Source organism: Pleurodeles waltl, unplaced genomic scaffold, assembly GCF_031143425.1.
Source record: "Pleurodeles waltl isolate 20211129_DDA unplaced genomic scaffold, aPleWal1.hap1.20221129 scaffold_69, whole genome shotgun sequence".
NCBI lineage: Eukaryota > Metazoa > Chordata > Amphibia > Caudata > Salamandridae > Pleurodeles > Pleurodeles waltl.
In genome coordinates this window covers 1182470-1240084 of record NW_027150390.1, presented here as the reverse complement: position 1 = coordinate 1240084, position 57615 = coordinate 1182470, and the positions used below count along the sequence as shown (strand labels likewise).

At 46.9% G+C, this 57615-nt stretch overlaps 16 non-coding genes across 16 annotated transcripts; all 16 read left to right on the top strand.

Annotated features, from left to right (window-relative positions):
- The first annotated feature begins 234 nt into the window (after positions 1 to 234).
- TRNAG-UCC (transfer RNA glycine (anticodon UCC)) lies at positions 235 to 306 on the top strand. The gene has a single exon. It is a non-coding gene; the product is annotated as a tRNA-Gly (tRNA).
- Positions 307 to 1827: 1521 nt separating this feature from the next.
- Positions 1828 to 1899, top strand: TRNAG-UCC (transfer RNA glycine (anticodon UCC)). Its single transcript has one exon. It is a non-coding gene; the product is annotated as a tRNA-Gly (tRNA).
- An 11136-nt stretch (positions 1900 to 13035) lies between these two features.
- Positions 13036 to 13107, top strand: TRNAG-UCC (transfer RNA glycine (anticodon UCC)). Its single transcript has one exon. It is a non-coding gene; the product is annotated as a tRNA-Gly (tRNA).
- Positions 13108 to 16232: 3125 nt separating this feature from the next.
- TRNAG-UCC (transfer RNA glycine (anticodon UCC)) lies at positions 16233 to 16304 on the top strand. The gene has a single exon. It is a non-coding gene; the product is annotated as a tRNA-Gly (tRNA).
- A 6323-nt stretch (positions 16305 to 22627) lies between these two features.
- TRNAG-UCC (transfer RNA glycine (anticodon UCC)) lies at positions 22628 to 22699 on the top strand. The gene has a single exon. It is a non-coding gene; the product is annotated as a tRNA-Gly (tRNA).
- A 1532-nt stretch (positions 22700 to 24231) lies between these two features.
- TRNAG-UCC (transfer RNA glycine (anticodon UCC)) lies at positions 24232 to 24303 on the top strand. The gene has a single exon. It is a non-coding gene; the product is annotated as a tRNA-Gly (tRNA).
- A 1520-nt stretch (positions 24304 to 25823) lies between these two features.
- Positions 25824 to 25895, top strand: TRNAG-UCC (transfer RNA glycine (anticodon UCC)). Its single transcript has one exon. It is a non-coding gene; the product is annotated as a tRNA-Gly (tRNA).
- A 1522-nt stretch (positions 25896 to 27417) lies between these two features.
- On the top strand, positions 27418 to 27489 carry TRNAG-UCC (transfer RNA glycine (anticodon UCC)). The gene has a single exon. It is a non-coding gene; the product is annotated as a tRNA-Gly (tRNA).
- Positions 27490 to 29021: 1532 nt separating this feature from the next.
- TRNAG-UCC (transfer RNA glycine (anticodon UCC)) lies at positions 29022 to 29093 on the top strand. Its single transcript has one exon. It is a non-coding gene; the product is annotated as a tRNA-Gly (tRNA).
- A 1520-nt stretch (positions 29094 to 30613) lies between these two features.
- On the top strand, positions 30614 to 30685 carry TRNAG-UCC (transfer RNA glycine (anticodon UCC)). The gene has a single exon. It is a non-coding gene; the product is annotated as a tRNA-Gly (tRNA).
- Positions 30686 to 40208: 9523 nt separating this feature from the next.
- On the top strand, positions 40209 to 40280 carry TRNAE-UUC (transfer RNA glutamic acid (anticodon UUC)). The gene has a single exon. It is a non-coding gene; the product is annotated as a tRNA-Glu (tRNA).
- Positions 40281 to 45010: 4730 nt separating this feature from the next.
- TRNAG-UCC (transfer RNA glycine (anticodon UCC)) lies at positions 45011 to 45082 on the top strand. The gene has a single exon. It is a non-coding gene; the product is annotated as a tRNA-Gly (tRNA).
- Positions 45083 to 46614: 1532 nt separating this feature from the next.
- TRNAG-UCC (transfer RNA glycine (anticodon UCC)) lies at positions 46615 to 46686 on the top strand. The gene has a single exon. It is a non-coding gene; the product is annotated as a tRNA-Gly (tRNA).
- A 1522-nt stretch (positions 46687 to 48208) lies between these two features.
- TRNAG-UCC (transfer RNA glycine (anticodon UCC)) lies at positions 48209 to 48280 on the top strand. Its single transcript has one exon. It is a non-coding gene; the product is annotated as a tRNA-Gly (tRNA).
- A 1522-nt stretch (positions 48281 to 49802) lies between these two features.
- Positions 49803 to 49874, top strand: TRNAG-UCC (transfer RNA glycine (anticodon UCC)). The gene has a single exon. It is a non-coding gene; the product is annotated as a tRNA-Gly (tRNA).
- A 6349-nt stretch (positions 49875 to 56223) lies between these two features.
- TRNAG-UCC (transfer RNA glycine (anticodon UCC)) lies at positions 56224 to 56295 on the top strand. Its single transcript has one exon. It is a non-coding gene; the product is annotated as a tRNA-Gly (tRNA).
- The last annotated feature ends 1320 nt before the right edge of the window (positions 56296 to 57615 follow it).

Sequence of the window (57615 nt, the reverse complement as noted above, 5' to 3'; positions counted from 1 at the left end):
TCCCTTGCTGCCAATATATGCTTATTTCAATGATTTGAACTGCTGCTTTCCCTTTCTCCTTTTCTGCGCAGCTTTTGCATTGGTTTCAATCTCCAGTTCCTTAGCAGTTGCAAGAACTTTTTTCCTGATTTTCATGTTGGTCTGTAAACCAAAAATACCTCTGATACTGGTGCAATATAGTCATTGAACTCAGGGTTGTGATGTCTAGAGTTTAAAAAAAACATATGCCACGGAGCGTTGGTGGTATAGTGGTGAGCATAGCTGCCTTCCAAGCAGTTGACCTGGGTTCGATTCCCGGCCAACGCAGTGCTAATATTTATACATTAAGCAAGCTGTAGCTATTCTAACGCAATATATTAAAAAAAAGAGAAATATCTTGACCAGATTATTCAGCTATTAGATAAATAATAAACAAAGACATAGGCAGGCATCCCAAAAGCCCCGTCTGCGACTTTCTATGTCCTGAAATTTTTATATTTTACAAACAGCAGTCACCACTCACAACTGCTGGTAATAAATGGGCTGCAGGGGGGCAGGCAATGAAACGGCTAAGCCCTTCTGCCCGACCAGCCTTTAGAACTGCAGCATCTCTGCAGTAAAAAGTGTTTCAGGTCAATATCTCTCCCCTGGAAAAAATGTGCGAGACCCACCACCGATAAATGTGGCAAAAGTCCCCAACATTTTCTGCATATTTGTGCTCTTACCTGAAAGCAGCGCCACCTTGTAGTCATCGCAGGCAACTGCAGCATACAACCAAATTTATCCGAGAGCAAGGTGAAAGAAACCCAAGGGAACAGCCCCTGTCTGCAGCAGGAAGGTTGGCTGCTTCGAATGGACAGAACTTCCAGTCCTAAGTCCACTCACGTCCCGAACGCTCATACCGGGCAAGCCCTCACCGGGTGCACCTCTGGCTCCCAGGTAAGGCCAAAACCTGAGCATGGTAGCGCAGGATCACAGAGAAGGAGCGGGTGGGGGTGCTTCTGTCTTGACAAAGGCGTGACATGGCTAGTGACTGAGAGGGCCTTGACTTTCCCCTATGACTGACTGTGAGAGGGGAAGGTGAAGATTTTCTGCACCCAGCATGCCTTGTGACATTCTTAGGCAAATGAGGTGAGAGCCCTGCCAGAATAGCTCCAGCGATCCCATGCCACTCCTCTGAAGGCTCCTGATCTGCATAACCACAGCATTTTGAGCAGGAAGCAGAGTGGCGCAGCGGAAGCGTGCTGGGCCCATACCCCAGAGGTCCATGGATCGAAACCATCCTCTGCTAGCATGGATTGATTTTTTTTCTTGTGAGGACCACTCTCTCTTTTCCACGCTGCCAGAGCGGAAAACAGCAGGCTTGTGCCAGCTTTTTGTGGGAAGAGACTGCTCAACTATCGGTCTCTGCTCAAAGTCAGGGAGACAGATGGTCAGAGAATCAACCCTACACTTCAAAGGAAATGATGCACAGTTATGACCATTAACGAAAGATGGGACCCTCGCACTTCTTTCTGAGGCTGCTTGGAACGTTATTATTCCCTTTTTTTGTACTGCTATTATCAATCTCCTGTGAATTTCGTGGAGCTGTTTTCTTTCTCTACCCTGCTGTTTTTCCCTTGCTGCCAATATATCTTATTTCAATGATTTGAACTGCTGCTTTCCCTTTCTCCTTTTCTGCGCAGCTTTTGCATTGGTTTCAATCTCCAGTTCCTTAGCAGTTGCAAGAACTTTTTTCCTGATTTTCATGTTGGTCTGTAAACCAAAAATACCTCTGATACTGGTGCAATATAGTAATTGAACTCAGGGTTGTGATGTCTAGAGTTTAAAAAAAACATATGCCACGGAGCGTTGGTGGTATAGTGGTGAGCATAGCTGCCTTCCAAGCAGTTGACCCGGGTTCGATTCCCGGCCAACGCAGTGCTAATATTTATACATTAAGCAAGCTGTAGCTATTTTAACGCAATATGTTAAAAAAAAGAGAAATATCTTGACCAGATCACTCAGCTATTAGATAAATAATAAACAAAGACATAGGCAGGCATCCCAAAAGCCCCGTCTGCGACTTTCTATGTCCTGAAATTTTTATATTTTACAAACAGCAGTCACCACTCACAACTGCTGGTAATAAATGGGCTGCAGGGGGGCAGGCAATGAAACGGCTAAGCCCTTCTGTCCGACCAGCCTTTAGAACTGCAGCATCTCTGCAGTAAAAAGTGTTTCAGGTCAATATCTCTCCCCTGGAAAAAATGTGCGAGACCCACCACCGATAAATGTGGCAAAAGTCCCCAACATTTTCTGCATATTTGTGCTCTTACCTGAAAGCAGCGCCACCTTGTAGTCATCGCAGGCAACTGCAGCATACAACCAAATTTATCCGAGAGCAAGGTGAAAGAAACCCAAGAGAACAGCCCCTGTCTGCAGCAGGAAGGTTGGCTGCTTCGAATGGACAGAACTTCCAGTCCTAAGTCCACACACGTCCCGAACGCTCCCAAACGCTCATACCGGGCAAGCCCTCACCGGGTGCACCTCTGGCTCCCAGGTAAGGCCAAAACCTGAGCATGGTAGCGCAGGATCACAGAGAAGGAGCGGGTGGGGGTGCTTCTGTCTTGACAAAGGCGTGATATGGCTAGTGACTGAGAGGGCCTTGACTTTCCCCTATGACTGACTGTGAGAGGGGAAGGCGAAGATTTTCTGCACCCAGCATGCCTTGTGACATTCTTAGGCAAATGAGGTGAGAGCCCTGCCAGAATAGCTCCAGCGATCCCATGCCACTCCTCTGAAGGCTCCTGATCTGCATAACCACAGGATTTTGAGCAGGAAGCAGAGTGGCGCAGCGGAAGCGTGCTGGGCCCATAACCTAGAGGTCGATGGATCGAAACCATCCTCTGCTAGCATGGATTGAATTTTTTTCTTGTGAGGACCACTCTCTCGTTTCCACGCTGGCAGAGCGGAAAACAGCAGGCTTGTGCCAGCTTTTTGTGGGAAGAGACTGCTCAACTATCGGTCTCTGCTCAAAGTCAGGGAGACAGATGGTCAGAGAATCAACTCTACACTTCAAAGGAAATGATGCACAGTTATGACCATTAAAGAAAGATGGGACCCTCGCACTTCTTTCTGAGCCTGCTTGGAACGTTATTATTCCCTTTTTTTGTCCTGCTATTATCAATCTCCTGTGAATTTCGTGGAGCTGTTTTCTTTCTCTACCCTGCTGTTTTTCCCTTGCTGCCAAAATATGCTTATTTCAATGATTTGAACTGCTGCTTTCCCTTTCTCCTTTTCTGCGCAGCTTTTGCATTGGTTTCAATCTCCAGTTCCTTAGCAGTTGCAAGAACTTTTTTCCTGATTTTCATGTTGGTCTGTAAACCAAAAATACCTCTGATATTGGTGCAATATAGTCATTGAACTCAGGGTTGTGATGTCTAGAGTTTAAAAAAAACATATGCCATGGAGAGTTGGTGGTATAGTGGTGAGCATAGCTGCCTTCCAAGCAGTTGACCCGGGTTCGATTCCTGGCCAACGCAGTGCTAATATTTATACATTAAGCAAGCTGTAGCTATTCTATCGCAATATGTTAAAAAAAAGAGAAATATCTTGACCAGATTACTCAGCTATTAGATAAATAATAAACAAAGACATAGGCAGGCATCCCAAAAGCCCCGTCTGCGACTTTCTATGTCCTGAAATTTTTATATTTTACAAACAGCAGTCACCACTCACAACTGCTGGTAATAAATGGGCTGCAGGGGGGCAGGCAATGAAACGGCTAAGCCCTTCTGCCCGACCAGCCTTTAGAACTGCAGAATCTCTGCAGTAAAAAGTGTTTCAGGTCAATATCTCTCCCCTGGAAAAAATGTGCGAGACCCACCACCGATAAATGTGGCAAAAGTCCCCAACATTTTCTGCATATTTGTGCTTTTACCTGAAAGCAGCGCCACCTTGTAGTCATCGCAGGCAACTGCAGCATACAACCAAATTTATCCGAGAGCAAGGTGAAAGAAACCCAAGGGAACAGCCCCTGTCTGCAGCAGGAAGGTTGGCTGCTTCGAATGGACAGAACTTCCAGTCCTAAGTCCACTCACGTCCCGAACGCTAACAAACGCTCATACCGGGCAAGCCCTCACCGGGTGCACCTCTGGCTCCCAGGTAAGGCCAAAACCTGAGCATAGTAGCGCAGGATCACAGAGAAGGAGCGGGTGGGGGTGCTTCTGTCTTGACAAAGGCGTGACATGGCTAGTGACTGAGAGGGCCTTGACTTTCCCCTATGACTGACTGTGAGAGGGGAAGGCGAAGATTTTCTGCACCCAGCATGCCTTGTGACATTCTTAGGCAAATGAGGTGAGAGCCCTGCCAGAATAGCTCCAGCGATCCCATGCCACTCCTCTGAAGGCTCCTGATCTGCATAACCACAGCATTTTGAACAGGAACCAGAGTGGCGCAGCGTAAGCGTGCTGGGCCCATAACCCAGAGGTCGATGGATCGAAACCATCCTCTGCTAGCATGGATTGATTTTTTTTCTTGTGAGGACCACTCTCTCGTTTCCACGCTGCCAGAGCGGAAAACAGCAGGCTTGTGCCAGCTTTTTGTGGGAAGAGACTGCTCAACTATCGGTCTCTGCTCAAAGTCAGGGAGACAGATGGTCAGAGAATCAACCCTACACTTCAAAGGAAATGATGCACAGTTATGACCATAAAAGAAAGATGGGACCCTCGCACTTCTTTCTGAGCCTGCTTGGAACGTTATTATTCCCTTTTTTTGTCCTGCTATTATCAATCTCCTGTGAATTTCGTGGAGCTGTTTTCTTTCTCTACCCTGCTGTTTTTCCCTTGCTGCCAATATATGCTTATTTCAATGATTTGAACTGCTGCTTTCCCTTTCTCCTTTTCTGCGCAGCTTTTGCATTGGTTTCAATCTCCAGTTCCTTAGCAGTTGCAAGAACTTTTTTCCTGATTTTCATGTTGGTCTGTAAACCAAAAATACCTCTGATACTGGTGCAATATAGTCATTGAACTCAGGGTTGTGATGTCTAGAGTTTAAAAAAAACATATGCTATGGAGCGTTGGTGTTATAGTGGTGAGCATAGCTGCCTTCCAAGCAGTTGACCCGGGTTTGATTCCCGGCCAACGCAGTGCTAATATTTATACATTAAGCAAGCTGTAGCTATTCTAACGCAATATGTTAAAAAAAAGAGAAATATCTTGACCAGATTACTCAGCTATTAGATAAATAATAAACAAAGACATAGGCAGGCATCCCAAAAGCCCCGTCTGCGACTTTCTATGTCCTGAAATTTTTATATTTTACAAACAGCAGTCACCACTCACAACTGCTGGTAATAAATGGGCTGCAGGGGGGCAGGCAATGAAACGGCTAAGCCCTTCTGCCCGACCAGCCTTTAGAACTGCAGAATCTCTGCAGTAAAAAGTGTTTCAGGTCAATATCTCTCCCCTGGAAAAAATGTGCGAGACCCACCACCGATAAATGTGGCAAAAGTCCCCAACATTTTCTGCATATTTGTGCTCTTACCTGAAAGCAGCGCCACCTTGTAGTCATCGCAGGCAACTGCAGCATACAACCAAATTTATCCGAGAGCAAGGTGAAAGAAACCCAAGGGAACAGCCCCTGTCTGCAGCAGGAAGGTTGGCTGCTTCGAATGGACAGAACTTCCAGTCCTAAGTCCACTCACGTCCCAAACGCTCATACCGGGCAAGCCCTCACCGGGTGCACCTCTGGCTCCCAGGTAAGGCCAAAACCTGAGCATGGTAGCGCAGGATCACAGAGAAGGAGCGGGTGGGGGTGCTTCTGTCTTGACAAAGGCGTGACATGGCTAGTGACTGAGAGGGCCTTGACTTTCCCCTATGACTGACTGTGAGAGGGGAAGGTGAAGATTTTCTGCACCCAGCATGCCTTGTGACATTCTTAGGCAAATGAGGTGAGAGCCCTGCCAGAATAGCTCCAGCGATCCCATGCCACTCCTCTGAAGGCTCCTGATCTGTATAACCACAGCATTTTGAGCAGGAAGCAGAGTGGCGCAGCGGAAGCGTGCTGGGCCCATACCCCAGAGGTCCATGGATCGAAACCATCCTCTGCTAGCATGGATTGATTTTTTTTCTTGTGAGGACCACTCTCTCGTTTCCACGCTGCCAGAGCGGAAAACAGCAGGCTTGTGCCAGCTTTTTGTGGGAAGAGACTGCTCAACTATCGGTCTCTGCTCAAAGTCAGGGAGACAGATGGTCAGAGAATCAACCCTACACTTCAAAGGAAATGATGCACAGTTATGACCATTAACGAAAGATGGGACCCTCGCACTTCTTTCTGAGGCTGCTTGGAACGTTATTATTCCCTTTTTTTGTACTGCTATTATCAATCTCCTGTGAATTTCGTGGAGCTGTTTTCTTTCTCTACCCTGCTGTTTTTCCCTTGCTGCCAATATATCTTATTTCAATGATTTGAACTGCTGCTTTCCCTTTCTCCTTTTCTGCGCAGCTTTTGCATTGGTTTCAATCTCCAGTTCCTTAGCAGTTGCAAGAACTTTTTTCCTGATTTTCATGTTGGTCTGTAAACCAAAAATACCTCTGATACTGGTGCAATATAGTCATTGAACTCAGGGTTGTGATGTCTAGAGTTTAAAAAAAACATATGCCACGGAGCGTTGGTGGTATAGTGGTGAGCATAGCTGCCTTCCAAGAAGTTGACCCGGGTTCGATTCCCGGCCAACGCAGTGCTAATATTTATACATTAAGCAAGCTGTAGCTATTTTAACGCAATATGTTAAAAAAAAGAGAAATATCTTGACCAGATCACTCAGCTATTAGATAAATAATAAACAAAGACATAGGCAGGCATCCCAAAAGCCCCGTCTGCGACTTTCTATGTCCTGAAATTTTTATATTTTACAAACAGCAGTCACCACTCACAACTGCTGGTAATAAATGGGCTGCAGGGGGGCAGGCAATGAAACGGCTAAGCCCTTCTGCTCGACCAGCCTTTAGAACTGCAGCATCTCTGCAGTAAAAAGTGTTTCAGGTCAATATCTCTCCCCTGGAAAAAATGTGCGAGACCCACCACCGATAAATGTGGCAAAAGTCCCCAACATTTTCTGCATATTTGTGCTCTTACCTGAAAGCAGCGCCACCTTGTAGTCATCACAGGCAACTGCAGCATACAACCAAATTTATCCGAGAGCAAGGTGAAAGAAACCCAAGGGAACAGCCCCTGTCTGCAGCAGGAAGGTTGGCTGCTTCGAATGGACAGAACTTCCAGTCCTAAGTCCACTAACGTCCCAAACGCTCATACCGGGCAATCCCTCACCGGGTGCACCTCTGGCTCCCAGGTAAGGCCAAAACCTGAGCATGGTAGCGCAGGATCACAGAGAAGGAGCGGGTGGGGGTGCTTCTGTCTTGACAAAGGCGTGATATGGCTAGTGACTGAGAGGGCCTTGACTTTCCCCTATGACTGACTGTGAGAGGGGAAGGCGAAGATTTTCTGCACCCAGCATGCCTTGTGACATTCTTAGGCAAATGAGGTGAGAGCCCTGCCAGAATAGCTCCAGCGATCCCATGCCACTCCTCTGAAGGCTCCTGATCTGCATAACCACAGGATTTTGAGCAGGAAGCAGAGTGGCGCAGCGGAATCGTGCTGGGCCCATAACCCAGAGGTCGATGGATCGAAACCATCCTCTGCTAGCATGGATTGAATTTTTTTCTTGTGAGGACCACTCTCTCGTTTCCACGCTGGCAGAGCGGAAAACAGCAGGCTTGTGCCAGCTTTTTGTGGGAAGAGACTGCTCAACTATCGGTCTCTGCTCAAAGTCAGGGAGACAGATGGTCAGAGAATCAACTCTACACTTCAAAGGAAATGATGCACAGTTATGACCATTAAAGAAAGATGGGACCCTCGCACTTCTTTCTGAGCCTGCTTGGAACGTTATTATTCCCTTTTTTTGTCCTGCTATTATCAATCTCCTGTGAATTTCGTGGAGCTGTTTTCTTTCTCTACCCTGCTGTTTTTCCCTTGCTGCCAAAATATGCTTATTTCAATGATTTGAACTGCTGCTTTCCCTTTCTCCTTTTCTGCGCAGCTTTTGCATTGGTTTCAATCTCCAGTTCCTTAGCAGTTGCAAGAACTTTTTTCCTGATTTTCATGTTGGTCTGTAAACCAAAAATACCTCTGATACTGGTGCAATATAGTCATTGAACTCAGGGTTGTGATGTCTAGAGTTTAAAAAAAACATATGCCATGGAGCGTTGGTGGTATAGTGGTGAGCATAGCTGCCTTCCAAGCAGTTGACCCGGGTTCGATTCCTGGCCAACGCAGTGCTAATATTTATACATTAAGCAAGCTGTAGCTATTCTATCGCAATATGTTAAAAAAAAGAGAAATATCTTGACCAGATTACTCAGCTATTAGATAAATAATAAACAAAGACTTAGGCAGGCATCCCAAAAGCCCCGTCTGCGACTTTCTATGTCCTGAAATTTTTATATTTTACAAACAGCAGTCACCACTCACAACTGCTGGTAATAAATGGGCTGCAGGGGGGCAGGCAATGAAACGGCTAAGCCCTTCTGCCCGACCAGCCTTTAGAACTGCAGAATCTCTGCAGTAAAAAGTGTTTCAGGTCAATATCTCTCCCCTGGAAAAAATGTGCGAGACCCACCACCGATAAATGTGGCAAACGTCCCCATCATTTTCTGCATATTTGTGCTCTTACCTGAAAGCAGCGCCACCTTGTAGTCATCGCAGGCAACTGCAGCATACAACCAAATTTATCCGAGAGCAAGGTGAAAGAAACCCAAGGGAACAGCCCCTGTCTGCAGCAGGAAGGTTGGCTGCTTCGAATGGACAGAACTTCCAGGCCTAAGTCCACTCACGTCCCGAACGCTCCCAAACGCTCATACCGGGCAAGCCCTCACCGGGTGCACCTCTGGCTCCCAGGTAAGGCCAAAACCTGAGCATGGTAGCGCAGGATCACAGAGAAGGAGCGGGTGGGGGTGCTTCTGTCTTGACAAAGGCGTGACATGGCTAGTGACTGAGAGGGCCTTGACTTTCCCCTATGACTGACTGTGAGAGGGGAAGGCGAAGATTTTCTGCACCCAGCATGCCTTGTGACATTCTTAGGCAAATGAGGTGAGAGCCCTGCCAGAATAGCTCCAGCGATCCCATGCCACTCCTCTGAAGGCTCCTGATCTGCATAACCACAGCATTTTGAACAGGAAGCAGAGTGGCGCAGCGGAAGCGTGCTGGGCCCATAACCCAGAGGTCGATGGATCGAAACCATCCTCTGCTAGCATGGATTGATTTTTTTTCTTGTGAGGACCACTCTCTCGTTTCCACGCTGCCAGAGCGGAAAACAGCAGGCTTGTGCCAGCTTTTTGTGGGAAGAGACTGCTCAACTATCGGTCTCTGCTCAAAGTCAGGGAGACAGATGGTCAGAGAATCAACCCTACACTTCAAAGGAAATGATGCACAGTTATGACCATTAAAGAAAGATGGGACCCTCGCACTTCTTTCTGAGCCTGCTTGGAACGTTATTATTCCCTTTTTTTGTCCTGCTATTATCAATCTCCTGTGAATTTCGTGGAGCTGTTTTCTTTCTCTACCCTGCTGTTTTTCCCTTGCTGCCAATATATGCTTATTTCAATGATTTGAACTGCTGCTTTCCCTTTCTCCTTTTCTGCGCAGCTTTTGCATTGGTTTCAATCTCCAGTTCCTTAGCAGTTGCAAGAACTTTTTTCCTGATTTTCATGTTGGTCTGTAAACCAAAAATACCTCTGATACTGGTGCAATATAGTCATTGAACTCAGGGTTGTGATGTCTAGAGTTTAAAAAAAACATATGCCATGGAGCGTTGGTGTTATAGTGGTGAGCATAGCTGCCTTCCAAGCAGTTGACCCGGGTTTGATTCCCGGCCAACGCAGTGCTAATATTTATACATTAAGCAAGCTGTAGCTATTCTAACGCAATATGTTAAAAAAAAGAGAAATATCTTGACCAGATTACTCAGCTATTAGATAAATAATAAACAAAGACATAGGCAGGCATCCCAAAAGCCCCGTCTGCGACTTTCTATGTCCTGAAATTTTTATATTTTACAAACAGCAGTCACCACTCACAACTGCTGGTAATAAATGGGCTGCAGGGGGGCAGGCAATGAAACGGCTAAGCCCTTCTGCCCGACCAGCCTTTAGAACTGCAGAATCTCTGCAGTAAAAAGTGTTTCAGGTCAATATCTCTCCCCTGGAAAAAATGTGCGAGACCCACCACCGATAAATGTGGCAAAAGTCCCCAACATTTTCTGCATATTTGTGCTCTTACCTGAAAGCAGCGCCACCTTGTAGTCATCGCAGGCAACTGCAGCATACAACCAAATTTATCCGAGAGCAAGGTGAAAGAAACCCAAGGGAACAGCCCCTGTCTGCAGCAGGAAGGTTGGCTGCTTCGAATGGACAGAACTTCCAGTCCTAAGTCCACTCACGTCCCGAACGCTCCCAAACACTCATACTGGGCAAGCCCTCACCGGGTGCACCTCTGGCTCCCAGGTAAGGCCAAAACCTGAGCATGGTAGCGCAGGATCACAGAGAAGGAGCGGGTGGGGGTGCTTCTGTCTTGACAAAGGCGTGACATGGCTAGTAAATGAGAGGGCCTTGACTTTCCCCTATGACTGACTGTGAGAGGGGAAGGCGAAGATTTTCTGCACCCAGCATGCCTTGTGACATTCTTAGGCAAATGAGGTGAGAGCCCTGCCAGAATAGCTCCAGCGATCCCATGCCACTCCTCTGAAGGCTACTGATCTGCATAACCACAGCATTTTGAACAGGAAGCAGAGTGGCGCAGCGGAAGCGTGCTGGGCCCATAACCCAGAGGTCGATGGATCGAAACCATCCTCTGCTAGCATGGATTGATTTTTTTTCTTGTGAGGACCACTCTCTCGTTTCCACGCTGCCAGAGCGGAAAACAGCAGGCTTGTGCCAGCTTTTTGTGGGAAGAGACTGCTCAACTATCGGTCTCTGCTCAAAGTCAGGGAGACAGATGGTCAGAGAATCAACCCTACACTTCAAAGGAAATGATGCACAGTTATGACCATTAAAGAAAGATGGGACCCTCGCACTTCTTTCTGAGCCTGCTTGGAACGTTATTATTCCCTTTTTTTGTCCTGCTATTATCAATCTCCTGTGAATTTCGTGGAGCTGTTTTCTTTCTCTACCCTGCAGTTTTTCCCTTGCTGCCAATATATGCTTATTTCAATGATTTGAACTGCTGCTTTCCCTTTCTCCTTTTCTGTGCAGCTTTTGCATTGGTTTCAATCTCCAGTTCCTTAGCAGTTGCAAGAACTTTTTTCCTGATTTTCATGTTGGTCTGTAAACCAAAAATACCTCTGATACTGGTGCAATATAGTCATTGAACTCAGGGTTGTGATGTCTAGAGTTTAAAAAAAACATATACCATGGAGCGTTGGTGGTATAGTGGTGAGCATAGCTGCCTTCCAAGCAGTTGACCCGGGTTTGATTCCCGGCTAACGCAGTGCTAATATTTATACATTAAGCAAGCTGTAGCTATTCTAACGCAATATGTTTAAAAAAAAGAGAAATATCTTGACCAGATTACTCAGCTATTAGATAAATAATAAACAAAGACATAGGCAGGCATCCCAAAAGCCCTGTCTGCGACTTTCTATGTCCTGAAATTTTTATATTTTACAAACAGCAGTCACCACTCACAACTGCTGGTAATAAATGGGCTGCAGGGGGGCAGGCAATGAAACGGCTAAGCCCTTCTGCCCGACCAGCCTTTAGAACTGCAGAATCTCTGCAGTAAAAAGTGTTTCAGGTCAATATCTCTCCCCTGGAAAAAATGTGCGAGACCCACCACCGATAAATGTGGCAAAAGTCCCCAACATTTTCTGCATATTTGTGCTCTTACCTGAAAGCAGCGCCACCTTGTAGTAATCGCAGGCAACTGCAGCATACAACCAAATTTATCCGAGAGCAAGGTGAAAGAAACCCAAGGGAACAGCCCCTGTCTGCAGCAGGACGGTTGGCTGCTTCGAATGGACAGAACTTCCAGTCCTAAGTCCACTCACGTCCCAAACGCTCCCAAACGCTCATACCGGGCAAGCCCTCACCGGGTGCACCTCTGGCTCCCAGGTAAGGCCAAAACCTGAGCATGGTAGCGCAGGATCACAGAGAAGGAGCGGGTGGGGGTGCTTCTGTCTTGACAAAGGCGTGACATGGCTAGTGACTGAGAGGGCCTTGACTTTCCCCTATGACTGACTGTGAGAGGGGAAGGTGAAGATTTTCTGCACCCAGCATGCCTTGTGACATTCTTAGGCAAATGAGGTGAGAGCCCTGCCAGAATAGCTCCAGCGATCCCATGCCACTCCTCTGAAGGCTCCTGATCTGCATAACCATAGCATTTTGAGCAGGAAGCAGAGTGGCGCAGCGGAAGCGTGCTGGGCCCATAACCCAGAGGTCGATGGATCGAAACCATCCTCTGCTAGCATGGATTGATTTTTTTTCTTGTGAGGACCAATCTCTCGTTTCCACGCTGCCAGAGCGGAAAAAAGCAGGCTTGTGCCAGCTTTTTGTGGGAAGAGACTGCTCAACTATTGGTCTCTGCTCAAAGTCAGGGAGACAGATGGTCAGAGAATCAACCCTACACTTCAAAGGAAATGATGCACAGTTATGACCATTAACGAAAGATGGGACCCTCGCACTTCTTTCTGAGGCTGCTTGGAACGTTATTATTCCCTTTTTTTGTCCTGCTATTATCAATCTCCTGTGAATTTCGTGGAGCTGTTTTCTTTCTCTACCCTGCTGTTTTTCCCTTGCTGCCAATATATGCTTATTTCAATGATTTGAACTGCTGCTTTCCCTTTCTCCTTTTCTGCGCAGCTTTTGCATTGGTTTCAATCTCCAGTTCCTTAGCAGTTGCAAGAACTTTTTTCCTGATTTTCATGTTGGTCTGTAAACCAAAAATACCTCTGATACTGGTGCAATATAGTCATTGAACTCAGGGTTGTGATGTCTAGAGTTTAAAAAAAACATATGCCACGGAGCGTTGGTGGTATAGTGGTGAGCATAGCTGCCTTCCAAGCAGTTGACCTGGGTTCGATTCCCGGCCAACGCAGTGCTAATATTTATACATTAAGCAAGCTGTAGCTATTCTAACGCAATATGTTAAAAAAAAGAGAAATATCTTGACCAGATTATTCAGCTATTAGATAAATAATAAACAAAGACATAGGCAGGCATCCCAAAAGCCCCGTCTGCGACTTTCTATGTCCTGAAATTTTTATATTTTACAAACAGCAGTCACCACTCACAACTGCTGGTAATAAATGGGCTGCAGGGGGGCAGGCAATGAAACGGCTAAGCCCTTCTGCCCGACCAGCCTTTAGAACTGCAGCATCTCTGCAGTAAAAAGTGTTTCAGGTCAATATCTCTCCCCTGGAAAAAATGTGCGAGACCCACCACCGATAAATGTGGCAAAAGTCCCCAACATTTTCTGCATATTTGTGCTCTTACCTGAAAGCAGCGCCACCTTGTAGTCATCGCAGGCAACTGCAGCATACAACCAAATTTATCCGAGAGCAAGGTGAAAGAAACCCAAGGGAACAGCCCCTGTCTGCAGCAGGAAGGTTGGCTGCTTCGAATGGACAGAACTTCCAGTCCTAAGTCCACTCACGTCCCGAACGCTCATACCGGGCAAGCCCTCACCGGGTGCACCTCTGGCTCCCAGGTAAGGCCAAAACCTGAGCATGGTAGCGCAGGATCACAGAGAAGGAGCGGGTGGGGGTGCTTCTGTCTTGACAAAGGCGTGACATGGCTAGTGACTGAGAGGGCCTTGACTTTCCCCTATGACTGACTGTGAGAGGGGAAGGTGAAGATTTTCTGCACCCAGCATGCCTTGTGACATTCTTAGGCAAATGAGGTGAGAGCCCTGCCAGAATAGCTCCAGCGATCCCATGCCACTCCTCTGAAGGCTCCTGATCTGCATAACCACAGCATTTTGAGCAGGAAGCAGAGTGGCGCAGCGGAAGCGTGCTGGGCCCATACCCCAGAGGTCCATGGATCGAAACCATCCTCTGCTAGCATGGATTGATTTTTTTTCTTGTGAGGACCACTCTCTCGTTTCCACGCTGCCAGAGCGGAAAACAGCAGGCTTGTGCCAGCTTTTTGTGGGAAGAGACTGCTCAACTATCGGTCTCTGCTCAAAGTCAGGGAGACAGATGGTCAGAGAATCAACCGTACACTTCAAAGGAAATGATGCACAGTTATGACCATTAACGAAAGATGGGACCCTCGCACTTCTTTCTGAGGCTGCTTGGAACGTTATTATTCCCTTTTTTTGTACTGCTATTATCAATCTCCTGTGAATTTCGTGGAGCTGTTTTCTTTCTCTACCCTGCTGTTTTTCCCTTGCTGCCAATATATCTTATTTCAATGATTTGAACTGCTGCTTTCCCTTTCTCCTTTTCTGCGCAGCTTTTGCATTGGTTTCAATCTCCAGTTCCTTAGCAGTTGCAAGAACTTTTTTCCTGATTTTCATGTTGGTCTGTAAACCAAAAATACCTCTGATACTGGTGCAATATAGTCATTGAACTCAGGGTTGTGATGTCTAGAGTTTAAAAAAAACATATGCCACGGAGCGTTGGTGGTATAGTGGTGAGCATAGCTGCCTTCCAAGCAGTTGACCCGGGTTCGATTCCCGGCAAACGCAGTGCTAATATTTATACATTAAGCAAGCTGTAGCTATTTTAACGCAATATGTTAAAAAAAAGAGAAATATCTTGACCAGATCACTCAGCTATTAGATAAATAATAAACAAAGACATAGGCAGGCATCCCAAAAGCCCCGTCTGCGACTTTCTATGTCCTGAAATTTTTATATTTTACAAACAGCAGTCACCACTCACAACTGCTGGTAATAAATGGGCTGCAGGGGGGCAGGCAATGAAACGGCTAAGCCCTTCTGTCCGACCAGCCTTTAGAACTGCAGCATCTCTGCAGTAAAAAGTGTTTCAGGTCAATATCTCTCCCCTGGAAAAAATGTGCGAGACCCACCACCGATAAATGTGGCAAAAGTCCCCAACATTTTCTGCATATTTGTGCTCTTACCTGAAAGCAGCGCCACCTTGTAGTCATCGCAGGCAACTGCAGCATACAACCAAATTTATCCGAGAGCAAGGTGAAAGAAACCCAAGAGAACAGCCCCTGTCTGCAGCAGGAAGGTTGGCTGCTTCGAATGGACAGAACTTCCAGTCCTAAGTCCACACACGTCCCGAACGCTCCCAAACGCTCATACCGGGCAAGCCCTCACCGGGTGCACCTCTGGCTCCCAGGTAAGGCCAAAACCTGAGCATGGTAGCGCAGGATCACAGAGAAGGAGCGGGTGGGGGTGCTTCTGTCTTGACAAAGGCGTGATATGGCTAGTGACTGAGAGGGCCTTGACTTTCCCCTATGACTGACTGTGAGAGGGGAAGGCGAAGATTTTCTGCACCCAGCATGCCTTGTGACATTCTTAGGCAAATGAGGTGAGAGCCCTGCCAGAATAGCTCCAGCGATCCCATGCCACTCCTCTGAAGGCTCCTGATCTGCATAACCACAGGATTTTGAGCAGGAAGCAGAGTGGCGCAGCGGAAGCGTGCTGGGCCCATAACCTAGAGGTCGATGGATCGAAACCATCCTCTGCTAGCATGGATTGAATTTTTTTCTTGTGAGGACCACTCTCTCGTTTCCACGCTGGCAGAGCGGAAAACAGCAGGCTTGTGCCAGCTTTTTGTGGGAAGAGACTGCTCAACTATCGGTCTCTGCTCAAAGTCAGGGAGACAGATGGTCAGGGAATCAACTCTACACTTCAAAGGAAATGATGCACAGTTATGACCATTAACGAAAGATGGGACCCTCGCACTTCTTTCTGAGGCTGCTTGGAACGTTATTATTCCCTTTTTTTGTCCTGCTATTATCAATCTCCTGTGAATTTCGTGGAGCTGTTTTCTTTCTCTACCCTGCTGTTTTTCCCTTGCTGCCAATATATGCTTATTTCAATGATTTGAACTGCTGCTTTCCCTTTCTCCTTTTCTGCGCAGCTTTTGCATTGGTTTCAATCTCCAGTTCCTTAGCAGTTGCAAGAACTTTTTTCCTGATTTTCATGTTGGTCTGTAAACCAAAAATACCTCTGATACTGGTGCAATATAGTCATTGAACTCAGGGTTGTGATGTCTAGAGTTTAAAAAAAACATATGCCACGGAGCGTTGGTGGTATAGTGGTGAGCATAGCTGCCTTCCAAGCAGTTGACCTGGGTTCGATTCCCGGCCAACGCAGTGCTAATATTTATACATTAAGCAAGCTGTAGCTATTCTAACGCAATATGTTAAAAAAAAGAGAAATATCTTGACCAGATTATTCAGCTATTAGATAAATAATAAACAAAGACATAGGCAGGCATCCCAAAAGCCCCGTCTGCGACTTTCTATGTCCTGAAATTTTTATATTTTACAAACAGCAGTCACCACTCACAACTGCTGGTAATAAATGGGCTGCAGGGGGGCAGGCAATGAAACGGCTAAGCCCTTCTGCCCGACCAGCCTTTAGAACTGCAGCATCTCTGCAGTAAAAAGTGTTTCAGGTCAATATCTCTCCCCTGGAAAAAATGTGCGAGACCCACCACCGATAAATGTGGCAAAAGTCCCCAACATTTTCTGCATATTTGTGCTCTTACCTGAAAGCAGCGCCACCTTGTAGTCATCGCAGGCAACTGCAGCATACAACCAAATTTATCCGAGAGCAAGGTGAAAGAAACCCAAGGGAACAGCCCCTGTCTGCAGCAGGAAGGTTGGCTGCTTCGAATGGACAGAACTTCCAGTCCTAAGTCCACTCACGTCCCGAACGCTCATACCGGGCAAGCCCTCACCGGGTGCACCTCTGGCTCCCAGGTAAGGCCAAAACCTGAGCATGGTAGCGCAGGATCACAGAGAAGGAGCGGGTGGGGGTGCTTCTGTCTTGACAAAGGCGTGACATGGCTAGTGACTGAGAGGGCCTTGACTTTCCCCTATGACTGACTGTGAGAGGGGAAGGTGAAGATTTTCTGCACCCAGCATGCCTTGTGACATTCTTAGGCAAATGAGGTGAGAGCCCTGCCAGAATAGCTCCAGCGATCCCATGCCACTCCTCTGAAGGCTCCTGATCTGCATAACCACAGCATTTTGAGCAGGAAGCAGAGTGGCGCAGCGGAAGCGTGCTGGGCCCATACCCCAGAGGTCCATGGATCGAAACCATCCTCTGCTAGCATGGATTGATTTTTTTTCTTGTGAGGACCACTCTCTCGTTTCCACGCTGCCAGAGCGGAAAACAGCAGGCTTGTGCCAGCTTTTTGTGGGAAGAGACTGCTCAACTATCGGTCTCTGCTCAAAGTCAGGGAGACAGATGGTCAGAGAATCAACCCTACACTTCAAAGGAAATGATGCACAGTTATGACCATTAACGAAAGATGGGACCCTCGCACTTCTTTCTGAGGCTGCTTGGAACGTTATTATTCCCTTTTTTTGTACTGCTATTATCAATCTCCTGTGAATTTCGTGGAGCTGTTTTCTTTCTCTACCCTGCTGTTTTTCCCTTGCTGCCAATATATCTTATTTCAATGATTTGAACTGCTGCTTTCCCTTTCTCCTTTTCTGCGCAGCTTTTGCATTGGTTTCAATCTCCAGTTCCTTAGCAGTTGCAAGAACTTTTTTCCTGATTTTCATGTTGGTCTGTAAACCAAAAATACCTCTGATACTGGTGCAATATAGTCATTGAACTCAGGGTTGTGATGTCTAGAGTTTAAAAAAAACATATGCCACGGAGCGTTGGTGGTATAGTGGTGAGCATAGCTGCCTTCCAAGCAGTTGACCCGGGTTCGATTCCCGGCAAACGCAGTGCTAATATTTATACATTAAGCAAGCTGTAGCTATTTTAACGCAATATGTTAAAAAAAAGAGAAATATCTTGACCAGATCACTCAGCTATTAGATAAATAATAAACAAAGACATAGGCAGGCATCCCAAAAGCCCCGTCTGCGACTTTCTATGTCCTGAAATTTTTATATTTTACAAACAGCAGTCACCACTCACAACTGCTGGTAATAAATGGGCTGCAGGGGGGCAGGCAATGAAACGGCTAAGCCCTTCTGTCCGACCAGCCTTTAGAACTGCAGCATCTCTGCAGTAAAAAGTGTTTCAGGTCAATATCTCTCCCCTGGAAAAAATGTGCGAGACCCACCACCGATAAATGTGGCAAAAGTCCCCAACATTTTCTGCATATTTGTGCTCTTACCTGAAAGCAGCGCCACCTTGTAGTCATCGCAGGCAACTGCAGCATACAACCAAATTTATCCGAGAGCAAGGTGAAAGAAACCCAAGAGAACAGCCCCTGTCTGCAGCAGGAAGGTTGGCTGCTTCGAATGGACAGAACTTCCAGTCCTAAGTCCACACACGTCCCGAACGCTCCCAAACGCTCATACCGGGCAAGCCCTCACCGGGTGCACCTCTGGCTCCCAGGTAAGGCCAAAACCTGAGCATGGTAGCGCAGGATCACAGAGAAGGAGCGGGTGGGGGTGCTTCTGTCTTGACAAAGGCGTGATATGGCTAGTGACTGAGAGGGCCTTGACTTTCCCCTATGACTGACTGTGAGAGGGGAAGGCGAAGATTTTCTGCACCCAGCATGCCTTGTGACATTCTTAGGCAAATGAGGTGAGAGCCCTGCCAGAATAGCTCCAGCGATCCCATGCCACTCCTCTGAAGGCTCCTGATCTGCATAACCACAGGATTTTGAGCAGGAAGCAGAGTGGCGCAGCGGAAGCGTGCTGGGCCCATAACCTAGAGGTCGATGGATCGAAACCATCCTCTGCTAGCATGGATTGAATTTTTTTCTTGTGAGGACCACTCTTTCGTTTCCACGCTGGCAGAGCGGAAAACAGCAGGCTTGTGCCAGCTTTTTGTGGGAAGAGACTGCTCAACTATCGGTCTCTGCTCAAAGTCAGGGAGACAGATGGTCAGGGAATCAACTCTACACTTCAAAGGAAATGATGCACAGTTATGACCATTAAAGAAAGATGGGACCCTCGCACTTCTTTCTGAGCCTGCTTGGAACGTTATTATTCCCTTTTTTTGTCCTGCTATTATCAATCTCCTGTGAATTTCGTGGAGCTGTTTTCTTTCTCTACCCTGCTGTTTTTCCCTTGCTGCCAAAATATGCTTATTTCAATGATTTGAACTGCTGCTTTCCCTTTCTCCTTTTCTGCGCAGCTTTTGCATTGGTTTCAATCTCCAGTTCCTTAGCAGTTGCAAGAACTTTTTTCCTGATTTTCATGTTGGTCTGTAAACCAAAAATACCTCTGATACTGGTGCAATATAGTCATTGAACTCAGGGTTGTGATGTCTAGAGTTTAAAAAAAACATATGCCATGGAGAGTTGGTGGTATAGTGGTGAGCATAGCTGCCTTCCAAGCAGTTGACCCGGGTTCGATTCCTGGCCAACGCAGTGCTAATATTTAAACATTAAGCAAGCTGTAGCTATTCTATCGCAATATGTTAAAAAAAAGAGAAATATCTTGACCAGATTACTCAGCTATTAGATAAATAATAAACAAAGACATAGGCAGGCATCCCAAAAGCCCCGTCTGCGACTTTCTATGTCCTGAAATTTTTATATTTTACAAACAGCAGTCACCACTCACAACTGCTGGTAATAAATGGGCTGCAGGGGGGCAGGCAATGAAACGGCTAAGCCCTTCTGCCCGACCAGCCTTTAGAACTGCAGAATCTCTGCAGTAAAAAGTGTTTCAGGTCAATATCTCTCCCCTGGAAAAAATGTGCGAGACCCACCACCGATAAATGTGGCAAAAGTCCCCAACATTTTCTGCATATTTGTGCTTTTACCTGAAAGCAGCGCCACCTTGTAGTCATCGCAGGCAACTGCAGCATACAACCAAATTTATCCGAGAGCAAGGTGAAAGAAACCCAAGGGAACAGCCCCTGTCTGCAGCAGGAAGGTTGGCTGCTTCGAATGGACAGAACTTCCAGTCCTAAGTCCACTCACGTCCCGAACGCTCCCAAACGCTCATACCGGGCAAGCCCTCACCGGGTGCACCTCTGGCTCCCAGGTAAGGCCAAAACCTGAGCATGGTAGCGCAGGATCACAGAGAAGGAGCGGGTGGGGGTGCTTCTGTCTTGACAAAGGCGTGACATGGCTAGTGACTGAGAGGGCCTTGACTTTCCCCTATGACTGACTGTGAGAGGGGAAGGCGAAGATTTTCTGCACCCAGCATGCCTTGTGACATTCTTAGGCAAATGAGGTGAGAGCCCTGCCAGAATAGCTCCAGCGATCCCATGCCACTCCTCTGAAGGCTCCTGATCTGCATAACCACAGCATTTTGAACAGGAAGCAGAGTGGCGCAGCGGAAGCGTGCTGGGCCCATAACCCAGAGGTCGATGGATCGAAACCATCCTCTGCTAGCATGGATTGATTTTTTTTCTTGTGAGGACCACTCTCTCGTTTCCACGCTGCCAGAGCGGAAAACAGCAGGCTTGTGCCAGCTTTTTGTGGGAAGAGACTGCTCAACTATCGGTCTCTGCTCAAAGTCAGGGAGACAGATGGTCAGAGAATCAACCCTACACTTCAAAGGAAATGATGCACAGTTATGACCATTAAAGAAAGATGGGACCCTCGCACTTCTTTCTGAGCCTGCTTGGAACGTTATTATTCCCTTTTTTTGTCCTGCTATTATCAATCTCCTGTGAATTTCGTGGAGCTGTTTTCTTTCTCTACCCTGCTGTTTTTCCCTTGCTGCCAATATATGCTTATTTCAATGATTTGAACTGCTGCTTTCCCTTTCTCCTTTTCTGCGCAGCTTTTGCATTGGTTTCAATCTCCAGTTCCTTAGCAGTTGCAAGAACTTTTTTCCTGATTTTCATGTTGGTCTGTAAACCAAAAATACCTCTGATACTGGTGCAATATAGTCATTGAACTCAGGGTTGTGATGTCTAGAGTTTAAAAAAAACATATGCTATGGAGCGTTGGTGTTATAGTGGTGAGCATAGCTGCCTTCCAAGCAGTTGACCCGGGTTTGATTCCCGGCCAACGCAGTGCTAATATTTATACATTAAGCAAGCTGTAGCTATTCTAACGCAATATGTTAAAAAAAAGAGAAATATCTTGACCAGATTATTCAGCTATTAGATAAATAATAAACAAAGACATAGGCAGGCATCCCAAAAGCCCCGTCTGCGACTTTCTATGTCCTGAAATTTTTATATTTTACAAACAGCAGTCACCACTCACAACTGCTGGTAATAAATGGGCTGCAGGGGGGCAGGCAATGAAACGGCTAAGCCCTTCTGCCCGACCAGCCTTTAGAACTACAGCATCTCTGCAGTAAAAAGTGTTTCAGGTCAATATCTCTCCCCTGGAAAAAATGTGCGAGACCCACCACCGATAAATGTGGCAAAAGTCCCCAACATTTTCTGCATATTTGTGCTCTTACCTGAAAGCAGCGCCACCTTGTAGTCATCGCAGGCAACTGCAGCATACAACCAAATTTATCCGAGAGCAAGGTGAAAGAAACCCAAGGGAACAGCCCCTGTCTGCAGCAGGAAGGTTGGCTGCTTCGAATGGACAGAACTTCCAGTCCTAAGTCCACTCACGTCCCGAACGCTCATACCGGGCAAGCCCTCACCGGGTGCACCTCTGGCTCCCAGGTAAGGCCAAAACCTGAGCATGGTAGCGCAGGATCACAGAGAAGGAGCGGGTGGGGGTGCTTCTGTCTTGACAAAGGCGTGACATGGCTAGTGACTGAGAGGGCCTTGACTTTCCCCTATGACTGACTGTGAGAGGGGAAGGCGAAGATTTTCTGCACCCAGCATGCCTTGTGACATTCTTAGGCAAATGAGGTGAGCGCCCTGCCAGAATAGCTCCAGCGATCCCATGCCACTCCTCTGAAGGCTCCTGATCTGCATAACCACAGCATTTTGAGTAGGAAGCAGAGTGGCGCAGCGGAAGCGTGCTGGGCCCATAACCCAGAGGTCGATGGATCGAAACCATCCTCTGCTAGCATGGATTGATTTTTTTTCTTGTGAGGACCACTCTCTCGTTTCCACGCTGCCAGAGCGGAAAAAAGCAGGCTTGTGCCAGCTTTTTGTGGGAAGAGACTGCTCAACTATCGGTCTCTGCTCAAAGTCAGGGAGACAGATGGTCAGAGAATCAACCCTACACTTCAAAGGAAATGATGCACAGTTATGACCATTAACGAAAGATGGGACCCTCGCACTTCTTTCTGAGGCTGCTTGGAACGTTATTATTCCCTTTTTTTGTCCTGCTATTATCAATCTCCTGTGAATTTCGTGGAGCTGTTTTCTTTCTCTACCCTGCTGTTTTTCCCTTGCTGCCAATATATGCTTATTTCAATGATTTGAACTGCTGCTTTCCCTTTCTCCTTTTCTGCGCAGCTTTTGCATTGGTTTCAATCTCCAGTTCCTTAGCAGTTGCAAGAACTTTTTTCCTGATTTTCATGTTGGTCTGTAAACCAAAAATACCTCTGATACTGGTGCAATATAGTAATTGAACTCAGGGTTGTGATGTCTAGAGTTTAAAAAAAACATATGCCCCGGAGCGTTGGTGGTATAGTGGTGAGCATAGCTGCCTTCCAAGCAGTTGACCCGGGTTTGATTCCCGGCCAACGCAGTGCTAATATTTATACATTAAGCAAGCTGTAGCTATTCTAACGCAATATGTTAAAAAAAAGAGAAATATCTTGACCAGATTACTCAGCTATTAGATAAATAATAAACAAAGACATAGGCAGGCATCCCAAAAGCCCCGTCTGCGACTTTCTATGTCCTGAAATTTTTATATTTTACAAACAGCAGTCACCACTCACAACTGCTGGTAATAAATGGGCTGCAGGGGGGCAGGCAATGAAACGGCTAAGCCCTTCAGCCCGACCAGCCTTTAGAACTGCAGAATCTCTGCAGTAAAAAGTGTTTCAGGTCAATATCTCTCCCCTGGAAAAAATGTGCGAGACCCACCACCGATAAATGTGGCAAAAGTCCCCAACATTTTCTGCATATTTGTGCTCTTACCTGAAAGCAGCGCCACCTTGTAGTCATCGCAGGCAACTGCAGCATACAACCAAATTTATCCGAGAGCAAGGTGAAAGAAACCCAAGGGAACAGCCCCTGTCTGCAGCAGGAAGGTTGGCTGCTTCGAATGGACAGAACTTCCAGTCCTAAGTCCACTCACGTCCCGAATGCTCCCAAACGCTCATACCGGGCAAGCCCTCACCGGGTGCACCTCTGGCTCCCAGGTAAGGCCAAAACCTGAGCATGGTAGCGCAGGATCACAGAGAAGGAGCGGGTGGGGGTGCTTCTGTCTTGACAAAGGCGTGACATGGCTAGTAAATGAGAGGGCCTTGACTTTCCCCTATGACTGACTGTGAGAGGGGAAGGCGAAGATTTTCTGCACCCAGCATGCCTTGTGACATTCTAAGGCAAATGAGGTGAGAGCCCTGCCAGAATAGCTCCAGCGATCCCATGCCACTCCTCTGAAGGCTACTGATCTGCATAACCACAGCATTTTGAACAGGAAGCAGAGTGGCGCAGCGGAAGCGTGCTGGGCCCATAACCCAGAGGTCGATGGATCGAAACCATCCTCTGCTAGCATGGATTGATTTTTTTTCTTGTGAGGACCACTCTCTCGTTTCCACGCTGCCAGAGCGGAAAACAGCAGGCTTGTGCCAGCTTTTTGTGGGAAGAGACTGCTCAACTATCGGTCTCTGCTCAAAGTCAGGGAGACAGATGGTCAGAGAATCAACCCTACACTTCAAAGGAAATGATGCACAGTTATGACCATTAAAGAAAGATGGGACCCTCGCACTTCTTTCTGAGCCTGCTTGGAACGTTATTATTCCCTTTTTTTGTCCTGCTATTATCAATCTCCTGTGAATTTCGTGGAGCTGTTTTCTTTCTCTACCCTGCTGTTTTTCCCTTGCTGCCAATATATGCTTATTTCAATGATTTGAACTGCTGCTTTCCCTTTCTCCTTTTCTGCGCAGCTTTTGCATTGGTTTCAATCTCCAGTTCCTTAGCAGTTGCAAGAACTTTTTTCCTGATTTTCATGTTGGTCTGTAAACCAAAAATACCTCTGATACTGGTGCAATATAGTCATTGAACTCAGGGTTGTGATGTCTAGAGTTTAAAAAAAACATATACCACGGAGCGTTGGTGGTATAGTGGTGAGCATAGCTGCCTTCCAAGCAGTTGACCCGGGTTTGATTCCCGGCCAACGCAGTGCTAATATTTATACATTAAGCAAGCTGTAGCTATTCTAACGCAATATGTTAAAAAAAAGAGAAATATCTTGACCAGATTACTCAGCTATTATATAAATAATAAACAAAGACATAGGCAGGCATCCCAAAAGCCCTGTCTGCGACTTTCTATGTCCTGAAATTTTTATATTTTACAAACAGCAGTCACCACTCATAACTGCTGGTAATAAATGGGCTGCAGGGGGGCAGGCAATGAAACGGCTAAGCCCTTCTGCCCGACCAGCCTTTAGAACTGCAGAATCTCTGCAGTAAAAAGAGTTTCAGGTCAATATCTCTCCCCTGGAAAAAATGTGCGAGACCCACCACCGATAAATGTGGCAAAAGTCCCCAACATTTTCTGCATATTTGTGCTCTTACCTGAAAGCAGCGCCATCTTGTAGTCATCGCAGGCAACTGCAGCATACAACCAAATTTATCCGAGAGCAAGGTGAAAGAAACCCAAGGGAACAGCCCCTGTCTGCAGCAGGAAGGTTGGCTGCTTCGAATGGACAGAACTTCCAGTCCTAAGTCCACTCACGTCCCAAACGCTCATACCGGGCAAGCCCTCACCGGGTGCACCTCTGGCTCCCAGGTAAGGCCAAAACCTGAGCATGGTAGCGCAGGATCACAGAGAAGGAGCGGGTGGGGGTGCTTCTGTCTTGACAAAGGCGTGACATGGCTAGTGACTGAGAGGGCCTTGACTTTCCCCTATGACTGACTGTGAGAGGGGAAGGTGAAGATTTTCTAGACCCAGCATGCCTTGTGACATTCTTAGGCAAATGAGGTGAGAGCCCTGCCAGAATAGCTCCAGCGATCCCATGCCACTCCTCTGAAGGCTCCTGATCTGCATAACCACAGCATTTTGAGCAGGAAGCAGAGTGGCGCAGCGGAAGCGTGCTGGGCCCATTCCCCAGAGGTCCATGGATCGAAACCATCCTCTGCTAGCATGGATTGATTTTTTTTCTTGTGAGGACCACTCTCTCGTTTCCACGCTGCCAGAGCGGAAAACAGCAGGCTTGTGCCAGCTTTTTGTGGGAAGAGACTGCTCAACTATCGGTCTCTGCTCAAAGTCAGGGAGACAGATGGTCAGAGAATCAACCCTACACTTCAAAGGAAATGATGCACAGTTATGACCATTAACGAAAGATGGGACCCTCGCACTTCTTTCTGAGGCTGCTTGGAACGTTATTATTCCCTTTTTTTGTACTGCTATTATCAATCTCCTGTGAATTTCGTGGAGCTGTTTTCTTTCTCTACCCTGCTGTTTTTCCCTTGCTGCCAATATATCTTATTTCAATGATTTGAACTGCTGCTTTCCCTTTCTCCTTTTCTGCGCAGCTTTTGCATTGGTTTCAATCTCCAGTTCCTTAGCAGTTGCAAGAACTTTTTTCCTGATTTTCATGTTGGTCTGTAAACCAAAAATACCTCTGATACTGGTGCAATATAGTCATTGAACTCAGGGTTGTGATGTCTAGAGTTTAAAAAAACATATGCCACGGAGCGTTGGTGGTATAGTGGTGAGCATAGCTGCCTTCCAAGCAGTTGACCCGGGTTCGATTCCCGGCCAACGCAGTGCTAATATTTATACATTAAGCAAGCTGTAGCTATTTTAACGCAATATGTTAAAAAAAAGAGAAATATCTTGACCAGATCACTCAGCTATTAGATAAATAATAAACAAAGACATAGGCAGGCATCCCAAAAGCCCCGTCTGCGACTTTCTATGTCCTGAAATTTTTATATTTTACAAACAGCAGTCACCACTCACAACTGCTGGTAATAAATGGGCTGCAGGGGGGCAGGCAATGAAACGGCTAAGCCCTTCTGCCCGACCAGCCTTTAGAACTACAGCATCTCTGCAGTAAAAAGTGTTTCAGGTCAATATCTCTCCCCTGGAAAAAATGTGCGAGACCCACCACCGATAAATGTGGCAAAAGTCCCCAACATTTTCTGCATATTTGTGCTCTTACCTGAAAGCAGCGCCACCTTGTAGTCATCGCAGGCAACTGCAGCATACAACCAAATTTATCCGAGAGCAAGGTGAAAGAAACCCAAGGGAACAGCCCCTGTCTGCAGCAGGAAGGTTGGCTGCTTCGAATGGACAGAACTTCCAGTCCTAAGTCCACTCACGTCCCGAACGCTCATACCGGGCAAGCCCTCACCGGGTGCACCTCTGGCTCCCAGGTAAGGCCAAAACCTGAGCATGGTAGCGCAGGATCACAGAGAAGGAGCGGGTGGGGGTGCTTCTGTCTTGACAAAGGCGTGACATGGCTAGTGACTGAGAGGGCCTTGACTTTCCCCTATGACTGACTGTGAGAGGGGAAGGCGAAGATTTTCTGCACCCAGCATGCCTTGTGACATTCTTAGGCAAATGAGGTGAGCGCCCTGCCAGAATAGCTCCAGCGATCCCATGCCACTCCTCTGAAGGCTCCTGATCTGCATAACCACAGCATTTTGAGTAGGAAGCAGAGTGGCGCAGCGGAAGCGTGCTGGGCCCATAACCCAGAGGTCGATGGATCGAAACCATCCTCTGCTAGCATGGATTGATTTTTTTTCTTGTGAGGACCACTCTCTCGTTTCCACGCTGCCAGAGCGGAAAAAAGCAGGCTTGTGCCAGCTTTTTGTGGGAAGAGACTGCTCAACTATCGGTCTCTGCTCAAAGTCAGGGAGACAGATGGTCAGAGAATCAACCCTACACTTCAAAGGAAATGATGCACAGTTATGACCATTAACGAAAGATGGGACCCTCGCACTTCTTTCTGAGGCTGCTTGGAACGTTATTATTCCCTTTTTTTGTCCTGCTATTATCAATCTCCTGTGAATTTCGTGGAGCTGTTTTCTTTCTCTACCCTGCTGTTTTTCCCTTGCTGCCAATATATGCTTATTTCAATGATTTGAACTGCTGCTTTCCCTTTCTCCTTTTCTGCGCAGCTTTTGCATTGGTTTCAATCTCCAGTTCCTTAGCAGTTGCAAGAACTTTTTTCCTGATTTTCATGTTGGTCTGTAAACCAAAAATACCTCTGATACTGGTGCAATATAGTAATTGAACTCAGGGTTGTGATGTCTAGAGTTTAAAAAAAACATATGCCCCGGAGCGTTGGTGGTATAGTGGTGAGCATAGCTGCCTTCCAAGCAGTTGACCCGGGTTTGATTCCCGGCCAACGCAGTGCTAATATTTATACATTAAGCAAGCTGTAGCTATTCTAACGCAATATGTTAAAAAAAAGAGAAATATCTTGACCAGATTACTCAGCTATTAGATAAATAATAAACAAAGACATAGGCAGGCATCCCAAAAGCCCCGTCTGCGACTTTCTATGTCCTGAAATTTTTATATTTTACAAACAGCAGTCACCACTCACAACTGCTGGTAATAAATGGGCTGCAGGGGGGCAGGCAATGAAACGGCTAAGCCCTTCAGCCCGACCAGCCTTTAGAACTGCAGAATCTCTGCAGTAAAAAGTGTTTCAGGTCAATATCTCTCCCCTGGAAAAAATGTGCGAGACCCACCACCGATAAATGTGGCAAAAGTCCCCAACATTTTCTGCATATTTGTGCTCTTACCTGAAAGCAGCGCCACCTTGTAGTCATCGCAGGCAACTGCAGCATACAACCAAATTTATCCGAGAGCAAGGTGAAAGAAACCCAAGGGAACAGCCCCTGTCTGCAGCAGGAAGGTTGGCTGCTTCGAATGGACAGAACTTCCAGTCCTAAGTCCACTCACGTCCCGAATGCTCCCAAACGCTCATACCGGGCAAGCCCTCACCGGGTGCACCTCTGGCTCCCAGGTAAGGCCAAAACCTGAGCATGGTAGCGCAGGATCACAGAGAAGGAGCGGGTGGGGGTGCTTCTGTCTTGACAAAGGCGTGACATGGCTAGTAAATGAGAGGGCCTTGACTTTCCCCTATGACTGACTGTGAGAGGGGAAGGCGAAGATTTTCTGCACCCAGCATGCCTTGTGACATTCTAAGGCAAATGAGGTGAGAGCCCTGCCAGAATAGCTCCAGCGATCCCATGCCACTCCTCTGAAGGCTACTGATCTGCATAACCACAGCATTTTGAACAGGAAGCAGAGTGGCGCAGCGGAAGCGTGCTGGGCCCATAACCCAGAGGTCGATGGATCGAAACCATCCTCTGCTAGCATGGATTGATTTTTTTTCTTGTGAGGACCACTCTCTCGTTTCCACGCTGCCAGAGCGGAAAACAGCAGGCTTGTGCCAGCTTTTTGTGGGAAGAGACTGCTCAACTATCGGTCTCTGCTCAAAGTCAGGGAGACAGATGGTCAGAGAATCAACCCTACACTTCAAAGGAAATGATGCACAGTTATGACCATTAAAGAAAGATGGGACCCTCGCACTTCTTTCTGAGCCTGCTTGGAACGTTATTATTCCCTTTTTTTGTCCTGCTATTATCAATCTCCTGTGAATTTCGTGGAGCTGTTTTCTTTCTCTACCCTGCTGTTTTTCCCTTGCTGCCAATATATGCTTATTTCAATGATTTGAACTGCTGCTTTCCCTTTCTCCTTTTCTGCGCAGCTTTTGCATTGGTTTCAATCTCCAGTTCCTTAGCAGTTGCAAGAACTTTTTTCCTGATTTTCATGTTGGTCTGTAAACCAAAAATACCTCTGATACTGGTGCAATATAGTCATTGAACTCAGGGTTGTGATGTCTAGAGTTTAAAAAAAACATATACCACGGAGCGTTGGTGGTATAGTGGTGAGCATAGCTGCCTTCCAAGCAGTTGACCCGGGTTTGATTCCCGGCCAACGCAGTGCTAATATTTATACATTAAGCAAGCTGTAGCTATTCTAACGCAATATGTTAAAAAAAAGAGAAATATCTTGACCAGATTACTCAGCTATTATATAAATAATAAACAAAGACATAGGCAGGCATCCCAAAAGCCCTGTCTGCGACTTTCTATGTCCTGAAATTTTTATATTTTACAAACAGCAGTCACCACTCATAACTGCTGGTAATAAATGGGCTGCAGGGGGGCAGGCAATGAAACGGCTAAGCCCTTCTGCCCGACCAGCCTTTAGAACTGCAGAATCTCTGCAGTAAAAAGAGTTTCAGGTCAATATCTCTCCCCTGGAAAAAATGTGCGAGACCCACCACCGATAAATGTGGCAAAAGTCCCCAACATTTTCTGCATATTTGTGCTCTTACCTGAAAGCAGCGCCATCTTGTAGTCATCGCAGGCAACTGCAGCATACAACCAAATTTATCCGAGAGCAAGGTGAAAGAAACCCAAGGGAACAGCCCCTGTCTGCAGCAGGAAGGTTGGCTGCTTCGAATGGACAGAACTTCCAGTCCTAAGTCCACTCACGTCCCAAACGCTCATACCGGGCAAGCCCTCACCGGGTGCACCTCTGGCTCCCAGGTAAGGCCAAAACCTGAGCATGGTAGCGCAGGATCACAGAGAAGGAGCGGGTGGGGGTGCTTCTGTCTTGACAAAGGCGTGACATGGCTAGTGACTGAGAGGGCCTTGACTTTCCCCTATGACTGACTGTGAGAGGGGAAGGTGAAGATTTTCTAGACCCAGCATGCCTTGTGACATTCTTAGGCAAATGAGGTGAGAGCCCTGCCAGAATAGCTCCAGCGATCCCATGCCACTCCTCTGAAGGCTCCTGATCTGCATAACCACAGCATTTTGAGCAGGAAGCAGAGTGGCGCAGCGGAAGCGTGCTGGGCCCATTCCCCAGAGGTCCATGGATCGAAACCATCCTCTGCTAGCATGGATTGATTTTTTTTCTTGTGAGGACCACTCTCTCGTTTCCACGCTGCCAGAGCGGAAAACAGCAGGCTTGTGCCAGCTTTTTGTGGGAAGAGACTGCTCAACTATCGGTCTCTGCTCAAAGTCAGGGAGACAGATGGTCAGAGAATCAACCCTACACTTCAAAGGAAATGATGCACAGTTATGACCATTAACGAAAGATGGGACCCTCGCACTTCTTTCTGAGGCTGCTTGGAACGTTATTATTCCCTTTTTTTGTACTGCTATTATCAATCTCCTGTGAATTTCGTGGAGCTGTTTTCTTTCTCTACCCTGCTGTTTTTCCCTTGCTGCCAATATATCTTATTTCAATGATTTGAACTGCTGCTTTCCCTTTCTCCTTTTCTGCGCAGCTTTTGCATTGGTTTCAATCTCCAGTTCCTTAGCAGTTGCAAGAACTTTTTTCCTGATTTTCATGTTGGTCTGTAAACCAAAAATACCTCTGATACTGGTGCAATATAGTCATTGAACTCAGGGTTGTGATGTCTAGAGTTTAAAAAAACATATGCCACGGAGCGTTGGTGGTATAGTGGTGAGCATAGCTGCCTTCCAAGCAGTTGACCCGGGTTCGATTCCCGGCCAACGCAGTGCTAATATTTATACATTAAGCAAGCTGTAGCTATTTTAACGCAATATGTTAAAAAAAAGAGAAATATCTTGACCAGATCACTCAGCTATTAGATAAATAATAAACAAGGACATAGGCAGGCATCCCAAAAGCCCCGTCTGCGACTTTCTATGTCCTGAAATTTTTATATTTTACAAACAGCAGTCACCACTCACAACTGCTGGTAATAAATGGGCTGCAGGGGGGCAGGCAATGAAACGGCTAAGCCCTTCTGCCCGACCAGCCTTTAGAACTGCAGCATCTCTGCAGTAAAAAGTGTTTCAGGTCAATATCTCTCCCCTGGAAAAAATGTGCGAGACCCACCACCGATAAATGTGGCAAAAGTCCCCAACATTTTCTGCATATTTGTGCTCTTACCTGAAAGCAGCGCCACCTTGTAGTCATCGCAGGCAACTGCAGCATACAACCAAATTTATCCGAGAGCAAGGTGAAAGAAACCCAAGAGAACAGCCCCTGTCTGCAGCAGGAAGGTTGGCTGCTTCGAATGGACAGAACTTCCAGTCCTAAGTCCACACACGTCCCGAACGCTCCCAAACGCTCATACCGGGCAAGCCCTCACCGGGTGCACCTCTGGCTCCCAGGTAAGGCCAAAACCTGAGCATGGTAGCGCAGGATCACAGAGAAGGAGCGGGTGGGGGTGCTTCTGTCTTGACAAAGGCGTGATATGGCTAGTGACTGAGAGGGCCTTGACTTTCCCCTATGACTGACTGTGAGAGGGGAAGGCGAAGATTTTCTGCACCCAGCATGCCTTGTGACATTCTTAGGCAAATGAGGTGAGAGCCCTGCCAGAATAGCTCCAGCGATCCCATGCCACTCCTCTGAAGGCTCCTGATCTGCATAACCACAGGATTTTGAGCAGGAAGCAGAGTGGCGCAGCGGAAGCGTGCTGGGCCCATAACCCAGAGGTCGATGGATCGAAACCATCCTCTGCTAGCATGGATTGAATTTTTTTCTTGTGAGGACCACTCTCTCGTTTCCACGCTGGCAGAGCGGAAAACAGCAGGCTTGTGCCAGCTTTTTGTGGGAAGAGACTGCTCAACTATCGGTCTCTGCTCAAAGTCAGGGAGACAGATGGTCAGAGAATCAACTCTACACTTCAAAGGAAATGATGCACAGTTATGACCATTAAAGAAAGATGGGACACTCGCACTTCTTTCTGAGCCTGCTTGGAACGTTATTATTCCCTTTTTTTGTCCTGCTATTATCAATCTCCTGTGAATTTCGTGGAGCTGTTTTCTTTCTCTACCCTGCTGTTTTTCCCTTGTTGCCAAAATATGCTTATTTCAATGATTTGAACTGCTGCTTTCCCTTTCTCCTTTTCTGCGCAGCTTTTGCATTGGTTTCAATCTCCAGTTCCTTAGCAGTTGCAAGAACTTTTTTCCTGATTTTCATGTTGGTCTGTAAACCAAAAATACCTCTGATACTGGTGCAATATAGTCATTGAACTCAGGGTTGTGATGTCTAGAGTTTAAAAAAAACATATGCCATGGAGAGTTGGTGGTATAGTGGTGAGCATAGCTGCCTTCCAAGCAGTTGACCCGGGTTCGATTCCCGGCCAACGCAGTGCTAATATTTATACATTAAGCAAGCTGTAGCTATTCTATCGCAATATGTTAAAAAAAAGAGAAATATCTTGACCAGATTACTCAGCTATTAGATAAATAATAAACAAAGACATAGGCAGGCATCCCAAAAGCCCCGTCTGCGACTTTCTATGTCCTGAAATTTTTATATTTTACAAACAGCAGTCATCACTCACAACTGCTGGTAATAAATGGGCTGCAGGGGGGCAGGCAATGAAACGGCTAAGCCCTTCTGCCCGACCAGCCTTTAGAACTACAGCATCTCTGCAGTAAAAAGTGTTTCAGGTCAATATCTCTCCCCTGGAAAAAATGTGCGAGACCCACCACCGATAAATGTGGCAAAAGTCCCCAACATTTTCTGCATATTTGTGCTCTTACCTGAAAGCAGCGCCACCTTGTAGTCATCGCAGGCAACTGCAGCATACAACCAAATTTATCCGAGAGCAAGGTGAAAGAAACCCAAGGGAACAGCCCCTGTCTGCAGCAGGAAGGTTGGCTGCTTCGAATGGACAGAACTTCCAGTCCTATGTCCACTCACGTCCCGAACGCTCAAGCCCTCACCGGGTGCACCTCTGGCTCCCAGGTAAGGCCAAAACCTGAGCATGGTAGCGCAGGATCACAGAGAAGGAGCGGGTGGGGGTGCTTCTGTCTTGACAAAGGCGTGACATGGCTAGTGACTGAGAGGGCCTTGACTTTCCCCTATGACTGACTGTGAGAGGGGAAGGCGAAGATTTTCTGCACCCAGCATGCCTTGTGACATTCTTAGGCAAATGAGGTGAGCGCCCTGCCAGAATAGCTCCAGCGATCCCATGCCACTCCTCTGAAGGCTCCTGATCTGCATAACCACAGGATTTTGAGCAGGAAGCAGAGTGGCGCAGCGGAAGCGTGCTGGGCCCATAACCCAGAGGTCGATGGATCGAAACCATCCTCTGCTAACATGGATTGATTTTTTTTCTTGTGAGGACCACTCTCTCGTTTCCACGCTGCCAGAGCGGAAAAAAGCAGGCTTGTGCCAGCTTTTTGTGGGAAGAGACTGCTCAACTATCGGTCTCTGCTCAAAGTCAGGGAGACAGATGGTCAGAGAATCAACCCTACACTTCAAAGGAAATGATGCACAGTTATGACCATTAACGAAAGATGGGACCCTCGCACTTCTTTCTGAGGCTGCTTGGAACGTTATTATTCCCTTTTTTTGTCCTGCTATTATCAATCTCCTGTGAATTTCGTGGAGCTGTTTTCTTTCTCTACCCTGCTGTTTTTCCCTTGCTGCCAATATATGCTTATTTCAATGATTTGAACTGCTGCTTTCCCTTTCTCCTTTTCTGCGCAGCTTTTGCATTGGTTTCAATCTCCAGTTCCTTAGCAGTTGCAAGAACTTTTTTCCTGATTTTCATGTTGGTCTGTAAACCAAAAATACCTCTGATACTGGTGCAATATAGTAATTGAACTCAGGGTTGTGATGTCTAGAGTTTAAAAAAAACATATGCCCCGGAGCGTTGGTGGTATAGTGGTGACCATAGCTGCCTTCCAAGCAGTTGACCCGGGTTTGATTCCCGGCCAACGCAGTGCTAATATTTATACATTAAGCAAGCTGTAGCTATTCTAACGCAATATGTTAAAAAAAAGAGAAATATCTTGACCAGATTACTCAGCTATTAGATAAATAATAAACAAAGACATAGGCAGGCATCCCAAAAGCCCCGTCTGCGACTTTCTATGTCCTGAAATTTTTATATTTTACAAACAGCAGTCACCACTCACAACTGCTGGTAATAAATGGGCTGCAGGGGGGCAGGCAATGAAACGGCTAAGCCCTTCTGCCCGACCAGCCTTTAGAACTGCAGAATCTCTGCAGTAAAAAGTGTTTCAGGTCAATATCTCTCCCCTGGAAAAAATGTGCGAGACCCACCACCGATAAATGTGGCAAAAGTCCCCAACATTTTCTGCATATTTGTGCTCTTACCTGAAAGCAGCGCCACCTTGTAGTCATCGCAGGCAACTGCAGCATACAACCAAATTTATCCGAGAGCAAGGTGAAAGAAACCCAAGGGAACAGCCCCTGTCTGCAGCAGGAAGGTTGGCTGCTTCGAATGGACAGAACTTCCAGTCCTAAGTCCACTCACGTCCCGAACGCTCCCAAACGCTCATACCGGGCAAGCCCTCACCGGGTGCACCTCTGGCTCCCAGGTAAGGCCAAAACCTGAGCATGGTAGCGCAGGATCACAGAGAAGGAGCGGGTGGGGGTGCTTCTGTCTTGACAAAGGCGTGACATGGCTAGTGACTGAGAGGGCCTTGACTTTCCCCTATGACTGACTGTGAGAGGGGAAGGTGAAGATTTTCTGCACCCAGCATGCCTTGTGACATTCTAAGGCAAATGAGGTGAGAGCCCTGCCAGAATAGCTCCAGCGATCCCATGCCACTCCTCTGAAGGCTTCTGATCTGCATAACCATAGCATTTTGAGCAGGAAGCAGAGTGGCGCAGCGGAAGCGTGCTGGGCCCATAACCCAGAGGTCGATGGATCGAAACCGTCCTCTGCTAGCATGGATTGATTTTTTTTCTTGTGAGGACCAATCTCTCGTTTCCACGCTGCCAGAGCGGAAAAAAGCAGGCTTGTGCCAGCTTTTTGTGGGAAGAGACTGCTCAACTATCGGTCTCTGCTCAAAGTCAGGGAGACAGATGGTCAGAGAATCAACCCTACACTTCAAAGGAAATGATGCACAGTTATGACCTTTAAAGAAAGATGGGACCCTCGCACTTCTTTCTGAGGCTGCTTGGAACGTTATTATTCCCTTTTTTTGTCCTGCTATTATCAATCTCCTGTGAATTTCGTGGAGCTGTTTTCTTTCTCTACCCTGCTGTTTTTCCCTTGCTGCCAATATATGCTTATTTCAATGATTTGAACTGCTGCTTTCCCTTTCTCCTTTTCTGCGCAGCTTTTGCATTGGTTTCAATCTCCAGTTCCTTAGCAGTTGCAAGAACTTTTTTCCTGATTTTCATGTTGGTCTGTAAACCAAAAATACCTCTGATACTGGTGCAATATAGTCATTGAACTCAGGGTTGTGATGTCTAGAGTTTAAAAAAAACATATGCCATGGAGCGTTGGTGGTATAGTGGTGAGCATAGCTGCCTTCCAAGCAGTTGACCTGGGTTTGATTCCCGGCCAACGCAGTGCTAATATTTATACATTAAGCAAGCTGTAGCTATTCTAACGCAATATGTTAAAAAAAAGAGAAATATCTTGACCAGATTACTCAGCTATTAAATAAATAATAAACAAAGACATAGGCAGGCATCCCAAAAGCCCCGTCTGCGACTTTCTATGTCCTGAAATTTTTATATTTTACAAACAGCAGTCACCACTCACAACTGCTGGTAATAAATGGGCTGCAGGGGGGCAGGCAATGAAACGGCTAAGCCCTTCTGCCCGACCAGCCTTTAGAACTGCAGCATCTCTGCAGTAAAAAGTGTTTCAGGTCAATATCTCTCCCCTGGAAAAAATGTGCGAGACCCACCACCGATAAATGTGGCAAAAGTCCCCAACATTTTCTGCATATTTGTGCTCTTACCTGAAAGCAGCGCCACCTTGTAGTCATCGCAGGCAACTGCAGCATACAACCAAATTTATCCGAGAGCAAGGTGAAAGAAACCCAAGGGAACAGCCCCTGTCTGCAGCAGGAAGGTTTGCTGCTTCGAATGGACAGAACTTCCAGTCCTAAGTCCACTCACGTCCCGAACGCTCATACCGGGCAAGCCCTCACCGGGTGCACCTCTGGCTCCCAGGTAAGGCCAAAACCTGAGCATGGTAGCGCAGGATCACAGAGAAGGAGCGGGTGGGGGTGCTTCTGTCTTGACAAAGGCGTGACATGGCTAGTGACTGAGAGGGCCTTGACTTTCCCCTATGACTGACTGTGAGAGGGGAAGGTGAAGATTTTCTGCACCCAGCATGCCTTGTGACATTCTTAGGCAAATGAGGTGAGAGCCCTGCCAGAATAGCTCCAGCGATCCCATGCCACTCCTCTGAAGGCTCCTGATCTGCATAACCACAGCATTTTGAGCAGGAAGCAGAGTGGCGCAGCGGAAGCGTGCTGGGCCCATAACCCAGAGGTCGATGGATCGAAACCATCCTCTGCTAGCATGGATTGATTTTTTTTCTTGTGAGGACCACTCTCTCGTTTCCACGCTGCCAGAGCGGAAAAAAGCAGGCTTGTGCCAGCTTTTTGTGGGAAGAGACTGCTCAACTATCGGTCTCTGCTCAAAGTCAGGGAGACAGATGGTCAGAGAATCAACCCTACACTTCAAAGGAAATGATGCACAGTTATGACCATTAACGAAAGATGGGACCCTCGCACTTCTTTCTGAGGCTGCTTGGAACGTTATTATTCCCTTTTTTTGTCCTGCTATTATCAATCTCCTGTGAATTTCGTGGAGCTGTTTTCTTTCTCTACCCTGCTGTTTTTCCCTTGCTGCCAATATATGCTTATTTCAATGATTTGAACTGCTGCTTTCCCTTTCTCCTTTTCTGCGCAGCTTTTGCATTGGTTTCAATCTCCAGTTCCTTAGCAGTTGCAAGAACTTTTTTCCTGATTTTCATGTTGGTCTGTAAACCAAAAATACCTCTGATACTGGTGCAATATAGTCATTGAACTCAGGGTTGTGATGTCTAGAGTTTAAAAAAAACATATGCCACGGAGCGTTGGTGGTATAGTGGTGAGCATAGCTGCCTTCCAAGCAGTTGACCCGGGTTCGATTCCCAGCCAACGCAGTGCTAATATTTATACATTAAGCAAGCTGTAGCTATTCTAACGCAATATGTTAAAAAAAAGAGAAATATCTTGACCAGATTACTCAGCTATTAGATAAATAATAAACAAAGACATAGGCAGGCATCCCAAAAGCCCCGTCTGCGACTTTCTATGTCCTGAAATTTTTATATTTTACAAACAGCAGTCACCACTCACAACTGCTGGTAATAAATGGGCTGCAGGGGGGCAGGCAATGAAACGGCTAAGCCCTTCTGCCCGACCAGCCTTTAGAACTGCAGCATCTCTGCAGTAAAAAGTGTTTCAGGTCAATATCTCTCCCCTGGAAAAAATGTGCGAGACCCACCACCGATAAATGTGGCAAAAGTCCCCAACATTTTATGCATATTTGTGCTCTTACCTGAAAGCAGCGCCACCTTGTAGTCATCGCAGGCAACTGCAGCATACAACCAAATTTATCCGAGAGCAAGGTGAAAGAAACCCAAGGGAACAGCCCCTGTCTGCAGCAGGAAGGTTGGCTGCTTCGAATGGACAGAACTTCCAGTCCTAAGTCCACTCACGTCCCGAACGCTCCCAAACGCTCATACCGGACAAGCCCTCACCGGGTGCACCTCTGGCTCTCAGGTAAGGCCAAAACCTGAGCATGGTAGCGCAGGATCACAGAGAAGGAGCGGGTGGGGGTGCTTCTGTCTTGACAAAGGCGTGACATGACTATTGACTGAGAGGGCCTTGACTTTCCCCTATGACTGACTGTGAGAGGGGAAGGTGAAGATTTTCTGCACCCAGCATGCCTTGTGACATTCTTAGGCAAATGAGGTGAGAGCCCTGCCAGAATAGCTCCAGCGATCCCATGCCACTCCTCTGAAGGCTCCTGATCTGCATAACCACAGCATTTTGAGCAGGAAGCAGAGTGGCGCAGCGGAAGCGTGCTGGGCCCATAACCCAGAGGTCGATGGATCGCAACCATCCTCTGCTAGCATGGATTGATTTTTTTTCTTGTGAGGACCACTCTCTCGTTTCCACGCTGCCAGAGCGGAAAACAGCAGGCTTGTGCCAGCTTTTTGTGGGAAGAGACTGCTCAACTATCGGTCTCTGCTCAAAGTCAGGGAGACAGATGGTCAGAGAATCAACCCTACACTTCAAAGGAAATGATGCACAGTTATGACCATTAAAGAAAGATGGGACCCTCGCACTTCTTTCTGAGGCTGCTTGGAACGTTATTATTCCCTTTTTTTGTCCTGCTATTATCAATCTCCTGTGAATTTCGTGGAGCTGTTTTCTTTCTCTACCCTGCTGTTTTTCCCTTGCTGCCAATATATGCTTATTTCAATGATTTGAACTGCTGCTTTCCCTTTCTCCTTTTCTGCGCAGCTTTTGCATTGGTTTCAATCTCCAGTTCCTTAGCAGTTGCAAGAACTTTTTTCCTGATTTTCATGTTGGTCTGTAAACCAAAAATACCTCTGATACTGGTGCAATATAGTAATTGAACTCAGGGTTGTGATGTCTAGAGTTTAAAAAAAACATATGCCACGGAGCGTTGGTGGTATAGTGGTGAGCATAGCTGCCTTCCAAGCAGTTGACCCGGGTTCGATTCCTGGCCAACGCAGTGCTAATATTTATACATTAAGCAAGCTGTAGCTATTCTAACGCAATATGTTAAAAAAAAGTGAAATATCTTGACCAGATTACTCAGCTATCAGAAAAATAATAAACAAAGACATAGGCAGGCATCCCAAAAGCCCCGTCTGCGACTTTCTATGTCCTGAAATTTTTATATTTTACAAACAGCAGTCACCACTCACAACTGCTGGTAATAAATGGGCTGCAGGGGGGCAGGCAATGAAACGGCTAAGCTCTTCTGCCCGACCAGCCTTTAGAACTGCAGCATCTCTGCAGTAAAAAGTGTTTCAGGTCAATATCTCTCCCCTGGAAAAAATGTGCGAGACCCACCACCGATAAATGTGGCAAAAGTCCCCAACATTTTCTGCATGTTTGTGCTCTTACCTGAAAGCAGCGCCACCTTGTAGTCATCGCAGGCAACTGCAGCATACAACCAAATTTATCCGAGAGCAAGGTGAAAGAAACCCAAGGGAACAGCCCCTGTCTGCAGCAGGAAGGTTGGCTGCTTCGAATGGACAGAACTTCCAGTCCTAAGTCCACTCACGTCCCGAACGCTCCCAAACGCTCATACCGGGCAAGCCCTCACCGGGTGCACCTCTGGCTCCCAGGTAAGGCCAAAACCTGAGCATGGTAGCGCAGGATCACAGAGAAGGAGCGGGTGGGGGTGCTTCTGTCTTGACAAAGGCGTGACATGGCTAGTGACTGAGAGGGCCTTGACTTTCCCCTATGACTGACTGTGAGAGGGGAAGGTGAAGATTTTCTGCACCCAGCATGCCTTGTGACATTCTTAGGCAAATGAGGTGAGAGCCCTGCCAGAATAGCTCCAGCGATCCCATGCCACTCCTCTGAAGGCTCCTGATCAGCATAACCACAGCATTTTGAACAGGAAGCAGAGTGGCGCAGCGGAAGCGTGCTGGGCCCATAACCCAGAGGTCGATGGATCGAAACCATCCTCTGCTAGCATGGATTGATTTTTTTTCTGGTGAGGACCACTCTCTCGTTTCCACGCTGCCAGAGCGGAAAAAAGCAGGCTTGTGCCAGCTTTTTGTGGGAAGAGACTGCTCAACTATCGGTCTCTGCTCAAAGTCAGGGAGACAGATGGTCAGAGAATCAACCCTACACTTCAAAGGAAATGATGCACAGTTATGACCATTAACGAAAGATGGGACCCTCGCACTTCTTTCTGAGGCTGCTTGGAACGTTATTATTCCCTTTTTTTGTCCTGCTATTATCAATCTCCTGTGAATTTCGTGGAGCTGTTTTCTTTCTCTACCCTGCTGTTTTTCCCTTGCTGCCAATATATGCTTATTTCAATGATTTGAACTGCTGCTTTCCCTTTCTCCTTTTCTGCGCAGCTTTTGCATTGGTTTCAATCTCCAGTTCCTTAGCAGTTGCAAGAACTTTTTTCCTGATTTTCATGTTGGTCTGTAAACCAAAAATACCTCTGATACTGGTGCAATATAGTCATTGAACTCAGGGTTGTGATGTCTAGAGTTAAAGAAAAACATATGCCACGGAGAGTTGGTGGTATAGTGGTGAGCATAGCTGCCTTTCAAGCAGTTGACCCGGGTTCGATTCCCGGCCAACGCAGTGCTAATATTTATACATTAAGCAAGCTGTAGCTATTCTAACGCAATATGTTAAAAAAAAGAGAAATATCTTGACCAGATTACTCAGCTATTAGATAAATAATAAACAAAGACATAGGCAGGCATCCCAAAAGCCCCGTCTGCGACTTTCTATGTCCTGAAATTTTTATATTTTACAAACAGCAGTCACCACTCACAACTGCTGGTAATAAATGGGCTGCAGGGGGGCAGGCAATGAAACGGCTAAGCCCTTCTGCCCGACCAGCCTTTAGAACTGCAGCATCTCTGCAGTAAAAAGTGTTTCAGGTCAATATCTCTCCCCTGGAAAAAATGTGCGAGACCCACCACCGATAAATGTGGCAAAAGTCCCCAACATTTTCTGCATATTTGTGCTCTTACCTGAAAGCAGCGCCACCTTGTAGTCATCGCAGGCAACTGCAGCATACAACCAAATTTATCCGAGAGCAAGGTGAAAGAAACCCAAGGGAACAGCCCCTGTCTGCAGCAGGAAGGTTGGCTGCTTTGAATGGACAGAACTTCCATTCCTAAGTCCACTCACGTCCCGAACGCTCCCAAACGCTCATACCGGGCAAGCCTTCACCGGGTGCACCTCTGGCTCCCAGGTAAGGCCAAAACCTGAGCATGGTAGTGCAGGATCACAGAGAAGGAGCGGGTGGGGGTACTTCTGTCTTGACAAAGACGTGACATGGCTAGTGACTGAGAGGGCCTTGACTTTCCCCTATGACTGACTGTGAGAGGGGAAGGCAAAGATTTTCTGCACCCAGCATGCCTTGTGACATTCTTAGGCAAATGAGGTGAGAGCCCTGCCAGAATAGCTCCAGCGATCCCATGCCACTCCTCTGAATGCTCCTTATCTGCATAACCATAACATTTTGAGCAGGAAGCAGAGTGGCGCAGCGGAAGCATGCTGGGCCCATAACCAAGAGGTCGATGGATCGAAACCATCCTCTGCTAGCATGGATTGATTTTTTTTCTTGTGAGGACCACTCTCTCGTTTCCACGCTGCCAGAGCGGAAAAAAGCAGGCTTGTGCCAGCTTTTTGTGGGAAGAGACTGCTCAACTATCGGTCTCTGCTCAAAGTCAGGGAGACAGATGGTCAGAGAATCAACCCTACACTTCAAAGGAAATGATGCACAGTTATGACCATTAAAGAAAGATGGGACCCTCGCACTTCTTTCTGAGGCTGCTTGGAACGTTATTATTCCCTTTTTTTGTCCTGCTATTATCAATCTCCTGTGAATTTCGTGGAGCTGTTTTCTTTCTCTACCCTGCTGTTTTTCCCTTGCTGCCAATATATGCTTATTTCAATGATTTGAACTGCTGCTTTCCCTTTCTCCTTTTCTGCGCAGCTTTTGCATTGGTTTCAATCTCCAGTTCCTTAGCAGTTGCAAGAACTTTTTTCCTGATTTTCATGTTGGTCTGTAAACCAAAAATACCTCTGATACTGGTGCAATATAGTCATTGAACTCAGGGTTGTGATGTCTAGAGTTTAAAAAAAACATATGCCATGGAGTGTTGGTGGTATAGTGGTGAGCATAGCTGCCTTCCAAGCAGTTGACCTGGGTTTGATTCCTGGCCAACGCAGTGCTAATATTTATACATTAAGCAAGCTGTAGCTATTCTAACGCAATATGTTAAAAAAAAGAGAAATATCTTGACCAGATTACTCAGCTATTAGATAAATAATAAACAAAGACATAGGCAGGCATCCCAAAAGCCCCGTCTGCGACTTTCTATGTCCTGAAATTTTTATATTTTACAAACAGCAGTCACCACTCACAACTGCTGGTAATAAATGGGCTGCAGGGGGGCAGGCAATGAAACGGCTAAGCCCTTCTGCCCGACCAGCCTTTAGAACTGCAGCATCTCTGCAGTAAAAAGTGTTTCAGGTCAATATCTCTCCCCTGGAAAAAATGTGCGAGACCCACCACCGATAAATGTGGCAAAAGTCCCCAACATTTTCTGCATATTTGTGCTCTTACCTGAAAGCAGCGCCACCTTGTAGTCATCGCAGGCAACTGCAGCATACAACCAAATTTATCCGAGAGCAAGGTGAAAGAAACCCAAGGGAACAGCCCCTGTCTGCAGCAGGAAGGTTGGCTGCTTCGAATGGACAGAACTTCCAGTCCTAAGTCCACTCACGTCCCGAACGCTCATACCGGGCAAGCCCTCACCGGGTGCACCTCTGGCTCCCAGGTAAGGCCAAAACCTGAGCATGGTAGCGCAGGATCACAGAGAAGGAGCGGGTGGGGGTGCTTCTGTCTTGACAAAGGCGTGACATGGCTAGTGACTGAGAGGGCCTTGACTTTCCCCTATGACTGACTGTGAGAGGGGAAGGTGAAGATTTTCTGCACCCAGCATGCCTTGTGACATTCTTAGGCAAATGAGGTGAGAGCCCTGCCAGAATAGCTCCAGCGATCCCATGCCACTCCTCTGAAGGCTCCTGATCTGCATAACCACAGCATTTTGAGCAGGAAGCAGAGTGGCGCAGCGGAAGCGTGCTGGGCCCATAACCCAGAGGTCGATGGATCGAAACCATCCTCTGCTAGCATGGATTGATTTTTTTTCTTGTGAGGACCACTCTCTCGTTTCCACGCTGCCAGAGCGGAAAAAAGCAGGCTTGTGCCAGCTTTTTGTGGGAAGAGACTGCTCAACTATCGGTCTCTGCTCAAAGTCAGGGAGACAGATGGTCAGAGAATCAACCCTACACTTCAAAGGAAATGATGCACAGTTATGACCATTAACGAAAGATGGGACCCTCGCACTTCTTTCTGAGGCTGCTTGGAACGTTATTATTCCCTTTTTTTGTCCTGCTATTATCAATCTCCTGTGAATTTCGTGGAGCTGTTTTCTTTCTCTACCCTGCTGTTTTTCCCTTGCTGCCAATATATGCTTATTTCAATGATTTGAACTGCTGCTTTCCCTTTCTCCTTTTCTGCGCAGCTTTTGCATTGGTTTCAATCTCCAGTTCCTTAGCAGTTGCAAGAACTTTTTTCCTGATTTTCATGTTGGTCTGTAAACCAAAAATACCTCTGATACTGGTGCAATATAGTCATTGAACTCAGGGTTGTGATGTCTAGAGTTTAAAAAAAACATATGCCACGGAGCGTTGGTGGTATAGTGGTGAGCATAGCTGCCTTCCAAGCAGTTGACCCGGGTTCGATTCCCAGCCAACGCAGTGCTAATATTTATACATTAAGCAAGCTGGAGCTATTCTAACGCAATATGTTAAAAAAAAGAGAAATATCTTGACCAGATTACTCAGCTATTAGATAAATAATAAACAAAGACATAGGCAGGCATCCCAAAAGCCCCGTCTGCGACTTTCTATGTCCTGAAATTTTTATATTTTACAAACAGCAGTCACCACTCACAACTGCTGGTAATAAATGGGCTGCAGGGGGGCAGGCAATGAAACGGCTAAGCCCTTCTGCCCGACCAGCCTTTAGAACTGCAGCATCTCTGCAGTAAAAAGTGTTTCAGGTCAATATCTCTCCCCTGGAAAAAATGTGCGAGACCCACCACCGATAAATGTGGCAAAAGTCCCCAACATTTTATGCATATTTGTGCTCTTACCTGAAAGCAGCGCCACCTTGTAGTCATCGCAGGCAACTGCAGCATACAACCAAATTTATCCGAGAGCAAGGTGAAAGAAACCCAAGGGAACAGCCCCTGTCTGCAGCAGGAAGGTTGGCTGCTTCGAATGGACAGAACTTCCAGTCCTAAGTCCACTCACGTCCCGAACGCTCCCAAACGCTCATACCGGACAAGCCCTCACCGGGTGCACCTCTGGCTCTCAGGTAAGGCCAAAACCTGAGCATGGTAGCGCAGGATCACAGAGAAGGAGCGGGTGGGGGTGCTTCTGTCTTGACAAAGGCGTGACATGCCTATTGACTGAGAGGGCCTTGACTTTCCCCTATGACTGACTGTGAGAGGGGAAGGTGAAGATTTTCTGCACCCAGCATGCCTTGTGACATTCTTAGGCAAATGAGGTGAGAGCCCTGCCAGAATAGCTCCAGCGATCCCATGCCACTCCTCTGAAGGCTCCTGATCTGCATAACCACAGCATTTTGAGCAAGAAGCAGAGTGGCGCAGCGGAAGCGTGCTGGGCCCATAACCCAGAGGTCGATGGATCGCAACCATCCTCTGCTAGCATGGATTGAATTTTTTTCTTGTGAGGACCACTCTCTCGTTTCCACGCTGCCAGAGTGGAAAACAGCAGGCTTGTGCCAGCTTTTTGTGGGAAGAGACTGCTCAACTATCGGTCTCTGCTCAAAGTCAGGGAGACAGATGGTCAGAGAATCAACCCTCCCCTTCAAAGGAAATGATGCACAGTTATGACCATTAAAGAAAGATGGGACCCTCGCACTTCTTTCTGAGCCTGCTTGGAACGTTATTATTCCCTTTTTTTGTCCTGCTATTATCAATCTCCTGTGAATTTCGTGGAGCTGTTTTCTTTCTCTACCCTGCTGTTTTTCCCTTGCTGCCAATATATGCTTATTTCAATGATTTGAACTGCTGCTTTCCCTTTCTCCTTTTCTGCGCAGCTTTTGCATTGGTTTCAATCTCCAGTTTCTTAGCAGTTGCAAGAACTTTTTTCCTGATTTTCATGTTGGTCTGTAAACCAAAAATACCTCTGATACTGGTGCAATATAGTAATTGAACTCAGGGTTGTGATGTCTAGAGTTTAAAAAAAACATATGCCGCGGAGCGTTGGTGGTATAGTGGTGAGCATAGCTGCCTTCCAAGCAGTTGACCTGGGTTCGATTCCCGGCCAACGCAGTGCTAATATTTATACATTAAGCAAGCTGTAGCTATTCTAACGCAATATGTTAAAAAAAAGTGAAATATCTTGACCAGATTACTCAGCTATTAGATAAATAATAAACAAAGACATAGGCAGGCATCCCAAAAGCCCCGTCTGCGACTTTCTATGTCCTGAAATTTTTATATTTTACAAACAGCAGTCACCACTCACAACTGCTGGTAATAAATGGGCTGCAGGGGGGCAGGCAATGAAACGGCTAAGCCCTTCTGCCCGACCAGCCTTTAGAACTGCAGCATCTCTGCAGTAAAAAGTGTTTCAGGTCAATATCTCTCCCCTGGAAAAAATGTGCGAGACCCACCACCGATAAATGTGGCAAAAGTCCCCAACATTTTCTGCATATTTGTGCTCTTACCTGAAAGCAGCGCCACCTTGTAGTCATCGCAGGCAACTGCAGCATACAACCAAATTTATCCGAGAGCAAGGTGAAAGAAACCCAAGGGAACAGCCCCTGTCTGCAGCAGGAAGGTTGGCTGCTTCGAATGGACAGAACTTCCAGTCCTAAGTCCACTCACGTCCCGAACGCTCCCAAACGCTCATACCGGGCAAGCCCTCACCGGGTGCACCTCTGGCTCCCAGGTAAGGCCAAAACCTGAGCATGGTAGCGTAGGATCACAGAGAAGGAGCGGGTGGGGGTGCTTCTGTCTTGACAAAGGCGTGACATGGCTAGTGACTGAGAGGGCCTTGACTTTCCCCTATGACTGACTGTGAGAGGGGAAGGTGAAGATTTTCTGCACCCAGCATGCCTTGTGACATTCTTAGGCAAATGAGGTGAGAGCCCTGCCAGAATAGCTCCAGCGATCCCATGCCACTCCTCTGAAGGCTCCTGATCTGCATAACCACAGCATTTTGAGCAGGAAGCAGAGTGGCGCAGCGGAAGCGTGCTGGGCCCATAACCCAGAGGTCGATGGATCGCAACCATCCTCTGCTAGCATGGATTGAATTTTTTTCTTGTGAGGACCACTCTCTCGTTTCCACGCTGCCAGAGCGGAAAACAGCAGGCTTGTGCCAGCTTTTTGTGGGAAGAGACTGCTCAACTATCGGTCTCTGCTCAAAGTCAGGGAGACAGATGGTCAGAGAATCAACCCTACACTTCAAAGGAAATGATGCACAGTTATGACCATTAAAGAAAGATGGGACCCTCGCACTTCTTTCTGAGCCTGCTTGGAACGTTATTATTCCCTTTTTTTGTCCTGCTATTATCAATCTCCTGTGAATTTCGTGGAGCTGTTTTCTTTCTCTACCCTGCTGTTTTTCCCTTGCTGCCAATATATGCTTATTTCAATGATTTGAACTGCTGCTTTCCCTTTCTCCTTTTCTGCGCAGCTTTTGCATTGGTTTCAATCTCCAGTTTCTTAGCAGTTGCAAGAACTTTTTTCCTGATTTTCATGTTGGTCTGTAAACCAAAAATACCTCTGATACTGGTGCAATATAGTAATTGAACTCAGGGTTGTGATGTCTAGAGTTTTAAAAAAACATATGCCACGGAGCGTTGGTGGTATAGTGGTGAGCATAGCTGCCTTCCAAGCAGTTGACCCGGGTTCGATTCCCGGCCAACGCAGTGCTAATATTTATACATTAAGCAAGCTGTAGCTATTCTAACGCAATATGTTAAAAAAAAGTGAAATATCTTGACCAGATTACTCAGCTATTAGATAAATAATAAACAAAGACATAGGCAGGCATCCCAAAAGCCCCGTCTGCGACTTTCTATGTCCTGAAATTTTTATATTTTACAAACAGCAGTCACCACTCACAACTGCTGGTAATAAATGGGCTGCAGGGGGGCAGGCAATGAAACGGCTAAGCCCTTCTGCCCGACCAGCCTTTAGAACTGCAGCATCTCTGCAGTAAAAAGTGTTTCAGGTCAATATCTCTCCCCTGGAAAAAATGTGCGAGACCCACCACCGATAAATGTGGCAAAAGTCCCCAACATTTTCTGCATATTTGTGCTCTTACCTGAAAGCAGCGCCACCTTGTAGTCATCGCAGGCAACTGCAGCATACAACCAAATTTATCCGAGAGCAAGGTGAAAGAAACCCAAGGGAACAGCCCCTGTCTGCAGCAGGAAGGTTGGCTGCTTCGAATGGACAGAACTTCCAGTCCTAAGTCCACTCACGTCCCGAACGCTCATACCGGGCAAGCCCTGACCGGGTGCACCTCTGGCTCCCAGGTAAGGCCAAAACCTGAGCATGGTAGCGCAGGATCACAGAGAAGGAGCGGGTGGGGGTGCTTCTGTCTTGACAAAGACGTGACATGGCTAGTGACTGAGAGGGCCTTGACTTTCCCCTATGACTGACTGTGACAGGGGAAGGTGAAGATTTTCTGCACCCAGCATGCCTTGTGACATTCTTAGGCAAATGAGGTGAGAGCCCTGCCAGAATAGCTCCAGCGATCCCATGCCACTCCTCTGAAGGCTCCTGATCAGGATAACAACAGCATTTTGAACAGGAAGCAGAGTGGCGCAGCGGAAGCGTGCTGGGCCCATAACCCAGAGGTCGATGGATCGAAACCATCCTCTGCTAGCATGGATTGATTTTTTTTCTTGTGAGGACCACTCTCTCGTTTCCACGCTGCCAGAGCGGAAAACAGCAGGCTTGTGCCAGCTTTTTGTGGGAAGAGACTGCTCAACTATCGGTCTCTGCTCAAAGTCAGGGAGACAGATGGTCAGAGAATCAACCCTACACTTCAAAGGAAATGATGCACAGTTATGACCATTAACGAAAGATGGGACCCTCGCACTTCTTTCTGAGGCTGCTTGGAACGTTATTATTCCCTTTTTTTGTCCTGCTATTATCAATCTCCTGTGAATTTCGTGGAGCTGTTTTCTTTCTCTACCCTGCTGTTTTTCCCTTGCTGCCAATATATGCTTATTTCAATGATTTGAACTGCTGCTTTCCCTTTCTCCTTTTCTGCGCAGCTTTTGCATTGGTTTCAATCTCCAGTTCCTTAGCAGTTGCAAGAACTTTTTTCCTGATTTTCATGTTGGTCTGTAAACCAAAAATACCTCTGATACTGGTGCAATATAGTAATTGAACTCAGGGTTGTGATGTCTAGAGTTTAAAAAACACATATGCCATGGAGCGTTGGTGGTATAGTGGTGAGCATAGCTGCCTTCCAAGCAGTTGACCCGGGTTCGATTCCCGGCCAACGCAGTGCTAATATTTATACATTAAGCAAGCTGTAGCTATTCTAACGCAATATGTTAAAAAAAAGAGAAATATCTTGACCAGATTACTCAGCTATTAGATAAATAATAAACAAAGACATAGGCAGGCATCCCAAAAGCCCCGTCTGCGACTTTCTATGTCCTGAAATTTTTATATTTTACAAACAGCAGTCACCACTCACAACTGCTGGTAATAAATGGGCTGCAGGGGGGCAGGCAATGAAACGGCTAAGCCCTTCTGCCCGACCAGCCTTTAGAACTGCAGCATCTCTGCAGTAAAAAGTGTTTCAGGTCAATATCTCTCCCTTGGAAAAAATGTGCGAGACCCACCACCGATAAATGTGGCAAAAGTCCCCAACATTTTCTGCATATTTGTGCTCTTACCTGAAAGCAGCGCCACCTTGTAGTCATCGCAGGCAACTGCAGCATACAACCAAATTTATCCGAGAGCAAGGTGAAAGAAACCCAAGGGAACAGCCCCTGTCTGCAGCAGGAAGGTTGGCTGCTTCGAATGGACAGAACTTCCAGTCCTAAGTCCACTCACGTCCCGAACGCTCCCAAACGCTCAGCCCTGACCGGGTGCACCTCTGGCTCCCAAGTAAGGCCAAAACCTGAGCATGGTAGCGCAGGATCACAGAGAAGGAGCGGGTGGGGGTGCTTCTGTCTTGACAAAGGCGTGACATGGCTAGTGACTGAGAGGGCCTTGACTTTCCCCTATGACTGACTGTGAGAGGGGAAGGTGAAGATTTTCTGCACCCAGCATGCCTTGTGACATTCTTAGGCAAATGAGGTGAGAGCCCTGCCAGAATAGCTCCAGCGATCCCATGCCACTCCTCTGAAGGCTCCTGATCAGCATAACAACAGCATTTTGAACAGGAAGCAGAGTGGCGCAGCGGAAGCGTGCTGGGCCCATAACCCAGAGGTCGATGGATCGAAACCATCCTCTGCTAGCATGGATTGATTTTTTTTCTTGTGAGGACCACTCTCTCGTTTCCACGCTGCCAGAGCGGAAAACAGCAGGCTTGTGCCAGCTTTTTGTGGGAAGAGACTGCTCAACTATCGGTCTCTGCTCAAAGTCAGGGAGACAGATGGTCAGAGAATCAACCCTACACTTCAAAGGAAATGATGCACAGTTATGACCATTAACGAAAGATGGGACCCTCGCACTTCTTTCTGAGGCTGCTTGGAACGTTATTATTCCCTTTTTTTGTCCTGCTATTATCAATCTCCTGTGAATTTCGTGGAGCTGTTTTCTTTCTCTACCCTGCTGTTTTTCCCTTGCTGCCAATATATGCTTATTTCAATGATTTGAACTGCTGCTTTCCCTTTCTCCTTTTCTGCGCAGCTTTTGCATTGGTTTCAATCTCCAGTTCCTTAGCAGTTGCAAGAACTTTTTTCCTGATTTTCATGTTGGTCTGTAAACCAAAAATACCTCTGATACTGGTGCAATATAGTAATTGAACTCAGGGTTGTGATGTCTAGAGTTTAAAAAACACATATGCCATGGAGCGTTGGTGGTATAGTGGTGAGCATAGCTGCCTTCCAAGCAGTTGACCCGGGTTCGATTCCCGGCCAACGCAGTGCTAATATTTATACATTAAGCAAGCTGTAGCTATTCTAACGCAATATGTTAAAAAAAAGAGAAATATCTTGACCAGATTACTCAGCTATTAGATAAATAATAAACAAAGACATAGGCAGGCATCCCAAAATCCCCGTCTGCGACTTTCTATGTCCTGAAATTTTTATATTTTACAAACAGCAGTCACCACTCACAACTGCTGGTAATAAATGGGCTGCAGGGGGGCAGGCAATGAAACGGCTAAGCCCTTCTGCCCGACCAGCCTTTAGAACTGCAGCATCTCTGCAGTAAAAAGTGTTTCAGGTCAATATCTCTCCCTTGGAAAAAATGTGCGAGACCCACCACCGATAAATGTGCCAAAAGTCCCCAACATTTTCTGCATATTTGTGCTCTTACCTGAAAGCAGCGCCACCTTGTAGTCATCGCAGGCAACTGCAGCATACAACCAAATTTATCCGAGAGCAAGGTGAAAGAAACCCAAGGGAACAGCCCCTGTCTGCAGCAGGAAGGTTGGCTGCTTCGAATGGACAGAACTTCCAGTCCTAAGTCCACTCACGTCCCGAACGCTCCCAAACGCTCATACCGGGCAAGCCCTCACCGGGTGCACCTCTGGCTCCCAGGTAAGGCCAAAACCTGAGCATGGTAGCGTAGGATCACAGAGAAGGAGCGGGTGGGGGTGCTTCTGTCTTGACAAAGGCGTGACATGGCTAGTGACTGAGAGGGCCTTGACTTTCCCCTATGACTGACTGTGAGAGGGGAAGGTGAAGATTTTCTGCACCCAGCATGCCTTGTGACATTCTTAGGCAAATGAGGTGAGAGCCCTGCCAGAATAGCTCCAGCGATCCCATGCCACTCCTCTGAAGGCTCCTGATCTGCATAACCATAGCATTTTGAGCAGGAAGCAGAGTGGCGCAGCGGAAGCGTGCTGGGCCCATAACCCTGAGGTCGATGGATCGAAACCATTCTCTGCTAGCATGGATTGATGTTTTTTTTCTTGTGAGGACCACTCTCTCGTTTCCACGCTGCCAGAGCGGAAAAAAGCAGGGTTGTGCCAGCTTTTTGTGGGAAGAGACTGCTCAACTATCGGTCTCTGCTCAAAGTCAGGGAGACAGATGGTCAGAGAATCAACCCTACACTTCAAAGGAAATGATGCACAGTTATGACCATTAACGAAAGATGGGACCCTCGCACTTCTTTCTGAGGCTGCTTGGAACGTTATTATTCCCTTTTTTTGTCCTGCTATTATCAATCTCCTGTGAATTTCGTGGAGCTGTTTTCTTTCTCTACCCTGCTGTTTTTCCCTTGCTGCCAATATATGCTTATTTCAATGATTTGAACTGCTGCTTTCCCTTTCTCCTTTTCTGCGCAGCTTTTGCATTGGTTTCAATCTCCAGTTCCTTAGCAGTTGCAAGAACTTTTTTCCTGATTTTCATGTTGGTCTGTAAACCAAAAATACCTCTGATACTGGTGCAATATAGTCATTGAACTCAGGGTTGTGATGTCTAGAGTTTAAAAAAAACATATGCCATGGAGCGTTGGTGGTATAGTGGTGAGCATAGCTGTCTTCCAAGCAGTTGACCCGGGTTTGATTCCCGGCCAACGCAGTGCTAATATTTATACATTAAGCAAGCTGTAGCTATTCTAACGCAATATGTTAAAAAAAAGAGAAATATCTTGACCAGATTACTCAGCTATTAGATAAATAATAAACAAAGACATAGGCAGGCATCCCTAAAGCCCCGTCTGCGACTTTCTATGTCCTGAAATTTTTATATTTTACAAACAGCAGTCACCACTCACAACTGCTGGTAATAAATGGGCTGCAGGGGGGCAGGCAATGAAACGGCTAAGCCCTTCTGCCCGACCAGCCTTTAGAACTGCAGCATCTCTGCAGTAAAAAGTGTTTCAGGTCAATATCTCTCCCCTGGAAAAAATGTGCGAGACCCACCACCGATAAATGTGGCAAAAGTCCCCAACATTTTATGCATATTTGTGCTCTTACCTGAAAGCAGCGCCACCTTGTAGTCATCGCAGGCAACTGCAGCATACAACCAAATTTATCCGAGAGCAAGGTGAAAGAAACCCAAGGGAACAGCCCCTGTCTGCAGCAGGAAGGTTGGCTGCTTCGAATGGACAGAACTTCCAGTCCTAAGTCCACTCACGTCCCGAACGCTCCCAAACGCTCATACCGGGCAAGCCCTCACTGGGTGCACCTCTGGCTCCCAGGTAAGGCCAAAACCTGAGCATGGTAGCGCAGGATCACAGAGAAGGAGCGGGTGGGGGTGCTTCTGTCTTGACAAAGGCGTGACATGGCTAGTGACTGAGAGGGCCTTGACTTTCCCCTATGACTGACTGTGAGAGGGGAAGGTGAAGATTTTCTGCACCCAGCATGCCTTGTGACATTCTTAGGCAATTGAGGTGAGAGCCCTGCCAGAATAGCTCCAGCGATCCCATGCCACTCCTCTGAAGGCTACTGATCTGCATAACCATAGCATTTTGAGCAGGAAGCAGAGTGGCGCAGCGGAAGCGTGCTGGGCCCATAACCCAGAGGTCGATGGATCGAAACCATCCTCTGCTAGCATGGATTGATTTTTTTTCTTGTGAGGACCACTCTCTCGTTTCCACGCTGCCAGAGCGGAAAAAAAGCAGGCTTGTGCCAGCTTTTTGTGGGAAGAGACTGCTCAACTATCGGTCTCTGCTCAAAGTCAGGGAGACAGATGGTCAGAGAATCAACCCTACACTTCAAAGGAAATGATGCACAGTTATGACCATTAACGAAAGATGGGACCCTCGCACTTCTTTCTGAGGCTGCTTGGAACGTTATTATTCCCTTTTTTTGTCCTGCTATTATCAATCTCCTGTGAATTTCGTGGAGCTGTTTTCTTTCTCTACCCTGCTGTTTTTCCCTTGCTGCCAATATATGCTTATTTCAATGATTTGAACTGCTGCTTTCCCTTTCTCCTTTTCTGCGCAGCTTTTGCATTGGTTTCAATCTCCAGTTCCTTAGCAGTTGCAAGAACTTTTTTCCTGATTTTCATGTTGGTCTGTAAACCAAAAATACCTCTGATACTGGTGCAATATAGTCATTGAACTCAGGGTTGTGATGTCTAGAGTTTAAAAAAAACATATGCCACGGAGCGTTGGTGGTATAGTGGTGAGCATAGCTGCCTTCCAAGCAGTTGACCCGGGTTCGATTTCCGGCCAACGCAGTGCTAATATTTATACATTAAGCAAGCTGTAGCTATTCTAACGCAATATGTTAAAAAAAAGAGAAATATCTTGACCAGATTACTCAGCTATTAGATAAATAATAAACAAAGACATAGGCAGGCATCCCAAAAGCCCCGTCTGCGACTTTCTATGTCCTGAAATTTTTATATTTTACAAACAGCAGTCACCACTCACAACTGCTGGTAATAAATGGGCTGCAGGGGGGCAGGCAATGAAACGGCTAAGCCCTTCTGCCCGACCAGCCTTTAGAACTGCAGCATCTCTGCAGTAAAAAGTGTTTCAGGTCAATATCTCTCCCCTGGAAAAAATGTGCGAGACCCACCACCGATAAATGTGGCAAAAGTCCCCAACATTTTCTGCATATTTGTGCTCTTACCTGAAAGCAGCGCCACCTTGTAGTCATCGCAGGCAACTGCAGCATACAACCAAATTTATCCGAGAGCAAGGTGAAAGAAACCCAAGGGAACAGCCCCTGTCTGCAGCAGGAAGGTTGGCTGCTTTGAATGGACAGAACTTCCAGTCCTAAGTCCACTCACGTCCCGAACGCTCCCAAACGCTCATACCGGGCAAGCCCTCACCGGGTGCACCTCTGGCTCCCAGGTAAGGCCAAAACCTGAGCATGGTAGCGCAGGATCACAGTGAAGGAGCGGATGGGGGTGCTTCTGTCTTGACAAAGACGTGACATGGCTAGTGACTGAGAGGGCCTTGACTTTCCCCTATGACTGACTGTGAGAGGGGAAGGCGAAGATTTTCTGCACCCAGCATGCCTTTTGACATTCTTAGGCAAATGAGGTGAGAGCCCTGCCAGAATAGCTCCAGCGATCCCATGCCACTCCTCTGAAGGCTCCTGATCTGCATAACCACAGCATTTTGAACAGGAAGCAGAGTGGTGCAGCGGAAGCGTGCTGGGCCCATAACCCAGAGGTCGATGGATCAAAACCATCCTCTGCTAGCATGGATTGATTTTTTTTCTTGTGAGGACCACTCTCTCGTTTCCACGCTGCCAGAGTGGAAAACAGCAGGCTTGTGCCAGCTTTTTGTTGGAAGAGACTGCTCAACTATCGGTCTCTGCTCAAAGTCAGGGAGACAGATGGTCAGAGAATCAACCCTACACTTCAAAGGAAATGATGCACAGTTATGACCATTAAAGAAAGATGGGACCCTCGCACTTCTTTCTGAGGCTGCTTGGAACGTTATTATTCCCTTTTTTTGTCCTGCTATTATCAATCTCCTGTGAATTTCGTGGAGCTGTTTTCTTTCTTTCTTCCCTGCTGTTTTTCCCTTGCTGCCAATATATGCTTATTTCAATGATTTGAACTGCTGCTTTCCCTTTCTCCTTTTCTGCGCAGCTTTTGCATTGGTTTCAATCTCCAGTTCCTTAGCAGTTGCAAGAACTTTTTTCCTGATTTTCATGTTGGTCTGTAAACCAAAAATACCTCTGATACTGGTGCAATATAGTCATTGAACTCAGGTTTGTGATGTCTAGAGTTTAAAAAAAACATATGCCACGGAGCGTTGGTGGTATAGTGGTGAGCATAGCTGCCTTCCAAGCAGTTGACCCAGGTTCGATTCCCGGCCAACGCAGTGCTAATATTTATACATTAAGCAAGCTGTAGCTATTCTAACGCAATATGTTAAAAAAAAGAGAAATATCTTGACCAGATTACTCAGCTATTAGATAAATAATAAACAAAGACATAGGCAGGCATCCCAAAAGCCCCGTCTGCGACTTTCTATGTCCTGAAATTTTTATATTTTACAAACAGCAGTCACCACTCACAACTGCTGGTAATAAATGGGCTGCAGGGGGGCAGGCAATGAAACGGCTAAGCCCTTCTGCCCGACCAGCCTTTAGAACTGCAGCATCTCTGCAGTAAAAAGTGTTTCAGGTCAATATCTCTCCCCTGGAAAAAATGTGCGAGACCCACCACCGATAAATGTGGCAAAAGTCCCCAACATTTTCTGCATATTTGTGCTCTTACCTGAAAGCAGCACCACCTTGTAGTCATCGCAGGCAACTGCAGCATACAACCAAATTTATCCGAGAGCAAGGTGAAAGAAACCCAAGGGAACAGCCCCTGTCTGCAGCAGGAAGGTTGGCTGCTTCGAATGGACAGAACTTCCAGTCCTAAGTCCACTCACGTCCCGAACGCTCCCAAACGCTCATACCGGGCAAGCCCTCACTGGGTGCACCTCTGGCTCCCAGGTAAGGCCAAAACCTGAGCATGGTAGCGCAGGATCACAGAGAAGGAGCGGTGGGGGTGGTTCTGTCTTGACAAAGGCGTGACATGGCTAGTGACTGAGAGGGCCTTGACTTTCCCCTATGACTGAGTGTGAGAGGGGAAGGTGAAGATTTTCTGCACCCAGCATGCCTTGTGACATTCTTAGGCAAATGAGGTGAGAGCCCTGCCAGAATAGCTCCAGCGATCCCATGCCACTCCTCTGATGGCTCCTGATCTGCATAACCATAGCATATTGAGCAGGAAGCAGAGTGGCGCAGCGGAAGCGTGCTGGGCCCATAACCCAGAGGTCGATGGATCGAAACCATCCTCTGCTAGTATGGATTGATTTTTTTTCTTGTGAGGACCACTCTCTCGTTTCCACGCTGCCAGAGCGGAAAAAAAGCAGGCTTGTGCCAGCTTTTTGTGGGAAGAGACTGCTCAACTATCGGTCTCTGCTCAAAGTCAGGGAGACAGATGGTCAGAGAATCAACCCTACACTTCAAAGGAAATGATGCACAGTTATGACCATTAACGAAAGATGGGACCCTCGCACTTCTTTCTGAGGCTGCTTGGAACGTTATTATTCCCTTTTTTTGTCCTGCTATTATCAATCTCCTGTGGATTTCGTGGAGCTGTTTTCTTTCTCTACCCTGCTGTTTTTCCCTTGCTGCCAATATATGCTTATTTCAATGATTTGAACTGCTGCTTTCCCTTTCTCCTTTTCTGCGCAGCTTTTGCATTGGTTTCAATCTCCAGTTCCTTAGCAGTTGCAAGAACTTTTTTCCTGATTTTCATGTTGGTCTGTAAACCAAAAATACCTCTGATACTGGTGCAATATAGTCATTGAACTCAGGGTTGTGATGTCTAGAGTTTAAAAAAAACAAATGCCACAGAGCGTTGGTGGTATAGTGGTGAGCATAGCTGCCTTCCAAGCAGTTTACCCGGGTTCGATTCCCGGCCAACGCAGTGCTAATATTTATACATTAAGCAAGCTGTAGCTATTCTAACGCAATATGTTAAAAAAAAGAGAAATATCTTGACCAGATTACTCAGCTATTAGATAAATAATAAACAAAGACATAGGCAGGCATCACAAAAGCCCCGTCTGCGACTTTCTATGTCCTATAATTTTTATATTTTACAAACAGCAGTCACCACTCACAACTGCTGGTAATAAATGGGCTGCAGGGGGGCAGGCAATGAAACGGCTAAGCCCTTCTGCCCGACCAGCCTTTAGAACTGCAGCATCTCTGCAGTAAAAAGTGTTTCAGGTCAATATCTCTCCCCTGGAAAAAATGTGCGAGACCCACCACCGATAAATGTGGCAAAAGTCCCCAACATTTTCTGCATATTTGTGCTCTTACCTGAAAGCAGCGCCACCTTGTAGTCATCGCAGGCAACTGCAGCATACAACCAAATTTATCCGAGAGCAAGGTGAAAGAAACCCAAGGGAACAGCCCCTGTCTGCAGCAGGAAGGTTGGCTGCTTTGAATGGACAGAACTTCCAGTCCTAAGTCCACTCACATCCCGAACGCTCCGAAACGCTCATACCGGGCAAGCCCTCACCGGGTGCACCTCTGGCTCCCAGGTAAGGCCAAAACCTGAGCATGGTAGCGCAGGATCACAGAGAAGGAGCGGGTGGGGGTGCTTCTGTCTTGACAAAGGCGTGACATGGCTAGTGACTGAGAGGGCCTTGACTTTCCCCTATGACTGAGTGTGAGAGGGGAAGGTGAAGATTTTCTGCACCCAGCATGCCTTGTGACATTCTTAGGCAAATGAGGTGAGAGCCCTGCCAGAATAGCTCCAGCGATCCCATGCCACTCCTCTGATGGCTCCTGATCTGCATAACCATAGCATTTTGAGCAGGAAGCAGAGTGGCGCAGCGGAAGCGTGCTGGGCCCATAACCCAGAGGTCGATGGATCGAAACCATCCTCTGCTAGTATGGATTGATTTTTTTTCTTGTGAGGACCACTCTCTCGTTTCCACGCTGCCAGAGCGGAATAAAAGCAGGCTTGTGCCAGCTTTTTGTGGGAAGAGACTGCTCAACTATCGGTCTCTGCTCAAAGTCAGGGAGACAGATGGTCAGAGAATCAACCCTACACTTCAAAGGAAATGATGAACAGTTATGACCATTAACGAAAGATGGGACCCTCGCACTTCTTTCTGAGGCTGCTTGGAACGTTATTATTCCCTTTTTTTGTCCTGCTATTATCAATCTCCTGTGAATTTCGTGGAGCTGTTTTCTTTCTCTACCCTGCTGTTTTTCCCTTGCTGCCAATATATGC